This window comes from Pelmatolapia mariae, linkage group LG2 (genome assembly GCF_036321145.2).
Source record: "Pelmatolapia mariae isolate MD_Pm_ZW linkage group LG2, Pm_UMD_F_2, whole genome shotgun sequence".
In the NCBI taxonomy this organism is placed as follows: domain Eukaryota; kingdom Metazoa; phylum Chordata; class Actinopteri; order Cichliformes; family Cichlidae; genus Pelmatolapia; species Pelmatolapia mariae.
In genome coordinates, this window is record NC_086228.1 from 26,845,108 (window position 1) to 26,913,319 (window position 68,212).

The 68,212-nt window shown below is 39.0% G+C and overlaps 1 protein-coding gene across 1 annotated transcript; it reads left to right on the top strand.

Moving 5' to 3' along the window:
* Positions 1 to 2,596: 2,596 nt before the first annotated feature.
* On the top strand, positions 2,597 to 56,237 carry trpc7b (transient receptor potential cation channel, subfamily C, member 7b). Its single transcript, XM_063486825.1, has 12 exons — positions 2,597 to 3,168; positions 7,606 to 8,368; positions 15,286 to 15,468; positions 21,902 to 22,066; positions 28,804 to 29,020; positions 30,330 to 30,563; positions 33,111 to 33,375; positions 49,816 to 50,011; positions 51,052 to 51,270; positions 53,482 to 53,562; positions 54,515 to 54,590; positions 56,065 to 56,237. Exons 1-12 carry the CDS (start codon positions 2,681 to 2,683, stop codon positions 56,202 to 56,204), a joined length of 3,027 nt encoding a protein of 1,008 aa, XP_063342895.1. The 5' UTR covers positions 2,597 to 2,680; the 3' UTR covers positions 56,205 to 56,237.
* Positions 56,238 to 68,212: the final 11,975 nt, after the last annotated feature.

The window sequence follows — 68,212 nt, forward strand, 5'->3', positions numbered from 1 at the left end:
AACACCTGTCAGATGTGGAGCCCAGACTGAGAACATTTATTCTATAACTCAAACACAGTAAGTGATGCCTGGCATCATCAAACTGGCACATCTGCCATCCCCTGTCACAAGAGAATGGAGACCTCCTGACAGCTTGTCCAACAAACTGGACTGACTTGGCTGCTAGAAGTAGTATTTGTTAAAAGTGGAGCTTGTTAAAATTGGGCTGTTGTAACATTACATCTTAGCTAAGGTGTGTTTGGATAGGTTTATTTCCAGTTTGCTCGCTTGCACAATGTAATGGGAAACATTTTTCTGTCAGATTTTATGAAGGAAGGAGTTGTAATTTTGCTACTGTGCAAAATGAAAGGAGAGTGTTTGGGCTGTTGGGAGGAACTGGATTGGTGTTTAATATGATCATACTTGGCCTTTGTTCTGTTGCAAGATGTAATTCAATCAAACTTCTCTATTGCTGTCTGTCTGCCTTTCATCTTTGTCTTTGTCTGTTTATCTTGAACATATGAGTAGATAATCTTAAATCTACACACTGGAGTTTACATAAGCATTTAATATACTGTTAAACTCACTATTAGCGAGTTGTGTCCTTTACTTTGAAATCGTAGTTTCACTCTGAATCAAATGGAACACCAAATCGCTCTTACACAGTTATGTGGCTTTTCTAAACACTCCCAATCAGTGATTTCACAGCAAGAGTTCTGCCTCTGACAGACAATAGAAACACCTGCAGTGACACAGTGATTGGGCTGAGGCCAGGCAATTTCAAACCCATGCAGAGGCATTACATCATGCAAAACTGATTTCCATTTTTTTTTTTAACCAAAAAGATAATCTACTGTTTACGATACGTTAAAAGGGTGTTGCATATTTATGTGTTTGTGAAAAGCTGCAGCAGATTATTTGAATAATCAGCTTTTGTACTTGTTACTTACATTTTTATACTTGCTCATTCCTTTCTTGAGCATTTTTATATTACAGTTGTGCTTTTTACAATGTGTGTTTACAATGTGTGTTTTGGTAAATGTCAAAGCAAATGGAAAAAGCTGTTTACAATTGTAGCTTAATTTATCTTAAAATGATATGCACACATATTTTAGAGTCATCCCTGTCTAATTAAGCTTTCATTTAACTGCTGAATCAAAATGTATAGATTAAACAGGAGCTTTATCACTGATAATGCATTATCCATAAAATGTTCTTTCATTCAAGGTCACTGTGTTGATCACACAGACTACTTGGTAAAAAAAAAAAGAAAAAATGTTTTGGTATTTCCAAGAGAGAGGCTTGTGCTGTAGCAGTTCTACACTTTCATTAAAATCTGAATTTCTATGTGTGTAATTAATCCCGCATGGCTGCTTCACTGGCTTTTTTTTTTTTTTTTCATTTTAATCCCTTTACTCTAATGTGAAAAAGATGTGAAATCTGACATTAAAATATTTATGAGTCACTTAGTTTCTTAATTTTGTAGAAAAGGAAGTTATGGGTATGTAACTTTTAATTTTCCCTATATGACTGTCATTAGGTTGAACGATCTCAACTTCTAAAAGAAGCCAGTTAAACCGTAGCATGTGCAAAAGTTATTGGTTATCAAAGGATAAACACATAAATCTCCAGCGTGTGTCTGCTTATCTTCTTGTAACTCACGCTTAAGGAATTCAATCATTAGGCAAATATTTTTATTATTTATAAGTATATATTTAAACTGGCATTGGTAAGTTACTGATATTTGTATTCTTTAATTTAACAAAACTCAATAACACTTTTATGCAGGATAATTCACAGACTCTAGGTTAACTATTGTCCACCCAACACCAGAAAAGAGGGCTTGTTGTGTGTGGATGTGTTTGTTGCATGAATACAAGAATGATCTAAGATCAAAGTGCTGGGTTAGAACTGGTTAGTGTCTGTGTGGGTTTGCAGGAAGTCTCCATCGTGACTAATGTGTCTCTGCCACTAATTAGAAGACCGAACATGCACGCACAAATGGACACACGGTAACAGGCTGTATATCCCTGCTCTTCTTATGTAATGACAGTGCTGTTCAGGTTTGCCAAACCCTTGAGAAAGTAACGGCTTTTTATATGAAAGTAAAGCTCCCACTGATATTACTTGTAAGCTAAGACTCGCTTGTTTGTTCTCTAAAGCAATAACAAGATGAGATTATGCCAGTGCCAGTAATTGGTCAATAACAGGTGGGCATTCTCATTAACCCCTTCACATCCTAAACAAGTTCTCTCAACCCCCCCCCCCCCCCCCCTCTCTCTCTCTCTCTCTCTCTCTCTCTCTCTCTCTCGCCCGTCTACTCCTAAAATTAGAATTTTTATTTTATTTTAATAAACAAATTAAAAAAGCAAAATTACAGCTTATTTGTACTTTCTAATTAGCAAATGCAACCCTGAGGTGTAATCGTCTGTCTTGGCCGGTGTTATGTGTAAGTTAAGCTACTTTATGGTGTTGCCTCTTCTTCTTTTCCTTCCATTTTGTAAAGGGTTGGCTTTTCCCTGCGCGCGCACTCGCTGCCTTCTAATTAGCGCGCGCACTCAGAGGCAAAGGTGGAGGCTTGGCTCGTCGCCACGGCGCTGCTCAGAAGAAACTTGTGCGGTGGCAACTTTGACAAACACTGTTAAATGTCTGTCACATAGCTTAAATATTTTAAAGTATATGTTGGACGGGAACTCTCCCAATGTGTGACGAGGGCGAGGAAAGCGACAGCGGCGAGAGGGGGCACCTCTCCGAGTCTCCCTCCTCGCCTCTCTCTCTCAGACTTCCCCGAGGATCTCCCTCCTCTCCGCGGCCCCTAGACCTGTTCTCCTCCGCCTCTCCGCTGCTTGGGGACACCGACCCACCTTACCTCGCCTCTCCGGAGTGTCTTCACCCATCTCCAGAGTATCAGGAAACCGGGGGGTCCACACACTTTACACCGCCAAAGTTCCCCCAGCGCACCGGGGACACCGGCTCGCCGTTTCTCTCGCGACCGGGTATACACATAGATGCGGTCTACGACCAGTACGATGACCCGTTTCCCAAGTGGAGGGGACGTGGAGCGGCCAACGCTGAGCGCTTTCAGCACCGCGGACAGAGACTGCACCGGGCTCCGGAGCTCTCGGATTATGGGAACCACTACACTGTTGAGCACATAGACACCGAGTTCAACTCCGAAACCCGGCAAACGTGAGTCCTCCCCCTCACCTTATATAATTAACCCAGAAAATTAATTCTCGTGCCCTGTGATCACTGACCTTGTGCAGAGTCCGTGGACTTATTTCTAAACTATAACCACAAACCTTAATCCACCTGGAATGTCAACAAGTAGAGGTCAGTTTTGAAAAGCGTGGAGGCAGGCAGGATTTACACTAAACCAGGTGCACCTAGCTTGTGAGGCACAGACCGACACTACATAGACAGCACATTAGCAGACTTTTCAAATAAATTCTTTGAGTAATGTTATTGGTGACATATCTGAACTTACTGTGCTTTTAACATCACATGCTAAGATGTGCTGTTATCTGAAATATTAGTTCACTGTAAGTCAGTAAGTGGGATTTCTAAAGCTGCCACTTTCTCTTCCATCTCAACCTCCATTAAGCTGTGAAGTCATGTATGTGCAAAATGCATATGTGAGGAAGTGAAGCCCTTACTACCTCCTTGTGTTCAGAGATCGTTAAATAGGAAACAGGGGCAAATTAAGGCATATGACACAGAGCTGGAGCAGGTTGCAGAGATTGATTTCCACAATACAGTGTACAGAATTATGTTTAGCTGTTTCCTGTATAACTACATATGTATTGAATTGTTTCAATAAAAACAAAGGAGCACAGTTTTGGTGCATGCAGCCCACTGCATCAATTTAGAAAATGTCCAGAGGAAAAAGTGGGACATACGTGACAATACTTGATGGATATTAATGTTACACAGCCAGCTTAGCTATGACTATCAGATATTGAGAATAACAGGCCTCAGAGTTTGGACTTTGATCTTCCCTGGTCTGGCTTTTTGATACCAGTGTTCAGCTTAACAGGCCTAACATGGAAGAAGCTCTGATGGCTGACTAGGTGAAATGTTGGACACCTGTGTGCTCAGGTTTTGTGTGAAAGAGCTGGTTAGAGAGGCTGGACATGTCTGTTTCTCATTACCATTAAATTATATTGAGTAACTCGACTTTGATCTTTAAAAAAAATTGGCAATTTACTGTTTGAACTCTGTGTGTGTTTGTGTGTGGTTGACAAAAGTAGAGACAGAGCCAAGAGAGTAGCTTTTCTCAGATGTTTGTGTGTGTGTGTGTGTGTGTGTGTGTGTGTGTGTGTGTGTGTGTGTGTGTGTTTGCCCACTGATAAAACACTAACTCATTAGTCATTTCTATAAAATTTGATTTCAAACCTGATTAATCTTTTCTTTCCTTCCTTCTCCCTAGTTCACCGGTAAATGACCTAACCTAATTGATTGCCTGCACAGATTATAAATGACTTAGTGCCTCAACCCTGGAAAGTTCAAGTGTGAAAAGAGGACACGTAAAAAACTGTTTATGCAGTTTACCTGGCTGAAAAGCTCGTAGTGACAGTTATCTTATTGTATTTTCATTCTGTACTAAAGCTTCATTGTACATTTCCAACATATTTTTTTGTTGCTTTGTGTGTAAAAAGCGTAAAAACGCTTTACATTTGACACCTGTGAGTGGTTTTGCATATTTACTCCAGAAAGTAGCATTTACATTACTACCAGTCCAACCATGTATTTGATTTTTTTTTTTTTTTAAATTTAGGTTGTAGCTATTCACTTTGAGCTTGGCTTCTTGGCTTAGTTTTCCAATAATGCTTGTATAATATACATTTTTTAGCCACATATGATGTTTTTCTTAAATAAAAAAACAAACCTGGTCTGTCCACCTGTGCATCACCCAAACTACGACTCAGGTTGAACTTTTACAATCCAGTGAGCTAGACTCAAGCCAATTAAGTGTCTGAGATCTCAAAAGAACTGTAGTTTGAGAGGTTTTTTTGAACAAGCACCACTGCTGTGTTAGAGACACTTGCGGCAATGGTGCAAGATTGCTTTTTTCTCTTTTTCTGTCAGTTTTGTTGCTAGTACAAGAGGGAGCTGCGTGATTGGACAGCCGCTCTCAGTGATCTGCAGGAGGCTCATATTGGGATCCACCAGCAAATTGGGCAGACTCAGTAACAGCTGCAGTTTCAGGATTTAAAAAAAAACAGTACTTACATTACTATAGTGAATAGTCTGATCACATTAAATTAAAATAAAATAGGTGTCATCACCACTGTTCAAAGCATGAGTCAAGATCTGTTTCTACCCACTGAATCTAAACTTCACGATTTTGAAGCCATGTCCACTTTACAAATGCAGAGTGTATACTTAGTATGAAACTGAGGCGGGTAGATTTAATAAAATAGTTTGAAACAACATTAAAGTACTCCAGTATAAAGTAAGTCATAGATCTATAAAATGCTTCTTAACCAAAGCTCTTGGGTAAATATTGTACTCTCCAAGAGGACAATTGTAGTCAGATGTTGTTTGTTTTAAAAAGTAGTTTTTCTTCCCTCCTTCTTCTTTTGTTAAATGCATTAAGTCCTTTTTGTCTTTCTTTAGAATTACCACTCTATGACATAGGAATTTAGTCTCAGACTCTAGATATATAAGCCAAAACACACATATATACACATGCCATGCTTTGATAATTTCTCTTCTTGTTCTGTACCTACCATGTAAACATGGCTTCTCTCTGCCTGTTTATCTCAATTGTGTCTGGCTCTTCTTGTCTGCGCGACTCTCGTTCCACATTAAAATGATGACGGTAAATTTTATTTCAGAGCCGAATCACAAACAGCCAAAGATGGATGGAGAGGGAGCTAGAGAGGGACAGAAAATGGCGATTCATTACCTGACTATAAGGTTATCTAAATGGGCTGGCAGCCAGCCTCTTTCTTCATTTATGAGAAATCCTCCCAATGTTTACAAATATCTCTGTAAGAATATCCCCCTCTGTATGTGTTTGTGTAAAGGTGGAGAAGACATTAGACACAACTTACAGCGTAAAGCATTGAATCAACAAAACACACAATGACCAATAGGAAAAGATGCCTTTGTGCTGGAGTTAATAGATAGTACTTTCTTTAGAGCCACTGTATAGTGTTAGCTTACATTACATTCTATTGTTAAATTAGGTTTTGTTCATATTCTGGTGCCCTAATGTGTAATTGTTTATGTTTCTGTATGGGAGGTGGTGGTTGCTTACTCCCACTGATTGGCAGTCAAGGACAGGCACAACTGATTGTGTCACATTTGACACACACACACACACACACACTCTCACTCTCTCTCTCTCTCCCTGTCAACCCCATACACACACTCACATGTACACACAAGATTTGTCCTGGTGAGCTCTCTTCATCTTCTCAGTTCCACATCCTTTGACACCCCTGGGGAATATTTCTACCTTGAACAAGTTTCCATTTTCACCATTTCCTTCAATTCAATGTCCTGCATTCTGTCCATGGACGAGCGCACACACAGACGCGCACACACAGACGCACGCACGCACACACGCAGACACACAATTACAAATAACTCAAATTCAAAATAACCTCACATGGTATTTTTATTACTTTTTTTTTCATTTTGCTGGCAGGTCTAATGTGAATCTGGACCCCTAGTCATTTATAAGGTCACTGTATCATTTACAGCCATTTCACTCATAATAGCAGCATTATATTGAAAATCCTTTAACAGTCTTGTACCTGGATAATACTACCCAATTATGGCTTTAAAAAACGGTACCTCACCTCTGCTATCTCTCTCTCTGGGGAGTTTCAAGGTTTTTTCATTATCTGGGTTTCACCGACTGTCCAATCATACAGCAGACACAGATGCTACGGTGGATTTAATTGCAGTGGGTGGAGTACAATAGTGCTGATTTGGACAATTTGTAACAAAGTAGTTGGAGCACAATAGTTCTGATGAAAACTGTTTTGCACTAATAGACATGATTAAAAGCAGTTCTACTAGCACTGTTACTTCGGATGGTTGGACAAAGGCAGAAAAAACACTGTAAAGAGCAGGATGTGCATTTTTAAATCCATATCCATGCAAATTTCCAAGTGACGAACTCTTATTCACCAGTGTTCAAATGGTCACTTTGGATGACACAGTATAAGTTTGTCATTCTAGAGCTAGTTAAGCTGACAGCGTCATCTCTGCTTTGGCAATCACAGCTGTTGACCTACCCAACAAAGAGATTTGACCCATTATAGTGGTTTATTGATCTGTCTGGGGGCAGATAAATCACTAGCATCTTGGTGGTGCTTTCTGTACAGTCACTGGAGAAGTCTGTGTTAAGCACAGCTTTTTGTGGGAGACCAGCTGTCCATGGAGGACTTGGTATGATACGTCATAGGCACACTGATTTTAGCTGTCTTTCTGCTTGCCTTCAACATTTGCTTTCTTCCTCTCTAATTTTCAGTCACTTACTCTTCATCACTTTGTTGCTTCTTTCTCTGAGTCTTGAATTCCTTTGTTGTGTTGTACCTCCATTGCCATCTCGATAATCATTGTGTTTTTCAATGATGTAGTGTGTTTAACTGTCTTTACTGTCTCCAGGGTGGAAGCCATGCATCGCCGCCACACGACATTGAGGGAGAAGGGGCGTCGCCAGGCAGTGCGGGGCCCAGCCTATATGTTCAATGAGCGTGGCTCGGCCCTCACTGCAGAGGAGGAGCGTTTTCTGGATGCTGCTGAATACGGAAACATTCCTGTGGTCCGCAAGATGCTGGAAGAGTCCAAAACCCTTAACTTTAATTGTGTGGACTACATGGGCCAGAATGCTTTGCAGCTCGCAGTGGGTAACGAGCACCTAGAAGTGACTGAGCTGCTGCTAAAGAAAGATGGTTTGGCTAGGATTGGTGATGGCCTCCTTTTGGCCATCTCAAAAGGTTATGTTAGAATCGTTGAAGCCATTCTTGCCCATCCTGCTTTTGGTGGAGGTCTGCGGCTGGCTTTGAGCACTTTGGAGCAAGAGATGCGTGATGATGACTTTTACGCCTATGACGAAGATGGAACGCGCTTCTCGCATGACATCACACCCATCGTCCTGGCTGCTCACTGCCAGGAATACGAGATTGTCCACATCCTCCTGACGAAGGGGGCTCGCATTGAAAGGCCCCATGACTATTTCTGTAAATGTTCAGAATGTGTGGAGAAACAGAAGAAAGACTCCTTCAGCCACTCACGCTCCAGGATGAATGCATATAAGGCCCTGGCCAGTGCAGCTTACCTGTCGCTCAGCAGTGAAGACCCTGTGCTCACCGCCCTCGAGCTCAGCAATGAACTGGCAAGACTGGCCAACATTGAGACAGAATTTAAGGTGAGGTGTCCGATTGGCTTTTCTTCATTCTTTTCTTTATTCATACTTTACTAGTTTAAAAATAAAGACTTGTTTTGTAGAGATGCAGATGTCATACTGCAAATGTACACTAGTGTCTATAAGTTCAACCCCCAGCTATGAACCTTATTCTACCCGCTGCTTAAATTTGAAAAATGCTAAAAAGCATGTAAGTGGGTGGCAGGAAAGGGCTGAGAAGGATGAACAGATGTGTGAGCCAGGATTTGTTCAGTGATCCTCAGGCCAGAGAAGAAAAGTGACACAGAATCACAAGGGATCTCAAAGGGCTCTTTTGAAATGAGCGACTGCTCCCCTCCAGAATCCAAAAACTGACATTAGTGCAGTGGAGCACCATGGTGATTCCATGCCATATCAGTTTGAGCAGTTGGCACCAGCCCCAGTAATGTTCCTCTCTCACTCTGTCTTTCTCTTGGTATCAAGGGATTGTCCTGCCATCTGCAGCTGTCAAGCCATATAAGGAATTAAAGGGAAAGAATGTAATCCAGTGTTTCTCCTAAAGTACAACTACAAAAGTAAGAGTCAGACGCACTGCACCAAAACTCTAATATTAAAGTAGATGGTGGTGTAAACCGTAACTGCTTTATTGGGCCAAGGGAGAGGACTGGGTTTTGCAAGCTTTAGCATACTTTAAATATTAGATAAGTATTTTAGATATTTTCAACTCATTAACTGCCAGTGTTTAAAGATGAGCTGGAAATGTCAACATTAACCTATTCATGTATCCGTTTTATCACAGAACACAGCAGTTATTTCACAGCTCAGGTTTGTTTAAGCATCCACTAGCTCTTTAATCACCTTGAATATGCCCTCCAGAAGTCGATTCAGTAGCATTTATCAACTCTAAATCAAGTGTGAGATAAGTTGACAGTTTTAAATAGTTTAGAAAATATACCTATATTTTTGTTCCACTGAAAGTTTGTAAGCTCTTTATAATAAAATTTATAAACCCTGTCCTGAATTGTTTTTTGTAGTTTTGCTCCAAGGGGAAGCTCCTTGTTGAATGCAGCTGCATCAGTGCAGATGCTTAAGTAAAAACAACACATTGAACATTATTTTCAGGGATCTATCTTTTCTTGAGCCTGGTATTGTGATTGACTAAGGTATTTTTATTGGTCTATTTTTTTTAACGCGATGTAGATCAGGAATATGCTGCTTTAAGAAAATATATGCATCTGACTCTTCCCCGCATTCCTACCAGTGATCACATCTTGAATGTATTTCCTAGGGCGCTGTAGATTTTTATTACCCTTCTGAACTACCTGTTAGTAATTCAATGTGCCCTCAAGTTGTTGGGAAAAAAAGAGTTTAAAATGGAGCATTTTGCATTGTGAGGGAAAAATTCCTATCTGTGCTGCAGTCACCAAAACACACCTTGCTTCCATGATAATGAAACTGATGTAAAAATACTGACATGAATGTACGATAGTATTTGTGTCACTGTCTTGGTGAGGAATAATTTTAATTTCAAAAGCTTGGAAGTAAATATCATATCTCCGAAGGCATATTTGAGGTTTAAAGATTGGAAGTTAGGATCAGGGTTAAAGGTGAGTGGCCTCTAAATGGATTATTTTGCTTGTGTAATATTTAATATTGTTTCTTAAAAATGTAAAGCCCATATCATTAATGCACTCCAACCCTGAACCTTTCTAAACATTACATGATGGAGATGCATGTGGAAACATCAATGTCTGACGCTGTTGGACTGGACAATAAACACCCTTTAAATCCCTAGATCAAAGTCCAAACTCAGAATAGAGCAACTCATGCTCCTCCTGTGTACACTACACTGGCAGCTCTGTCATCTAAATCAAAAAGAGTATTTCCACAAGTGAGAACATATCTAAAGAGGACTATTATCTTCTGGGTTAAATGTAAGAAAGGAGAACTTCAGACAGTGTGCCTAACTGATGTTCCCTTGTTTTCTGTAGCTTGTGTGAAAATGATTTTTTTTTCATTCTTTTTTTAAACCAAAAAATCAAACCTGAGTTTGTTTGCTGGCATCTCTGTCAAGGCAGGGTCATTGGTTTGTGCTCACTTTACACTGTGTGGTCAGGTGGGCATGCTTTGGGTAGCAGCTTGAGGTAGAGAGGAAGCTTATTTCCCCCTACTGTGCCAGCTTGTGTACGAGTCCCAAATCAGTTAGCATTGGATATAATGAGTAAGGCATTCACTGAAAAACCAGAGACACTCATCCATTAGACTTGAACATTATATGTATGCATTTATACTTGATAATTTTTTAACATTTCTAACGATTTGCTTGTTTTTCCAAGTGAGATTCACTTATAAGTGAAAAATTGTCTTCAAAGAAAAGCTGTGAGAACTGTTTTCGCTGTGATATTGGATCTGTCTTGTCTGTAAGCTTGCTCAGACCTGTGCAAAGGAGCTAGAGGGTATGCAAGTGTCAGTCGACTGTCTTTCTTTAGAGACTGACTGCACGAGTGATTTGTGCAAGCTATTAGTAATAGCCTCTGGGTACATCTTAAAGAAATTCTAGCAGTACTGTGAATAAGTGCATGTAAAATGTGCACTGGTGTGATTACCATTACATGGTACTGAAGCATCTGGTGAACTAGAAAATGGCATGCCTTTGTGTACCCATGTAGTGCTTCATTCTCTTACACTCAACACTCTTGTTAATAACTGTCATTATTTCTCTGGTCCTTCCGCTTTCTACCCCCCATTTGTGTCTGATATTCAGCCTTTCTGCTTGTCAGTCTGTTCTGTCTCCAGACAAGTTAATGAGAAGGGCTCACCTGAGGGACCACAGTTGTGTTGGAGCTCATCTGTCTCATTACCATCTCATTATCACCCCTCTGTCTTTTTTCTCTTTATTTGTTTTCTTGTCCCTTCTCGCATCATCTTCTCATTAATTTAAAATATCAAATAATGTTATATGCCGATAGCCCTAAGTCAGCTGTGTGTTTTTATGGGGCGTTCAAATGTGGGTGGGATAAGTTAGGGCATTTTGTTGCTAACACAAAATGTTACATATGAACTTTTCTATGCTATTAGGTGCACTTTTATGACTTCAGAGGTGTATTTATCTATTCATACAAATCTCAGTTAATATGCCCAGTCCTCACAGTCCTGAACAACTCTTTTCTGTGTATTTATATAAGATAACTTGGGCCAATGAATCAAAATGGCATTTTACCATTTCCTTGGTGAATTAATTTAGAATTTATGCCATAAGTTTATATTTCTTTCATCTCACTTCTAAAGCTAGTATCCTGAAAGGAGCTGAATAATCTAATCAACCTGCTTGAAGTGCTGTACAAGTATACATAATGCGTTTTTGAGATTAAGGCAATGACCATCTTAGTGCTTTTGTGAGCCTCTATGACATATGGGAATCTCTAACATCTTTCTAAGCATAGGTCTGTGGATTTATTCATGTGTATTTTCAGAGAAGCATAATTGAAAGGTACGTGTTTGTCCAAGACTGAGAAATAAGCTGCCAATCAGCAGCCTATTTATTCTAGAAGCCTCTAAATTCACATTATTCAAATCATCAGACCCTATTTTCCTTATTGTTTGTTTTCTCTGTGTGTCTGTTTTCTTTGCACTTGTTTTACTTAAACAATATTCAGCAGCTATTATTAACAGCATTTTCAGTGACTGTCGTTTTTTCCCCCGCTCACATAAGAGAATAAAATACATTCGGTCACCATCACAAACTGACTTAAAGATAAAACTGAAGTCAAGTGCCCCCCCCCCCCACCCCCCCCATTAGGTGTTAGGTTCAGGTATCACTTCTCCTAAAGAATAACAATTGCCTGGCTTTACAGCAGCTGTCAGTGCAGTATATTGTCATTATCATTCTATTCGCCCACCACATAAGTGAAAAACTGAAATTGAACTGTTTGACAGATTCATATAAAAGCTTTTTGCTTTGTTGACATATTGATGTTATGTACTAGCTAGCCCCCTGACTGTACACATACATTTTGAATGTAGTGTAAGACACAAGTTCATTTGTTTAAATCAAACTGGATGTTCAGTGTGAGTTAGGTTAAAACTTCTCATCCACTGGAGAAGATGCACAACATGTCTCCATGCAGGAGCAATGGTGTTAAATTCGCCGCATATTGAATTGTTATGTGGGGACTGCTAAGGATCCATCAGAACTGTTTTACAAACCAAATATTTATATTTGAACCTTACTCCACAAGAAACCCATCAGTTTGTCATCTGAGCCTCTGTAGACACACATAGAAAAGCTCCAAACACCTTTTAGAAAGTAAGTGAGCAGTAAGAGAGGATACAATCAGACAGTGGAAAGTGTCAATTAACTTTTATTTGAAATATAATTTTGCATGTTTTTTTTAAATAATGAAATATTGAGCAAAACTGAGACAAAAGACAACAAGAAGGAGAGTGCCTCCATCTTACATTACATTACCTCCCCTGTCCCCTCTCTCTCTCTCTCTCTGATTGTGTCACATTTGACACTCTCTCTCACTCTCACTCTCTCTCTTTTCGCGTACCCCTCAGTTCACTCATCTGTAACCATTCTCACTCGGTTTCACACCGCTCTGTCTCCAATTTCAATCTCACAACACTGTCCTCAGTCTCAGTTGTCAAGGTAAAAACCCACATAACATGATTGGATTTTCATGCATGCGTACTATCTTTGTGTGTGCATTTTTGATGTCTGTTTAGCAATAAAAATACCACTGTTTAAGAAAATATTTTTGTACTTCTTATAGCCTGAAGTCCTGTCTTTGAATAGGCTTGAGATAGTAATTGATTTCTTTCATCTAGCAGCCTGAAAGAGGAAAAAAAACCCACTTTTATTTCTTGTTGCCAAAGGGTTGGCTTCTTTTATTTTTTTAAATAATAAATGTAAGCAACATGGACCAAATTTGAAAATTTATTGATATTTTGTAACTGAATGGGGTTTAAGAATGTGAACACAAGGATTCTACGGAAGTAAGGTCACAATTTTATATTCAAGACTGACACTGTCCAAGTTGTGCTAAAAAGACCAAACTGTGGAGGAATATAAATGATGTTCTTGATAAGTATATATATTAATATAAGGCACAGACATACACATAAGTACTTTATGCTACCTGCTTAAAAAGATGCACTGAAAGAAAGTTGAGAAAGTGGAGATGATAATTTCCTACTGTGTTTAATGCTAATTATTTTACTGAAAAGAACAATGTAAAAGCTTTTGCCTCAACACGGTGTAATAGTTTGCTTGAGCAGAGCACAAACATGGCGGTGAATGCATAATGATAATCATTCCTCAGGGACTCTAAATCTGCCAGAAGCTCCAGCTTGCTGACTGCTTCCTGTTCAACCAACTGTTGCTAAACAGAATCAAGCAAAAGTGGTTGATAGAAAGAAAGCTAAGAGTGCACAGTGAGAGCCACAGGGTAAGAGATTGAAACTTGAACTTTTATTGAAAGAATCAATTGTGCTCATTTTAACGAAGCTTTTAATAAATTGTTTCAGTTTGTAATAAACTGCGACTGAAAGTCGCACTGAAGAAAAATAAAACTAGCTACTTCAGAGTATTAATTTAGTGTAATTACACAGTTATTAGGGTTTAGCAGCTTTAGGAAATTCATGAACATTTCAGCTTTATCTGAGCTGAGTTCATAATTTATGAAGGGACTTTTGAAAACACTGAAAAAAAGACATCCATCCACAACTGCTATGTAAGAAAGTACAGTAATAACGTTTCTATCATTGTGCCATATCTAGAGCACTCTTTTGCTGCTTCCCAGCTGGGGCAACACAGTATGTTCACTGAAAGAACAGATTAAAGGAGTGGATTGGCCTACTTTATCCTCATTTATGCTCTTCTTCTGTTCTGTTTTTAACTTTTTAGTTTTATCTGAGATAAAATTGAAGTGTTGTGGATTTATTTAGAAGAATTCTGTTTTTTTTTTGTGTGTGCAAGTAAAATCAGATGCATGGGAAGGTACTGATTGAGCATTTCAAAAATGATACTCCAAAAGGAAACGTCTAGATGCCTTTATTCAGTTGTTTCAGGACCATTTCTGCTAATATATGTAGTGCAATTAATTTCAAAATTTCATATATATATAAAAATTCCCCTCTGGCCCCTGTGGGCGGTCTATCCTTCAAGCTCGGGTCCTCTAATAGAGGCCTGAGAGTTTGAGGGTCCTGCGCAGTATTTTAGCTGTTCCCAGGACTGCACTCTTCTGGACAGAGGATCTCCGATGTTGTTCCTGGGATCTGCTGTAGCCACTCGCCTAGCTTTGGAGTCACTGCACCTAGTGCTCCGATTACCACTGGGACCACTGTTACCTTCACCCTCCACATGTTTTGGAGCTCTTCTCTGAGCCCTTCATATTTCTCGATCTTCTCGTATCCCTTCTTCCTGATGTTGCTGTAATTCGGAACTGCTACATCGCTCACTACAGACGTTTTCTTCTGTTTGTCTACCACCACTATGTCCGGTTGGTTAGCCACCACCATTTTGTCCATCTGTATCTGGAAGTCCCACAGAATCTTAGCTCGATAATTGTTTTTTTACTCATACAAAAACAAACTGAAGATTTTTCAATCTTTTATAATTGTATCTATCAATCTATTATAACAGCAAATGTTTTATGTTTTTTGTTTTTTTTTCTGTGTGAAAAGGTAGGAAAAGCCAGTTCGAGCCAAAAGACACAATGCTAACAAGCCATTGTTAAACATTGTAAAAGATTTCTAACTACCTGAGAGAACGCAAAAAGAGGCAGGTGATTATTATGTAGGGACAGGGATGATTCTCAGGCTTTGAAGAATTGTACATTTTCTGCATCTATTGGTAACACCTATGTGAAAATTTAAATAAAATATTTTCTTTCTTTCCTCCCTTCTGAAATATATTCACATCATCCACTCTCATGCAGAATGACTACCGTAAGCTGTCCATGCAGTGTAAAGACTTTGTGGTGGGTGTGTTGGACCTTTGTCGGGACACAGAGGAAGTTGAGGCGATTTTGAATGGCGACGTGGATCAGTGCCCGCCGAGTCCCTACAACCGCCCCTGCCTCAGCCGTGTCAAACTGGCTATCAAATATGAAGTCAAGAAGGTAAGACAAAAACCGGTTAGTCAGTTAAAAAATGTAACGAATTTTACAAATTGCATTAATTTGCAACATTAAAAATTAGTGTAAAAATTATTCAAAGAATTAGCAATGCAGTATGTAATGCCTTTTTTGTGGGATTAAATTATTTTTGCAGGAACTGTGAAAACATTTTCTGTAAGTAATAACTAAAAATGTCAACATAATACAAAAGACTGCGAGAAAAAACGGTAATTGTTTGTCTCAGCAGCTTTATAGGTCTCTAAAGGTGAAGAGGCTTGTCACACAGTGTGTTTGACTTTGACACCTAATACTGGTGTTCATGTACTATGTCAACTTCTTTTTCTTTAACCTTTTCGAAAGGGCAGTACATCTGAGATATCATTGAAGTTCATTTTTTGGGTCTTTACAGTTCCAAAAATCCATACCCAACCCCCAAAACACATGGGACCACACAAGAAAACATGACCAATAATCCTCTCGTCATTTCAACTTTAAGGTCCATTTGTTGTTTGGAAGAAGACCGTTTTGTTGTATAATAACTTAGACTGCTTTGTAACTTTGACCTTTTGGACCTGTACATTTCCATTAAGGTTATTACACACACATAGGAATTCGAGTATTATCAGCACTGCCCATGTCTTTTCAGATCGACTTGGGTATTGCAAAAGAAAATTTCACAGAGACCTGGGACCAGAAGTAAAAAAAAAAATGAAATGAGACTCGCCACATACTTTTTAGTTGTTGTGTTAACATGGACACATTAATATAAGTGCAGATTTGTCAGTTCGACTAAATCTAATTTTATTTATATAGTTCCAAATCACAACAACAGTCGCCTCAAAGCGCTTTATATTTTAAGTTACGGATCAAAGAAATAGTCAGACAACCCCCTATGAGCAAGCACTAGGAATTACAAGTAAGCCAGCAGTCTTAGAGCAAAGTGTGCTGTTGGCGTGATATTGTATTATGAGGGGCCTGAACATTTAAGACCTTGTATGTGAGGTCCAGGATTATAAATTTGATTCTGGCTTTAACAGGGAGCCAGTGAATAGAAGCCAATATGGGAGAAATCTGCTTTCTCTTTCTAGTTCCTGTCAGTACTCTCACAGCAGCAATTTGGATAAATTGAAATTCAGGGAGGTTTTAGAACAGCCGATAATAATGAATTAGAATAGTCCAGAAATAATAAATGCATGAACTAGCTTTTCAGTACCACTCTAAGACAGGATGTTTCCAATTTTAGAGATATTTGTACAAATGCAAGAAAGTCCTGCATATTTGTTTAATATGGACATTTAAGAACAAATCCTGGTGAAAATATTGGTTTCAAGATTCCTCTTTCTGTTACTTAATGCCAAGGTAATTGTATCCAGAGTATCTGGTTATACACCACGTTTCTAAGATTTTTAGGGCCAAGTACAATAACCTCAGTTTTATCTGAATTTAGAAGCAGAAACTTCAGAGGTCATCAAGGTTTTCATGTCTTTAAGACATTGCTAACTAACTGGTTTGTGGCATCATATATAGATATAGCTGGGTATCATCTGCATAGCATAAAAATGTATACTATGCCTTCTAATGATACTGCCTAAGGGACGTATGAGTAAAGTAAACAGAATTAGTCCTAGCAAGGAACTGTGTGGAAATCCATAATAAACGTTAGTGTGTGTAGTTGTGTAAAGAAGACTCCTTATTTACATGAGCAAAGTGGAGTCTATTAGACAGATATGATTCAAACCAATGCAACACACTACCTTTAATTCCTATGGCATGGATAGAAATAACATTATTTATTGCAGTTTAACATGTAACCAGACTTGTTTCTAACTAAGCTAGTGTCTCTGATCTGTTTGTGCAGTATATTTCCAGTACAGTATGCTTGAGTGTTGTTGTGAATGTGGACTCACAGGACCCTTTTGTAAACAACTCACTGGCCTGTGTGTAAAAGTTAATCCCTGCTGTGCAGAGGTGCTCAGGAAAATGTCAAACTAAATCCCTTTTCCCCATTTGGCCCTGCCATTCTCTCTCACTCACACGTGTTCCTGTCTGATCCTAATGTGCCTCATGTTTTCTTTAATCAGGTAATTCCCTGGTGTAGTTGTGCATGCGTGCAGGTGTATTTGTATGTGTGTGTGTGTGTGTGTGTGTGTGTGTGTGTGCGCGCACGTGTGTTTTGGGCATTAAACAGGCTGCTTTTTTTATATCCTGTACAAGAGAGCATGACCAATACCAGGCAGCTAATTACACCAGGCAAGAGGAGAGGGAGGGAGTGATTGCCATGGAAACCAGGTGGAGCGTGACTGCATGTAGAGCATGTAGATGGACACAGGCAGATTTCATGTCACGGGTCATTGGTTTGATGGACTGATCAGTGGTAAGCTATAGTAACTGGACGGGTGGTGGTGTATGCATTACTGTTTGAGGCTTTTCAGCCATATGCAAATTGTATGTGTTTGTTTCGATCGGTGGAGGAAGCAGAAAATGTCAATTGTCAGCTCAGATAAATGCTCCTCGAACGTGACGATCAAGGGTCACTGGTGAAGTGATGGATAGGCATTGATTGACTGGGTGAACCCAATAAAGTGAACAGAAATCGAGGGAGAGCATGCATGACCAAAAGTGAGGTGTTGCTGAAATCTTAGACGTGAATACAAAAAACAATACACAAACACAGCGTTTGATTGTTCCACTAGCTGACTGCTGACTGAACATTGATTGCTTGGTTGTCCACATCCTTCCTCCAGCTGGAAGAAAAACATCCATCCTCTCCTTCGTCGTAAGACCTTTGCTGGCTTTCATTTATCACTGCCTTACTTAGAATAAACTCTGTAATTAATGTGAAAATGCACCACTTCTTATTGCCTTCTTTCTTTTGCACTTTGTATATTAAATTGATTTTCCATCCTGCTTGTTGCCATTTTTCTTTTTAAATGAATTCAAGTGGAAACCATAAACACAAATGTATTAAAGGTTGCCACTTGACTGCATTTAGGTAGTAATATATTTAGATTTTTATGAATACACAATACTCAAGTACTATAAATAGATATTCAGAATGGACACTAAGCTACTTGAGATACTTGGAAAAAGTAAATTAGCACCAGATGCCCTTTTGCGAATACATAATATTTAATCATATCAAGTTTACCCTCTTGGCATTTGTTAATTCAGTTGCATTGAAGTATCATGTATAGTATGCATACTTTTCATAATTAAAAACAGTAATTCCCCATAAAGGAAGTCCAGACCACTGCACCTGCTGAGGGGATTTTCCTGTTTGCTGTTGTTTATGTTTCCCTGTGGGTTATAACCCAGACGTTTTTGCTTAACATAATCGGAGACTTTAAGAAAGTTCTCCCCGATACCACCAGCATTTAGCCTTCTCTAAAACACTTTTTGGATTTGAGACATTTTATATTTATTGTGTCCTCTTTAAGTTGGTAACCTGTCTCTTTACTATGTTTTTTACTTCTTTGTCTTTCCCACCTTCTCATTGGCTGTCCAGGCTTAAATATTTCCATCTCCCTCTGTGCAAATATAGTCCTGTCTTTCCATCTATCTTTGTTAATTCAATGTGCTAACCACCACCTGTTCCTATTTCTTTGCTGTCTTGTTTTGCATTTTTTTTTTTTTAAATTTACCTGTCAGTTCATGTTATATCCTGTGATATACCTTCTTGTTAAATTAAACTTTGTCTGCATCCATTTTGACCTGCATTTAGATCAAATCTAGAACTTTAATAACAAATGAAAGGCTTAAAAAACATGAAAGCACAAAAGCTGGAATGGTGGGAGAATGAAACGTGTATGGCTTGACTAGAGCATTGACTGCAGCATTGAACAATTTTGCTGATACAGTTCCGTCAGTTTCTGTGTGGACATTAAATAAGCACTGAACTATTTGAAAGCGCATGATAATAAACTTGAATCTTGGACCTTCAAGCTATACTTAATAACACAATTTCTTTTGGATAATTTGGGATTGGATAATTCACTGGAGTTGTGAAAAGGTCAAAAACATGGCTCTGCTTTCCACAGCTGTGTCCACAGAGAGACACTGACCACAAAGATGACAAGGAGAATTTTAGATGAAGCTTGAGAAGAATACATTTTTGTCATCCACAGTAGTCATGACTGTTTAACACATTATCCACGTGAGATAGAAAATGACCACCCTGCACACTGCATACTGAAATCTGACGGTTTTCATATTTTAAGGTGCTCTATTGATGTTTTAAACCAGGCGAGGAAGTCAGGACATTTATTGTGGACTGTTAGATCAATACTGTGGCTTTAAGTTGCTTTTTAAGTTGACATATTTGGTGACATTTTCAACTATGTAAGGAACTCAAACTGTTCTTCCAAGGAAAAGCAGTGACTATATTTTATGTCCACAGTAAGACGGAAGCCACACTATGGAAGAGACAGTGGGAGGCTTCAGAGCAGCTCTGAGTTCTTTGAAAATAGGTGTGAATTTCTCAGTAAAGAGGAGGGTTAGATCCTGAAGTCCCTGACAGATGTCATCTGAGAAACCTGCAAACCCGGAGGGGCCAACTCCAGGAGGACTTCTCTGTGCTCAGTGTGCAATCCGGCTTCATACAGAATCAATTTGCCCACCGTAATGGGCAAGTTTCTATTGTATGCAGTAGGACAGCCAGGTGGAATTGTTTTTGTGGTTCTGCTTTAAAATTGATATTTGTAACTTAAAACATACTGATCTGTCGTCAAGGCATTAATGTCTCTGTTACCTTTTACTACCACTGGATTTTCAGCATTTGTCACTTTAAAGACAAAGTATATGAATAATCGAAATGTTGGGCCTGATCTCACTGATGTCCAATCTGTAATATAACACAAACCCTGTAAGTGATTTGTGTCCAGCGTACTGAGATACACTTTCTACAGGTGGTCTCTCAGAGACTAGAGTAAATCTTGTGTCAAAGGTAATATTTGGACTTTGGACTTTAATTTTCTTGTTTTATGGTTTTAAACGTCAGATATATGTGTTACACAGCAATTAGCCCAGCTGTGACAGATTGTAATTAGTGTATACAAATGCATGTGTCAAAAGTGCTGATTCAAATGACGTTTTCAGTTTGTTTGTTTTTGTTTTTTTGTGGTTTATATCAGCTTACATGTTGTAAAAATCTATAGACATTTTTTATTCTTCCTTTGCCACAATTCAGTGTTTGTGATTCTTTCTTACAGTTGTTGCTTATCATGCATATCTTAGTGAATGGGTTATTAATTTGGACTCTGTCATAAAGGAAACTTCTGTCACCAACGTGTCATATATTTTGAAAAAACAAGGTATACCATGATTGACTTGGTGACTGAACGTTAAGCGCACAGAACACGTGGGCTACAGCGACTTCCTTCGACTCTCATTCAGCTTTCTATTTATCATTATATCCTTTCTTTCACTAAGATAATAAGGGTTAAAAAATCTTTGAAAGACACATAATTGCCATCAATTCATGACATTGAGGCAAAAAAACATTTCATGTCTTACAATTTTCCTACATTTTTTTTTTCAAGACCATCTTTTTATTCCGTCCATTAAAGAATTTATTAAAAGCTTGAAAGACATTCACACAGGAATGCTTTGCTGCTGCTTTCTTGGGACTTTAACTGGCTGCTTTTTTAGATATTTACGAACACTTTGTTCACTCTTAGATATCCCTTTTTCCCAGTGCATCTAAATTTGGGTTTTCCACTTTAACCAAAGGATCAGTGTTGGCCACTTGTGTGTGCCTGGGTAGCATATTTTTTATATTTGAAATATCGTTTTTACTTATACTCATCTTCTTTGTGTGCTAATAAAATAAACAAAAAAAACCCCCACATTTTATAAAATACATACATCACATCATTGATGTATCCTGCAGTCACTGAATGTTTAACGATTTTCAACATCATACAACCTGTCCCAGGCGTGGTGAGTCAGGCCTTGGCTGAAACTATGTCCTGCAACTGTATACCTTTGTTATTGCAGATGCACATTTTGGATGAGAGGATTTTCATGAGTGGGACTTATAACTAGATAACTAGAGCTACTGAGATTACAAGGGGTCCGTCACAGTAGTCATGTCTAAAGTTGGAGAAAAATATTCAAGGTTTGTTTCTGGTTTAAATTAAAGACGACCTGCCTTAATGTAAAACTTCTATACTTCTATTTGGCCTCTCAGTAACAAAAATATAGTAGTATTTTCTATGCATATTCTTCAATAAAAAAGCGTAAGCAGCTTTTTGTCATATGAAGCTATTGTGAGTTGTTCCTTGAAAATCCTAGCATTACTAGTTGTTTGCTTTTAGCACCACTCGCCCTTTCCAGTTTGTCTTTCTCATCCTTTAATCATCCTTGCCCTGTACCCAAACTCTCATCTTCCTTCGTTCTCCACTGATTTAAGTTTCTTGTTTATTTTCTTCTGTTTCAGTTTGTTGCTCATCCGAACTGCCAGCAGCAACTGCTGACTATCTGGTATGAGAATCTGCCTGGCCTGAGGCAGCAGTCCATTGGTGTGAAGTGCTGGACAGTGCTGGGAGTAACTGTAGGCCTCCCATTCCTGGCTATTGCCTACTGGATAATGCCATGTAGCAAGGTATGAACAGATAACTACATGCGCAAACACAATTGCAAACTACAGTTAAAATAAAACACATACATATAGTTTAGGGAACTTATTATTGCTGTATCTATGCACTATTGCTTCTCAGAAAAATATTATTTTCTATTCTTGTTCCACCTATTATTTGCAGCCAACTATAGTATTTCAAATTGCACTTCAAGTCTCGTCATGCAGCTTATAGGCTTACCCACCAGGAAAAACAATTCCCAATGTTGTTCTTTGTTGCTCATATGACCTTACCACAAGTTGGGGAGAATCTAAAGTTTGCCCTGAGGTTGGAACGACAGCAAAGGCCTTGATATTAACTTAGCATTAGTTCATTTCAGGACATATCAGACTCGCTTCTCAGCTCAACATTTAGGCTCAGCTTTTATTATTCTAATCTTAGCTTCATCATCATCTACTCTCAGACTGAGCAGAACTTGAAGTGTGACACGAAACACATGACAGACTGGATAGGAAACAAAACACATAACCAAAGAGACATAGATGAAACAAAAAACTAGAAAAAACTCAACTAAATCTTAGCGAATAATAACACAAGAACTTTTTTATCATCAGCTTAACATAAGAAACTCAAAAAAACAAAATAAACTCAAAACGCTGGGTCACAGACCCAGCCCCTGATAGAGTCATGTGAAAAAGAACGTACCTCTTTTAATTCTAAATGTTTTTAGGTGTCAGAACTTTTAAAATCGTCCGGTGCCCAGCAAGTCTTAAAATCAAGGAAATTATGGCAGTTTGTTTCATCTTGAGCATTGTTGTGTTTACACAGTGCCAAGGGGTAAAGACATCACCACTGATCTTAGAGATGCAGTTGTTACTACCCATGAAGCTAAGACCCCAAGCATGTTATAAGACATTTTAAGCTCATGCAGTATAAAAAAGGTTTTCTTAAATTGTGTATAACATTACAGACAGATTTTTTTATAGTCCCCAATTATTAACTAACAACCTGTATTCTTATAATTACCCTGAATATAAAAATACAATCCTAGGTTATACAGAATCATCACAAATAAGCCATAAGCACTTAACCTCCTCAGACCCGAACTCTTCCACGGCATGCATTTTTAATTTCTCTTTGATATTTGGGCTGAGTGGGACCTGATGAATGTAAAAACAAAGAATTACCAGATTTTTTTTTAACCTATTTTTTTTTTCTAAGAAAAATAAGAGCCACATATGAGGATATTTGTTTAAAATTTCAATAGAACAGTAGTAGTATAATGTCCTCGTAAGTGGATATCAGGCCCTTGTAGAGCAAAATTCAGTATTTTGGTCTAAATAACCCAAAATGTGATGTCCACATATGTGGACGCCAGGTCCTAGCAGGTTAATATAGGTTTTTCCGATTTCTTAAGCTGTAGTCATCTTGATTCCACCTCATCTCTGCACTTGTAGCCTTCTTACAGCCACTGTTGCTACAGACAATAATCCACTTTTTCCCTTAAATACTAAATATGGTTCTTCTATAAATGACACAAACCTTATAACCTTGTTAGGGTAATTACAGGAATATATATGCACTAGACTCTAAAGATATGGCCAAATTAAATGTCAAAACGTACAGATTTACAGTTTCAGAACACAATATAATAACTGTTTGATTATATGGCATGTGGGACATTTTCTGACATTTTCTTCATTCTCATCAAGCAGATTGTAATTTCTAAAGTGACACAATATGACATCGGCCACACTCAGACACAGGAGCTGAGCAAGCGGTTATGCAAATCTTCTCATCAACCTGAATAATCCTGCACCTCATCATCACCAAGTGGTGTGTGTCTGTGTGTGTGTGTGTGTGTGTGTGTGTGTGTGTGTCTGCACTCAGGTTTGAGGACCTTTGAGCAGTTCATGGTAGGCGTGACTGATGAATTAGTCATTTTGTAGACTGAGAGAGAGCGAGAGAGAGAGAGCACCGGATGTTAGCCGTGCATGAGAAGATGGAGAACCATAACACTTAGAGGTTATCCACCAATCATGAAGCACTAGTTGCAAAAAACACTTGTGTTATGTTAATGTGTGTGTTTCTGTGTGCGTATTCACATGTGTGCATATGTGTGGATGTATGATTACATCTAATTATGAATCAATCAAATCATGACACTGCATGTGACAGTCTGACGTTTCGTGTCACGTGAGAGACAGCTGAGAAAAAGAAGCAGGGCAGAGAAGGAAATATGGGATGCACAGCTTGTAGTTGTGCTGTTACTGTATCTGTTGGTGTGTCACGTTTATTTATTTTTTTAATGTGCTTGTTGTTTTAAGAGACCAGGGACATGTGTGATGTTGATAAAGCAGAACTACAGAGGGTAGAATAATAAAAGCAGCCTAATCAAAAAAATGACCAAGAGACAAAACAGATGTTTATGCATGCTTTGTGACAATGTGACCGCAGCTCATCAGAAACAAAAAGTAGAATGGATTTGATAATGAAATAGATAAAGACAGTGTAAATCAGAAAACAAATACAGTTCGACAGACAAACGCAGAGAGAAAGCTTTGATGTGTTCTGGTTGATTGTGTTTAGTGTAGCCTCCTGCACCTGCAGCTAATCATCTAGTTCTTCTCATCTCATCTCATCAATTGCTTGTTTTTACAGCCCATAATATGCCCCATTTTACAACACTAGAACACACAATTATTAAAATCCCACATCATATTACATTTCATATCAGCCTGGGGTGATAAAGACAGTGTTTTTGTTCCTGTAACAGAAGTAGTAAGTCATTGAGAGCAGGCAGAAAAAACATGGATACTGTAATTGCTTTGAAAATCCTCTTTGGGTGAAAAATAGCAGTGATATTTTTCAGAAGTGATGAAAAGCAGATGTGCGATCAGAGATAGAATGCTTCTTATTGATTGAAGAGGTTAAAATATGGTGAGTGACGTGACATCTTTCAGCCTTCCACGAGTACCCGAAAATAGATAAAAAGTAAAAAAAAAAGAGAAATAACCAATGATGAAGAGGAAAATTGCCTTGGAGACTTGATGAACCAAGTTTCACATGTTAGTCAAGGATTCATTTGTATCACTAACTTTGCAGATTTATAACGAAACGGTAACAGTATGTGTAAGAAAAGCTTATGATTCTGAAACTATGGTAAACCTCGTCCTTATTTTCACAGAGTACTTCAGGCATGACGAGGCTCTTTATTGATGGTAATTATACCAATGATGACAATCAATTTGGCAATGATACGCTGACATTTCCAAATGCTACATGTTGCGCCGATATTAAGTAATTATTTTTTCATTAATTACTTTTCTGCAGTCCATCAGCTATTTAATTGGCTGAAATATATTTTTGCATGCTATCTCTGACACGGCTGCCTGAGGTTTTAAAATTTTGGACACACTTTGAGATATTTTGTTTCCATCCTAGCTTTTCTTGGCCTCCTTTTGTCTCATGGGAGATTCAAATCGAAGCCAGTACCAAAAAAAATCCTTATCAGTATACAAAGGACAGGTTTACAGCACATTTATGGAATGGCTGAATATCAGTAAACAATGCTTCTGTGAGTCATTGTGTATTGCAAATATGTTAGAAGTGATAGAGAGAAACCATTGTGCCCCCTTTTTTTTTCTTTCTTTCTTTCTTTCTTTCTTTCTTTTTTTTTTTTTTTTACAGCTAATGTAGGTCATTTTAAAGCAAGCAACATAGCAGACTTCATTTATTTTTCCTCCAAGCACTGAGCATATTCTTTCAAATATTTACTTCAGTCCAATATAACATGAGGAAGTTATTTTATTAATATTGTATATATTAAGGCTCACTAACCAGAATGCAATGTAGTTTGCATTGCTGGAAATATCTCTTTAGTTTGAATTAAGGAGATAGCTGCAAAGAGAAACAGAGTATAGACATGAAAATGTACACATTAGTAAAGGTCCTCTATAGGATTATATAGTAAACCCAAAGCATGCAGTGTATTTAATATATTTTAGGAAAAAATAAGATCTTTTCATGTGGCTGTGGGTTTACTTCGGGCACTCCAGCTTCCTCCCACAGTCCAAAGACATGCAGTTAGTAAGGTTAGGTTAATTAGAGATTCTGAAGTGCCCATAGGTGTGAATGTGAGTGTGAATGGTTGTCTGTCTCTCTCTGTTAGCTCTGCGACAGGCTGATGACCTGTCCAGGGTGTAACCTTCCCTCTTTTCCTTTGGTTGCTGGGATAGGCTCTAGTCTATCTAGTGACCCTGAATTGATTAAATGGGTGTAAATTTATAAATTATTCAGTCTTTCTTTACAAGAATTTCAAAAAGTTCCAGGAAATGTCCAGTAAAAAATCAAAAGCATTGCCATTTTTGCTTCACAATTGTATTCTCTTGCACCTCTAAGTCATTTTCAGTGTGGAAGCCACGGTGCTGTGAAAAAGGGTTAAGTGCTTTACAGAAGGTGTTTGCCCCCTTCCTGGTGTCTTTGTTTTTGTATATTACTGATATATAAATGTTTAAAATCATCAAATAATTTTGATGTTGGATAAAGAGACCCCAAATAAATAAAAAATGTAGTTTGTAAATAATCATTTCATTTATTAAGCAAAAAAAAAACCTGTCCTTTTTAAATTATGAATTAACTGTGATTAACCATATTTTTTTGAAAGCTGAGTTCAATTTCACCAGTCCATGCCTGATTACTGATTACTTGAGTGCTTTCTATCTAACATTCACACTCCAGTGAGTGCATCAAAGAGCAACTGTATTTTGCCTATGGATACTTTAACACACAGACTGGTGCAGCCAATCCTCTGATCATCTTCTGCTCTACCTCCTGAGCTACTGCGACCCCTGTCTGACAAAGTAAAACCGGACCAAAGATCTCAAAAAGCAACACATCATGCCACGATCTAAAGAAACTCAAAAACTGATGGGAAGCAAAGTCATTGACATCTAGCAGTCTGGAAAGGGTTACAAAGCCACTTTTTAAGGCTTTCGACTCCAGTGAATCACCATCTCCACAAATAGAGACTTCATCTGTGAAGCATCCAGGAGGTCAAAAAAGAACCCAGAACAGGACTTAAAGTACTGTTGACAGTGAGTAAAGATTATGTGGCTGTGGCCAAAAATCTTATTTGCATTTTCAGTGTGTTTTTAGTAGACGTTACAGTAAAGCTCCACATTGACAGCATCTCCCTGAGGGATCAGTTCACGGTGCAGAACCCTGTGAATGTTTGGGGGAGAAAAAGCATCCTTCAGATCTCTTTCCTCATCTAAAGCACTGAACCTTCAGCTAAAAACTGCTCTCAGCTGCTTGGTCGTGGTAAGAGGTCCAGCTATCAACACCAGCAGTGGACCTTCATGGGTAATACACATCAGTTTTAAAAAGAAGTTCTAGTTTGCTGTCTGTGCAGGTTTGAGATGAAATCACAAGTGATCTTTATTGACATCTTGGGAGCTTCTGCAGCACTGGAAGCTGTCTGGGTATGCCCAAAATGATTATCTTGAACAGGAAATTAGCCAAACTTAAATTGGGTAAGGTTTTTATGGGCTAAATTTTAGAACATTTTGATCACACTTAAGAAACATTATGTATTCTCCCAGGTAAAAAAAAAACCTTATAATAAGAGAAAAAGAAGATCCATCCTGGCTTTAGATGATTTTCACACCAGGCTTCTACTTATTTAATCTGCACATACCTCCTGCTAGCAGCTGCCATTTTGTTGGAGGAGACAAGCTCTTGTCACCATCACACTAAAGAAACCCATGGAGTCTGCAGTCGCCACACAGCAGAAGGTCTGACCTGAGATGACCATCTTATTTAACCTGAGGAGTGAAATGGATCAGCCTTATCGGCACAGATGCTGGGAGGGATGAAGGTGTCATGAAGAGGTTTAAAGGAGGTTTTGCAAGGTTAAAAATTACCAGACAACCTCTTCCCCCATGATTTAGCAGTGTGTGTGTGGCATGGGAAGAGCTACTGAATCTGATGTATTATTGTTCATGCAGAGAGTAGAGATATCCTGTGGGTAGTTAATATTGAACACAGCAGGTTCAGAGAGTAGCAAATGTTGGGATCTCAAATGCCCGTATGGGGTTTGAAGTGTGCGTGTGTCTAAGTGTGTAAGTGCATTTGTGTGACTTGGTACACTTTTGTGCAATTACAAAAATGCCCCTCTGTGTGGTGGCTTGTTAAATGCTATTTGTGCTATACCGTCTTGCATTACTTTCGCTTGATGCAGTGCATTTCCACAGGCTCTGCTAATGGTTTGGCATCTAGTTACTCTGGCATTATGTGTGTGTGAGAGTGATCGGTGTTTACGCACATTCATGAATTACAACAGCTGCTGTTTGTCTGCTAAAATGGTGGTGTAGTGGTGCTTTGCAGCATTTTATTCTCTCTCTGAGGACCAAAATCTCAGGAACTCTGCAGAAAGCATGATTCATCTCAGTAAATAAAAACAGATGTTGTGCTTGGCTGCAATTTTGTCTGTCCAAAAAGCACTCAAACATGTTTCTTTACTGTAAAACAGAATTTGTTGGCTATTGTAATCACAGATAGATGGTGAAATTTTGCTTAATGTGTCAATACCCCACTGTTTTTGTTTTTTACAATTTGTTTTCTGATCAGTAAATGCAAATTTAAATTGATATTGTTAATCTATATCTATATTACTATAACTGATTCTTAATATTTGACACATTGGAATAGTAAACACATTGGAACATACATTGCGTTAGTTCATAATTTTTTTCACTTCCAGCTTGGTCAGATCCTGCGAAGCCCCTTCATGAAGTTTGTGGCTCACGCTGTCTCCTTCACCATCTTCCTGGGTCTCCTGGTCGTCAATGCTTCCGACCGCTTTGAAGGAGTAAAGAACCTTCCCAACGAGACCATTACAGACCATCCTCGACAGGTGTTCAGGGTCAAAACCACCCAGTTTTCCTGGACAGAGATGTTGATAATGAAGTGGGTATTGGGTAAGTCACCCTTTCAATCAAATCATACACACACACAAAGTGTGGCTCTGCACAGTTACAGCCAATTAAAATGCACATCAGTTGATTAGATTAGAATAGATTGTCCCTGTCAAAGCAGATTGTCCAACGTGATAAAAAATAACCTTGATGTGCCAAGTAAGAAAGGCACAGCTAAGCGTGTTCTTTTTTGTAATGCATGCACTTTATTATGTTATTAACCATGAATATACTTTGTCCTAGGTTTGCACATTTTTCTATGCTAATCCAAAGTTTCTTTTCAAGCTTTTTTCTACATACACCTGCACCATAAATCAGTAAACAGTCTAGAAATAGTCAGAAAACTTTTTGCCCGCCTTTGATATGAGGTATAATTCAAGTTTAATACAGTGCCCTACCAGCCAAGTGAATGAAAGCCAAGGTTACAGCAACACAACAAATCATGCTCTTTTATCCTCCGAAGATCAAAAAGAAATTTTCTGGTTGGTACAGCGCAAACAGTAGCCCCGCTGAGTCCTAACGATAACCTGGAGGGAAATTGGGAGGTTGACCTGGGAGGCTGTGCAGAGGAAATATTAGAGGGAGAAACAGAATGAAAGAAAAATGGAAGGAAAGTTGGGAGTAGTTGAGGGCGACAAAAGAAAGCAGAATAAGGTGTGTGCGTGGAATACAGGAAGGCAGGCGTGATGCATCGAAGGAGATAGAAGAGGCAGAGACAGACAGGCAGACAAAGACAAACTTGGTGGATAAATAGCCCACAGCAGTATCTGTCAGAGCTCAGCTGCTTCCCATCTGCTTCCGCTCATGCACACACTTATAACAATATTATGTGTGTGGTCTGTGTATGTTGGTGCACATGTGCTTCTGTTTTTATTTGTTTATATGTAATGGCATCATTTTTTTTCCCATCTACAGTAAATTTTTAGCAGCCACTGCACATGTGACTGTTTATCTACATGAATCTGTGAGTGTATGTGTGTGCATTGAGTTGTGGCTTAGTTAGATGTGGTAATTGTAATTCCGGTAGCATGCTTTGAAGGCCCAGTAATTGTTAGAGAGATGATACTGATCAGGGCGCCTTCTCTCTAGGCAATTTTAACTGTGTTTTGGCTCCAAATAGAGAATGGAGTGTGTATGTGTTTGCGTCCACCTGATCTGTAAGTGCCACACGTCTGAGTGGTTCATTTTCAATTACAAGCTTTGTTGTCGACATCTGTTTGTACGTGCTTCATTTATGCATCCCTATATAAGTGCTGGCAACAGCCTCCTTATTTTTGTATTATTTTTGTCTATATGTGTCTTTTATGTTCAGGCATGATTTGGTCAGAGTGCAAGGAGATCTGGAGTGACGGACCCAGGGAGTATGTCATGCACCTTTGGAATGTTCTGGACTTTGGTATGTTATCCATCTTCGTGGCATCCTTCACGGCACGCTTCATGGCATTCCTGAAGGCATCCAAGGCCCAGCAATATGTGGACATGCATGTACCAGATGACGACCTCAGCAACGCCTCACTGCCTGATGAAGTGGCTTATTTCACTTACGGTAAGTAGTCAATAAAAATAATCATATAAGCTACATTTTTTAAAGATTGCTTGATCAGACTAAGATGTCATGTTTGCAAGAAAAGGCCAATATTATATAGAGGTGCTTGAATCAGTGTTGGGCTACATCAGTCACTGATAAGGAATAGCAAATTAGATGAGTGCAAAAATGCCATTAATTACAAAAACCCGGACTGCACATGATACTTGAAGCTGAAAATGTATTTCTTTAGATCCGCAACCATTTTTCAAAACATAATGGCTCATTTTGAATTTGATGGGATCACCAAAAGAAGATTTGACAGGGGGTAACAAAAAGGCTGAAAAGGGAAGTGGTTGTAAAAAGAAACAGCTTGAGGAGCATTTTGCATCTAATTAGGGTAACTGGCGACAGGTCAGCAACATGAGTGGGTATAAACAGAGCATCTTAGAAAGGCAGAGTTTCTCAGAAGATGAGCAGAGGTTCACCAATCTGCAAAAAAAAAAACCACATCTACAAATTGTAGAACAATTTCAGAATAATGCTCCCTTGTGGAAAATTGTGAAGATGTCGAATATCTAATCAAAGGAGTCAGAGAGTCTGGAAAATTCAGAGACAAGGCTGAAAATCAATATTGGAATGCCTGTGATCTTCAGCCCCTCAGGCAGCACTGCATTCAAACAAGGTGTGATTCTGCCAAGGAAATCATGACATGCATGAGCTCAATAGCCAACTACAATACAGGTTAAAGGTCTGTCATGCAAAGAAGAAACAATATGTGAATAAATGTGCCATCTTGTCTGGACCAAAGTGAACTTAAAATGAACATCTCTGATGGTATGAGGTTGCTTTAGTTGTGGTACTGGCAACTTGCACATCTGGAAAGGCACCATCAGTCCTAAAAGGTATATACAGGTTTTAAATCAACATATGCTGCCATCCAGATGACATCTTTTTTCAGGGAAGGCCTTACGTATTTATGAGAGAGAATATTAAAGCTATTACAACTTCATAGTAGACAAATCCAGATGCTGAACTCAACCCTCTGTAGTACAGACCTTTCTGGAACTGAAAAAACTTGGCACATCGTGGAACAGAAAACTGGTCTTTTCAGTTACCAGATGTTTACTTGTTAAAAGAAGAGTGGATGCAGCACAGTGGTAAACATCACCCTGTCTCAGCTTTTTTGAGCCATGTTTGTTGGCATCAAATTCAAAATGAGCTAATATTTTTTCTAAAACACTGCATTTTCTCTCTCTAAAATTTGATATGTTTTGTTTGTTCTGTTGTGAATAAAATCTGGGTTAGTTCTCTTTTTAATTACGCTTTATGCAGCATCACTACTCCTTCAGAATTGGGGTTGTCACCTGGAGATCTTCACAGTAATAAAACAATCCCTGCAATGGTTGATTTGCTGCTACACACATGCTACTGCAGTCAGCAGACGAGAATGAGTAAAAAAAGAATGACAAAAAATCAACATTATCCTTAATCCGTGAATGATAAGCATGCATTCAGTTAAACACCAGGACAAAAACATGCCTCCACCATAGCAAACCCTGCCACAGGCTGCAGCCCACTGCACTGTGCACTTAGCGGTCCACTAATAGAACCTTCATCAGTGCTGTCATCTGGTGGCCTGACTCTGTCATGACATATCAATAAATCGATAAAGGTTCTATTACTGCACTCTCACATATAATCCTCATAAACTTTCCCCTAAATGTCCCAATATCTGTAAAGGTGTGAAAATGTTATACTAATAAACTATGATTTTGATAAAATAGTGAAATGGAAGCTCTTTTTCTTTTATTTGACTCATCTCTCTTGTATCTTACATTGCCACCTAGCCGCAGCAGTCTCTTTTGATATCTCAGTTATTTCCTGATCTCCCTCTCTCTATGTGTCCTTACTTCTCCTTGGACACACTATCCCTTTATCCCTTTCCTTTGCCGTCCACACAGCTCAGACTAATTTCTTTCCCTCCTCTTGCTCCACTCGCTCTTCTCTCCAAACTTTTAGTCTGACTTTCGTTTTTCCATTCCTCACTTAATCCATCTTCTTACTGCACCGTCTCCTTCGTCGAAATCCGTGCTTCTTAAAGCTGAGATTATTCTTCATAGAAACATATCTTACAAACATTTGGATCGCACTACAACCAGAGGTTTACACAGTGCGCTGTAACCAGAAAGACTTTGAATAGCAAGCAATGTGACGATGAGTGACAAACTGCATGTGCACAGTAGAGTTTAAGGTAACACCGCTTTAACCCCTTCTTATGTAACGTTTAATATTTGGTTTATAAAATGCTAGTACATATTTAGCGTCAGCAACAGTTTGAAACAGTTATTAGTAGATATTTAAATCTTGAATCCCTCCAAGCTGGCTTCTGAATTAAAATATGAATATAATTTCAGCACTAATTACAGAGTTTGTTTAACATATCAGATTTTATTTAGTGTAGTTAATTAGGTGAAAAAAATGGCCAAAGATCCCTTTTAATGTCTGATTTGCTAATAAAATTATAATATTACAAAGCAACCATTCTGTGGCTTATTCTCCCTCCAGCCAGAAACAAGTGGCGCCCATCAGATCCTCAGATCATCTCAGAAGGCCTGTACGCCATCGCGGTCGTTCTGAGCTTCTCTCGCATCGCCTACATACTGCCAGCCAATGAGAGCTTCGGACCCCTGCAGATTTCACTGGGGCGCACAGTCAAGGACATCTTCAAGTTTATGGTCATTTTCATCATGGTGTTTGTGGCCTTCATGATCGGCATGTTCAACCTGTACTCATATTACCTCGGAGCAAAGTACAACCCTGCCTTCACCACGTGAGTTATACCTGACTGTCAGAGTGGAGTAGTATGTGCTGGGAGAATGTGTGTGACAATGTGTGGTCTGACCATCTCTCTCCATTTCTGAAATTTTGTCCCTTTCACTTCTCCAAAACTTTTCAGAAATATGGTGCAGCATTTTAAAACACAACCCCTCAGTGATCATTTTACATAAGATTGCAAAAGGGAAAAAACAAATCTGTCAAAGTATTTGATTTGGACACCATGTTTTTATTACTGCAAGATGAAACCCCAAGGACAGTATAAGACATGCCCTTTTGACTGAGGTTGTTCATTAAATCTGTGGCGTCTTATCAGAAGCAGAGATCGAACTTTAATCTACCCTCAGGCAATCAGGCTATTTGGTTAAATATAATAAGGAGAAAGTGAATTGGATACGCTGTTACTAAAATCTCAAGACACTGGTGAACTGTGATTTGATTTCATAGCTTTAACAAAATTGTGGATATGACACTAGTCATTTCCCTATCACCATTTTGTTTTTACTGAGCGAACCACTCTGCTACCGTGACCAAAAGAAAAGTGAAATGAAACTGACATGACAGTAAGAGATATCAATGTCAGATTCAATCTGAGCTCTGGGAATTGCATCAATATTGATATCATTTCAAGGCCAGTACTGTCTGGAAGGAAAATGATACGGCAACTGGTTAATTATGAGGCCAAGCATTTCGACCTACTACTAAGATTTCAGCATATCAAAGCAACAAAAGCAGCGAGGAGACCCTGCTCCATATTTGTGCCAGGCAAGACGCAGTGGGCTCTATTAACCAGAAAGTAGACAGTATTATGTCTTTATCCTTGTTCTTTACACTATATTCTTCATGCAAAGTAAAATATTTTAAGCTTTTTTGTTTTAATTTTGATGATTATGGCTTATAGCTTCCTGTAAATCATAAATCCAGTATCTCAGATTATTAGAATATTTACTATGATTAATTAAAACTGGATTTACAGTACAAGAATATCCAGCTTCTGTATACAGTCAATGCTCTGTTAGGGCTTCTTTACTAAGAATTCTTGTATTAATGCAGCATGGCATGGAGGTGATCAGCTTGTGGCACTGATACTGATGTCCAGGCTGCTTTGATACTGGTTTTCAGCTTCTCTGTATTTGTAATTCAGCTGTTTCTCATCTTCCTCTTAGTAGTGCCCAACAGATTATCTATGTGATGCGGGTCAGGTGACATAGCTAGCCAAACAAGCATAGTAATAACATGGTCAGGAAACCATGTGGAAATAGGTTTGGCACACTGGGCAGGTGCTAAGTCCTGCTGAAAATGTTAACGTGCATCTCCATACAGCTTGAAGGATGAAATGCTCTAAAATCTCCTGGTAGCTGCATTGTCTTTGGACTTAAAACACAGTAGACCAACCACCACTAGCACCGGCAGATGACATGGCATCACAAATCATCACAGACTGTGGAAAATTCACTCTAAATTTAAAACACATTGGATTCTGTGCCTTTCTAATCACCAGACTTTAGGACCTTGATTTCTGAATGAAATGCAAAACTGACTTTCATCTGAATAGAGGACTTCGCCAGCAATTCAATTGTTTTCATCCTTAGTCGACAGACATTTCTGGCTCAGGCTCTCATTCAGGACTGGCTTGATATGAATGCAACAGTTGTTGCCCCTCTCCTGAAGATGTCTGTGTATAGTGGCTCTTGTTGCACTGACACCAGCCTCATCCATCCCCATGAAGCTCTCCAGATTATAGGCTTTTTTTTTCAACATTAATATTCTTCGACTGGGCACTCTCTGAACAGCCAGCCTTTTTTCAGCAATTACCCTCACGTGGAGGGTGTCGATGATGATCATCATCATCTGGACAGGTATCAAATCAGCAGTCATCCCGATGATTGGGATATGTGGCATCTACTGAACAAGACCAAGAGAAGTATATTACTTACACCATCTGAATGAGTTATAAATCATCTAAAAATCTTTAAATGCTTGAATATTTCACTTTACATGTAATTCACGTGTAATCATTTAGAAATGAACCTTTTTTTAAATATGTACAGTATGTACATATCCTCTTGCACCCTCTTGCTATTAGTCCTCATTCTGCACACACAAACTAACCAGGATGAACTCTGATGTTCCATAATTAAAAATCATGCAGTTGAAATTCTGCTTTTTGAATGCACTTCACTTCCTTAAGTGCTGCATTCATGGTATTATCAGGGTCATTCATTTTAAATATGGAAGTGCACCGTTTAGCTGAACAACTTGTACTAACCGTCTGGTGCCATAAACCACCCATACAATTTTTTCACTTTTTAAGTATCAGCCACCCCTGTTAATTCACTTTCATACAAATCATTTGTTTTGCAGTATAAATCTGCTTATAAAGCAACTGGATGCTTCAACAAATCAGTCTCAATCTCAGTTATTCTGCCTTTTTTTCTTCATTTTAGCTTCTCCGTGTCTCTGCTCACCCATCCTTTCCTATCAGCTGCGATCAAAGTGGCAGCGGATGTTTCACTGTCATTGTCGGATATTTGGAGGAAAGTTATCTGTCTTAGGTTGCTGACAGAATCATTCTGTTTATCATCACTCATCTGAGAAGGAAAACACTCTCTGAGGTCTCGCTCTGTCACCTATCATTACTCATTTTCTGAGAGAAAGACATTTACAGATTTAAATAGCTCACATTACAATATCTCTGCTCAATCCAGTAAAGCAAATCATGTGTTACAAGTTGGTTTGTAATTACTCTGGTATATACTGTTCTCTTATTTACTGAAAATACAGGAAAATTCTTTCATTGCTTTTTTTGTCTTGCTTTATTCACCCTCCTAGTTGAAAGAGAGCCTGGGATATTTGTTGAGTTTTGCTAACGAGCCCAAATCTAATTTGTAGATTTAGTGCAGCATGATTTTTGCCAGCTTGTGCTGTGATCTTATTTGCTGTTGCTTGTACAGCAGTTCATCACCACAACACAACCACAGATGAAAAATTAGACTGCATATTGTTAGGATAACCTTAGCAGAGTATTATTACCGTTTTCGTTTTGGCCAGCTGTGCAGTGATTATAATTCAGTGTCCCTGGCAGAATCAACCATGTCAGACTGTTTGATATTCATCTGCCTGCCTTTCGTCTAATCTGCTTGTACACCTGTCAGTCCACCACCGTGCTTTTAGGTCTACATGTCCATTTGTTACAAAAGTATCAGTCTACAAAATCCAGAATGAACACTGCTAAGTGCCAAAAGCAGGTAAAATATCTGTTCAGGGAGTAAATCTCAATAGGCTACCCTCCTGCCTGCCAGATAAATGTTTTTACCCAAATTGTAATGTAATAAAAGCTACGCTCAGAGCACAGTTCTGCCTTATTTTGATGTCATTTACTGACACTGTTTTCGTCCTCATTTTTCATTTTTTCCCTGCTCTTCGTCAGATTGGCTCTGAACCTGCCTGGCAAGACAAAACCTGGCTTTAGCCACCATAAAACCCTCCACTGTTTTGTAAAGTCTCTTTTGAAGCTCTAAACTGAACATTTTGGTCATCACCATTGTGTTTTTTAAACTGGACAAGATGAGCTACAGGTGATCTGACTGAGAAGTGTCATCTTATCTTAATGAAGCTCATAAAACAAGTGAAATTTAAGTTGGGTTTTTTTGTTTTGTTTTTTTGACATCTTTTAGTGGCCAGAGCTGCTGACCACTGGAAAGAAAACTATTAAATTCTTCTTGTGATTAGTATTCACAGCTTAAAGCAACATACCATACAATTTCATCTTTATTTATAGAGAACTTTAAAACAACCACAGCTGCCACAAAGTGCTGTACCCTGGAACTAAATAATAAAAATGCATAAGCTATAGATAAAACCAAATAAAAACAGTCAAATATCTAAAAGAAAAACTAAAACAAGCTGGGGTCGAAACATAAAAACAGATGATATCAAATACCAGAAGCAGTGATAGGAATTGCCTGTTTTTTGTTTATACCCTGTCCTCATATGTCCCTATCAGCCGTGATGTATGTGTACCCTGGGAGTAATTACCAACTTTATGGCCCACTGAGCATTTGCCTTAAATGCCTTACCTTAGATAGAATCCCTGATGATGAAAGGTGTGTGTCCAGACTTCTAGTGTGCGGGCTCTGCCTCTCCATGCTGACTCACTTTACACTTCTATGCTGTGCATATACAGTAACCCCTCTGCTGAGCCTCAGCATAGGGTCTCATAAGGCTGTGAGTTCTGCTTGGCTGCATGCATGGAGCCAGAGATTCAGGCAACGTGATGAGCAGGCAGACAGAGCAAAGAGTTAGCTGACAGAAAGGCGATTTCACCTGTAGAAACAGAGTCTAATGGGGTTGAAATGGCGAAAGATGGCCACAACCCGACATGCCGACATAATGAAGACTTCTCAAAAACCCAGGAACAAGTACAAAAAAAGACCCTGGGACCTGTAAATGAAAGTGCCTTACCATCACCATTACACAGTCATTTCCTTTGCGAGTGTGTGATCCAGCTCTGTCCATTGTTCTCTTATCACATCACTCCGCTGCTTTAGAGATCAACATCAAGGCTGATTTTTAAAAAAAAAATCTCTCAACTTCTGCTCATTTTATCAACCTCTGACTGCATTTGGGTGGGTGGGTGGATGGAAGGGAGCAAGGGGGAGGTTGTCCATGAATTCTGGACTCTTGATTGCATACTCTGGCTGGGGGAGCTGTATAAAGATGCTTTTCACATGACAAAAATCTTAAATTCTGTTGTTGTCTGTTCAGCCACCAGAGGTCAGTCTCACATTCTCACCTAGTCCAAAGAGCACTTGTCAGAGCAATGCCAGGACTAAACTGTGCAGAGAGACACTATTTGTTTTTGTTATTATTATTATTTTTATATATATATAAATGCCATCTATCTGTGCATTATGTATTTTCTATGCCTTTCTCTCCCTTCAAAAGACACTGCCCCATCCATCTCTTTTGTTTCTCGCCATCCAGCAGAGAACTTGCTGTTTGCAGCAGCTTGTGGGTAGTTTAACTAAATTCATAACCTTTTTTTGGACTTCTTTGTGTTTTTAACAACCAAAACTACAAACAATTTGGGATCATAAAATGAAAGACTTGCTTTTCCATTTCTTCTTTACCATTCTCCTTGTTCTCTCCCCTTCCTGTCATGTTTCTAAAAGCTGTGAAGGCATGCCCAGGCAATGTATTTGTCAGAAAGCCACCATTGCACACTTGCGCAAAAGGGCAGGTATTGCTTAGTGCTCACACACTAAGCGTCGTCATGGACTGACAGTAGCTTGATTATAGTATGACCACCTAAAAGTAACTTAAAACTTTGCAGGGAATAGCATATGATAGCATACGACCAATAGGTGTGGGAAACATTTTAAGAACACAAACAAAACAAGTGTCTTGTGTCATATACTCCCACCATGTTATCTAATATCTATAATGATCATGTCAGTGGTATGGACCCAAATGCAGGAGGCACCTTCAATCACTTATAAGCCCTAAATAAACAAAGATCCAAAAAACACAAGGGTGTAAAAAGGGCGTCAAAAGGAACACCTCTTAGCAGCACACAAGGGAGTGCATGCAGACACTTTGACAAAGACTAAAGGGGAAGATGGGGCTATTTATACAACAAGGGCTGATTTGAAACAAGAAACATGAGTGGGGCAAGGCACGGGTGAAAACAAAGGAGGGACTAAAACTAATGCAAGGCATGAAAGAAAACCGACCTTCAAAGTAAAACAGGAAATAACTAAAAACCCCACTCTAGGCATGGTAACAGAGACAGGAAAAAGAGCCACTAACAGACAGAGAAGACAATGGGAGCCACCAAATTTACCACTAATAAAAATCAAGACGAGAACCAAAACATGAACCAAAACAGCCATCGCTAGAATAACCATACAGTAAGATCAGGAATCAAAGACTCAGTTATATCACAAGAAATAAGCTCACAGTCTGCTAGAATAAATATCAAAATAGGAATCACAAATATGACTATATTAATCAAAAATCCAAAACCCAAATGAACAGAACCCAAGACTCGTGGCATTTTTAGAAATACAGTCACCGGCCACTTCTTATGTACAGCTTGTTTGTAGGGGTTGAGCCCTGTTTTGCTTCAGAACTGCCTTATTTCTTCATGGCACAGATTCAACAAGGTGCTGGAAGCATTCCTCAGAGATTTTGTAACATATTGACATGATAGCATTACATAGTTGCTGCAGATTTGGCAACTGTACTTTGAGAACGTGAATCTCTCATTAGACTGAAATCTGGTGACCCTGTCTAAAAGAGCCATTTCAGTGTATTGAGCTCATTCAAGGATTCGAGGAGCTTTATTGTCATTCGCATCACATGTTTACATGAGGTGGAACGAAATGATGTACACACGGTCCTGGAGCGAAAAGAAACCATAACCATCCATTTTTTTAAATGGATGGTTATGATTAGCAACAATGCTCAGGTGGTTATGATTAGCAACAATGCTCAGGTGGGATGTGGTATTTAAATTCTTAAAATGTACTAAGGGCCCATAGTATGCCAAAAAAGCCCCCACATAGTTACACCACCACTGCCAGCCTGAATTGTTGATAAAAGCCAGAATCCATGCGTCCAGGGTCCTTGCAACCAGGCAACATTTTTTCAATCTTCTGTTGTTGAATTTTAGTGAGTCAGTACAAATTGTAGCCTCAGTTTCCTGTTTTAGCTGGCAGAAATGGCATCCAATGTGTTCTGCTTATGTAGCCCATCTGCTTCAAGATTCAACATGCTGTGCACTCAATGCTCTTGTGCATATCTTGGTTGTAAAAGTAGTTATTTCAGTTATCATCTTATCAGCTCGAAGCAGTCTTTCCATCCTCCTCTGACCTCTAGCATCAACAAGGATGCCAAGAGAACTGTCACCCACTGGATATTTCTTTTTCAGACCATTCTGTAAACCATAGAAATGGTTGTGCATGAAAAATCCCAGTAGATCAGCAGTTTCTGAAATAGTCAGATTAAAAGTCACCTTTCTTCCCCTTTTAGATGCTCGGTTTGAACTTCAGCAGATTGTCCTGATCTTGTCTACATGCCTAAATGGATTGAGTCGCTGCCACATGGCTGATAGACATTTGCATTAATGAGCAGCTAAGCAGGTATACCTGGTAAATGAATTTCTGAGGGCATCTGAGCATTTAGAGCAAAAACACACTTAATCTATGTTCATATTATTAAGAGATCTTTGGCAAAAATCTTCTCTCCTGTAACTCTACACTACTAAATGGTGAGTTGACAATGGCAGCATCTTCTCCACCATGTGATGAGTGACAAGGATCTCAATTGCCCTCAAAGTAACAGCATTAGCTTTCTAAAAGGTAGCTGTTATACTCAATGGGCCTCTCCGCTTGTGTTGTGAAGCTGTGCTTAGTTTACTGGTGCTTCTTAAAAATTAGAAATGGTTCTCTTTCAGCTCTCTCAGCTGGCAGATACTTATCACCTCGAGATAATTTACATTTCACTGTAAAGTTTCCACTCAAACTCTAAAATGAAGCTAATACTTCAACTACATAAATGCTTTTATCTGTCCCATATCACTGGCTGAAGTACACATGTGCGCTGACACAAGAGCAAAATTGGATATCTTCTGCTTATATGGCAATATCTGCCACAAAAGAGACAGGAAAATGGGGGCAAATATTAACAGTAACAGATTTCTTTTTTGAAAAAGTATAAAACTGCTCACTTAAATTGTAAAACTATTGTGTTAGTCGTTACAACGAAAAGGTAATTTAAGTACTCTGCTAGCCTCTGCGGCAAAAGGTGTACTACTCAAGCTGGGACGCAGTGGGAGGGATGTGAAAGGAAGAAGCAGCATATGAGAGAGGAGTGAAGCTGAGGATATCGTTTTTCCTCACACATATATACTCAGTGACACTAGAGCAAAAACTGACTCACATATACACATAAACACACAGCTTGATAAGGATTAATGGGGACTGAGCTGTAATAGCCACACCCCGGACCCTATCTCCTGAGGTGTGAAGACACTTCTGACTCACACATTTAAAAAAAAAACAAAAAGCTCTTTGTTAAGTGCCCACACAGTTATTTTTTCACAAGTGCAAATACACTGTAACACACACACATCCTTGCTGTGTTTGTGTTTACATACTAGGTGCTTATACAGACATGCAAACATTTATGTACAAATCAGTTTACACACATACACATACACACACACACACACACACACACACACGCTTTTGGTTTGGGCAGTGGTGATGGAGCCCTGGACCTGTCTCTATTTTCCAGTCAGTCATGCATGACAACACCGCACAGACATGGAGGAAAACAGAGGCGAGAAGGGCAGGGAAGGTAAAAGCTGAATAAAATGAGATGGATGGAGATGGGATTAAATCTTACGGGAAGACTAAAACAGAAAGACATAGCGGTGTGTCAAGGACCTTGAAAATCAAAATCAAAATGTCGATTACAGTATACCAATGGTGAAGTAAAACAGTGGAATAAATGTAGCAGAATCACAGGGATGGCTAACAGCAGTGCAACAAAGTAAGTGAATGTAGAAGAGGAGGACAGAGGAAGATGGCAGGGATGAGGGATGAGAAGAGAACCATAGGGAACGATGCAGAGGAGGGTGTTTTTGGCTTGGCTCTTTGTTCAGGCAAAACGCGGGAGACCAGCCAGAATACATAGACAAAGGAGGAAGAAGAAGAAGGGAGAGAGAGAACAGGAGAGAATGAGAGAAGGTCACGCAGACTGAGCAACCACACAGGCTTAGCAGAGATTCAGCATTATCGTTTGACAAGGTGAGAAGAAATCAGAATGCAAGTACTGTGAAATAAATCCTGTTACCTAATTTTTTTTCAGCATTTGATCATTATTGCCAATTCACTTAAATTTTATACACCATAATGACCTTTAAAGGCATGTCACCATATTGAAGTTGTTTTTATTAGAGTGTGTATTTCATTTGTAATGCCACACATAAATACAAGATGAGAGGCATCCGAGACTAAAAGTGTATATAAAGTGATAATGCATAAGGTATAATGCAGCGTGAACAGAGAAGAACCGGCAGTGATGAGAATCAGGCCAAAGAGGAGAGTAAAAAATAGCACTTAGATTTACATGCCCGAAGATGCAGGCAGGAGTTTGAAAACAAAGTGCAGACTGGGGGGATTTTTGGAGAGGAAGAGGAAAAAACAAAGGAACCATGAAAGAAGGTCTGAGGTGATGTACGGGAGTGGAGGGGTAGAGAGGAGAGAGGGATCTTTGTGGAAGAAAGGGGATGTGTGTATAGAAGATAAGAGGTTGTGTGAGAGAAGTCAGAGTCAAAGTGAGAGCAAAAGGGAGAATTTATTAGCTCTGAAGGCGAGGCAGATGTGTCATGTTCAGCCTTTACCAGTCAAGCACATCTGAATGTCAAAATAAGAAGGGGAGACACAATTATAATTAAGGCGAGCCCGACAGAAAGAAGAGAGGCACAAAAGTAACAGAGAAAGAATTCATTCATGTGCTGTGACCAGTAAGGGATTTGAAATGTCAGTGGCAATGCTTTAGACTTTCTGGCAGTATTCAGTGTTTTTCAGTAACTTCTTCCATTATCATGACAAATTATGTCAAGTATTCAATTTCCCTCTGGTGAGATTTAGTCCATCTGAAATTTTGATGTCTGACAATAATTGTTTGCAATGAAATTCATTTAATTTCAGCTACGTTAAGAAGCTCCTGCTCAGGCGGATCACACTGCATATGATGATGGAAACACTACATTTCATTAAGCTAACTCTCCAGTATAATTTCCAGACATTTACTATTGATTTTTAAAGAAGAAGCCCTTTTGAATGATGATGATGTTTCAGGCTGATTTTTTTTAAAGTGTCCAGCTGAAGTTTTTAAACAAATGTGCTGTAAATAGGATCTTAACATTTATTTGATGGTCGCGTTCAATACATTGTGCTAAACAGCTTGAAAAAGAAGAAACTTTTCAATAAGTTTTTGTTAAGGGTTTGATGTTAACCTTTGCAGTTCTGGTAAACATCTGTAAAACCAGTAAAGAGCAGGGCAGATACACAAATGTTATCTAGTCAGTAATTCGCCTGCAGTGCATGTCTACATGTGGGGGATGAGTTAGTTGTGGTTTTGTTTTACATTGCCTGTAAACAAAGGATGTAATGATAGCAGAAATTTAATGGCCTATATCAATACCAGTAAATACTTGATTCTTTGTTATGACTTTTAAACCCCTAATTTAAAACAACACAACCAAAAGGATTATCCCACATACTTGTACTTGTAGGGTCTGTACCTTACTATATAAAGTGCTTTGAGGTGACTGATGTTGTGATTTGGTGCATTATAAAAAATATTCAATTGAATTTGAACAGAAAACTGGACATAAACTGCTTGATTTTTAGGATTTAACATTGGTACTATTAAAGTACTTCCTTTCTCAACTCCACTACTGACACATATTTTAATATATACAAATGTCCACACTGACTATGCTACTTAAACAAAAAGAAAGAAAGTACTGACCAACAAAAATGGCAGGGTATTTCTTCTTATGAAGGTAATGAATTTGCTAGAGTTGTGATCATAATAAATATAATTCTTTCTCTTAGACCTTTGTCTAATACACACTTCTATAACATGTGGAGAAACTCAAAGCTTGCCTTGTTTGCTAAGCTATGACGAGATAATTGCAGCTCCAGGGAAAGAATTAACAAACGACCAGTTCACATTTTTACTAGTAAATGAAAAGTGCAAAGGAAGAACGTAACTGATATCACACATTTTCATAACCAAACAGTGCCAATGCTTATGAAATAGTATAAACCGCACATTGACACAGAGGCAGAAAAACAGACAGACAGTGAGGGAACAGGCAAATTAAAAAAGTTGATGTTGTGCTTGATTCACTAGCAAAAGCCTCTTAATTGCTCATCTTGTGGTGTTGTATTCCCCGCTTAATAAGATTTCTCTCACAGCTTGCCTGAAGATACACACCAGCACATCCCTGTTTTGCGTTGCTCACTTTCTGCCTCATTTTGTATCTCACTGTCTGTCACACCAGTGTGAACACACTCATAAACAGACACACAAATTAGTTTTTGTTCACTTCCCCATGCTTTTTTTCCCACTGCTTTGTTGTTTGTGTATCAGAAACAGCAATAAACACTCGTACACACATGCAGGAATCTCTTAGGAGTGGCATTCATTCAGTCATTAAAACCTGAGGTGGGAAGTGCCCCACCCTTTTGTCACCATGGTGACAGCTCTTTTGGTGTAATAGGTAGAAAGTTAAACAGAATTTTCTATTTAAAGATGTTTAATCTGTATTTGTCTGAGTACTTATCTGTTTGCAGAACAAGAGAGGATAGGAGAGAAGAAGAGAGGAGAACTGAGGAGGGGAAAGAAGAGGAGAACTGAGGAGAGGAGAGGAGTAGTGATTGGGAAGGAGAATTTAATATCTTACTAATGACTGAAGGGCAGACAGAGAGAGAGAGAGTCAGAGAGATTCAGAGACACAGAAAGGGGAACAGCTGGCTACATTTACATTTATTCATTTGGCCAGTGAAAGTATTGCTGCAGATTAAACAACGATGAGAAATACACGAGGAGAAAAATATTGAAAAAAGAAACGTATACATCAAAAGAATAGATTGAGTGACAGAAATAGCTAAAAGCTGTAGGGATGAAAGATGGAAATAGCGAGTGGGAGGGAGAGAGGGCGATGTGGAGAAAGATATAAAAGCAATGGCAATGGCAATATAATGAGAAAATAGGGGAGAGTGATAGAGCAGCCAAACAAGAGACAAAGATGATAGCAGGAGAGGAGGAGCAAAGACAACGAGAGTTCCAAGCATAAAGCAAGAGAGACAGAGAGAGAGACTGAGAGCATGTCTCTGGGGCGGAGAGGTTGATTTGGGCCTGCTGGTGATTGGGTTTGGGGCTGCTCCTGCAGAGCCGAGGTGACTCACCAGTCTCCCACACACATACCCAGGCACACGCCAGGCTGTATGCAGCATGAGTGTGGTAAGGAGGGAGAGAGAAAGAGAGAGATTCAGTTCTTTTCTGTCAATGTCTTACAGGGTTAACTGTGTGTGTGTGTGTGTGTGTGTGTGTGTGTGTGTGTGTGTGTGTGTGTGTGTGTGTGTGTGTGTGTGTGTGTGTGTGTGTGTGTGTGTGTACTTGCACTGCTGATGTTGTGGGGACATAAATCTGATTACATGGTCACACTGCGGCGAATGAGCGTCTTTCTGGGGACAAAAACTCCCGATAACAAATTTTTAGATTGAAGACTTAATTTAAGGTTAGAGCACCTCTCCAGGATATGAATGAGGTTAAATGTTAATGTAATGTCTTTTAAAGTGATGGATACAAGTCAGAGAAGAGTGTTGGCTTGATGGAAACACTGTTTTGTGTGAGTGTCTGTACATGTGTGGTGTAGTCGTCATGCTGCATGCAGCCTACAGGGAGCTGCCACTCTTAATAACAGATAATAACACACAATTCATAGCCGTTTCCAGATGCCGACTGTCCCTGCTGATTCACTGCCTATTGTACAACCCTATTGTAAAACACACACGCACACACACACATACAGACACACTGGTTTGAAATGAAATAATCTGATTTTTAGGTTGCTAAAAAATGTTCCATTATCCAGAGCACTAAGCATCTCATCCATCTCCGTAACAGGGTATTAAATAATACACACATGACCGGAACCTTAGCTGACATTAGCGAAACACAAATTCAAATTTATCAGTCCCGTTGATCTCCAAGGATACATTTAAATTTTCCATAATTGCACTTTCTCCCTGAGAGGCATCTCACACAGATTTGAGTGAATTAAATAAGCTGAAAACAAAGCAAGCAAAACAAATGAGGATGCACAGCGACACTGGCTGCCCATGCATCAATATAATCCAGTATAAAAGAAGAAATGCTGCTCGCTTAAATAATCTACATGCGACTCCACATTCAATTCACATAAGGGTTGATAGAAGTGAGGGACATGTATGTAGCCTTATATTTTTACATAGTTGACATGACAAGAAGGGGTTCACTTTCACTGACACTGTCCACTTGTAAATATCTCCCACATTTTTGGATGTTATTAAACTCACAATCTGCCTAGGCGAACAGATGAACATGGAATATAAATAGTCTACCGTGTAATGAGTGCTAGATTTTAATTGTGTGTGTTCCTGTGAATGTCTGGTATAATGGGGCCTTAATGTTAGCTGGAACAATGCCCTTCATCATTATCTGTACTTGAATTTTAGGGACATGAAAATCTAAATCGAGTGAGCATTTCACAGAGCCAGAAAGGAGACCTGGAAGAATAATTGGAAGAATAATTTGATTTCAAAGATAATTGGGATACAATATGATTGAGAGAAGATAATTGTCCTCTTTTTTGTTTTGTTTCAAATTTCAAAGACAGGAAAGTTTGTGTGTGTGTGTTTTTTTTAATCTTGAAAGAGAGGCTTCAGATAAGTGACAAGTCATTATTGAAAGAGAGAAGGATCAAAATAACAGGTTTTCAAGGGAAGTCCACCAAAATCACCTTCCTCTCCTCTGCTGATTGCACGATTGGCTTCTGGATGTGTGTGACGTGAATAGTGAGTGAGGAGATGATACTGTTGAAAAGAGCCTTCCCCTCAGAGCAATTGCCTGTCTGATGCCTGGGGCCTCTATCATGACAACACAAAGAAGAAAACCACCTAAGAACTGCTATAAATGCTTTTGAATGTGTTTCTCTTTACATACACCTTCAGTCATTGACGCCACTGCAATATGTTGATGCTTATGCCAGTAATATGTACCCCTCTGTAGGATGCACATTTTCCAAGTACTTATTAAGTATCCTGATGAGATGGGGGGCAGATATTTGCATGCTTCCACGTTGTTCCTGATGCGTATGTTTACATTGAGGGTACAGAGGAAATTACTTACTTGATGCATATTGATATGTTCCTGAACCTGTTAAAATTTCCATTTGCTTGAATCATGACAACTCTAAAGTGCCTCATGCAGCTTACTAAAAAGGGTATAATGTTAAATAAATGAGCCATAACAATAACACAGAAAATTGTCAGCAAACTGTAGCTCTAGGGTTTGTGATGAATCTCAGTGCTCCATGATAAACGGATGCATACATCACAAGATCGGTACATGGCTATGACATCAGCATAACAGTGAAAATGAGCATTTATAACACTGAGTCAGACTGTTGATATATAAAATAAATAGGAAGGGGTTAACCCTGGGTAAACTCTTGGCCACTATTTTTTGTTCTTAGCTGTCAAGAGTAGCAGGTGGTGTGGTCTGATTCAAGGTTTGACGTGTTGTGTGTTCAGAGACACTCTTCTGCATACCTTGGTATGCAGAGTGGTTATCTGAGTTATTGTTGCCCTCCTATCAGGTCGAAGCAGTCTGGTGATTCTCCTCCAACCTCTGACATCAACAAAGCATTTTAACCCAAAGCTTTACTGCTCACTGGATATTTACTCTTTTTTTTGGATCATTCACAGTAAAGCCTAGAGATGGTTTTGTGGAAAAATCACAGTAGATCAGCAGTTTCTGAAATACTCACGGCAGCCATTCAGACACCAATAACCATGCCACATTCAAAGTCACTTAAATCACCTTTTGTTCCCATCATTCTCATGCCCAGTTTGAACCTAAATATGTCATCTTGACCATGTCTGCATGCCTAAATGTATTAAGCTGTTGCCATGCGGTTAGCTGCTCATATATACACTATTCAGCTATCATCAGAACAGCACAAAACAATAGTGACTGCATGCCAATATTTAGAGGCCAGCATGAAAAAACGAGTCATTAAAGAGGAGCATTTCTAATCAGCAGCAACAATGTGCAAGGTTGATCGACGCTAAACATGATGCAACACTGAGACTGTAACAGTTTCTCGTAGTATTTAAGTAATTACAGAATGGTGTTCAGGTTATTTTTGCGCACTGGTTAATGTTTTCTGGAAGCTGTGTACTTTCAAGTAAGTATGGAGGGCAATGATAGAAGATATTCTTAGATATATTATATCTGAGTTTAAGAGATAGAGCACACAGACAAATTCACTGATCTGGTGTTGAAGGTTAAAGAGTATGTTTGGCTTTCTTCTTGAAAGGTTATTCCTGAGATACCCAAAGGAGTCTGTTTTTTACGTGTTTGATAGAGAGGAGGAAAAAGTCTGTCTCTGTGTGTTTCTGTCTGCTTCTATCTTGGTATGCATGTGAGTGTCTTGTTTGCCACCAGCAGGTGCCATCACCTACCTTTCTGTGTGCCAATGAAACACTGTCTCTTTGAAAGAAGATAATTTGGATGGCACCCATAGCTCTCAACCAGGAACCTACAGATCTTCTATTCCACAGCCTCCCACCACCACCAACCCCTCCAGCAATCCAACCAGGCGTCTCCCTCCTCCCCACTGAGCCCCCCTCTGCCATCTCAAGCCCATGCATACCACTCGTGGAATATTTAACAGCAGACATGTTCATGAATGTCAATGTTCAGAGATCTCACAGCTTTGTGCTTTTTTTTTTTTTTTTTTTTTTTTTTTTTTTTTTTTTTTACACCTTGTTTTCTTTTCTCAGCCCTCTGGCCCTCAAACACATACTGGGTCAGTGTGAGAGAATGATCCTCCAGGCAGAACTGAGAGTTTGAGTGTGGATCTCAGTAGAAACAGCAAAGCACTATACGCTTTAAATGAAACATTAGCCATGCTTCAGTTATCATACTTAAATGTCAGAGGTAGAGTCAAGTGGAGTTAAGAATTATACATATACATCAACCACAAGAGTGAGAAGTATAATTCAGTATGACATTTAATGTAAAAAAACTTATTTCACTTCCATTATTCCTAAAAATGTTGAATGCATTTGAGTTTAAATGCTTTCTTTCTAGATATAACCTTGACACCCCCGAAAGGATCACATGCACATTCATCTTAAATCTTTTTTTTTTTCTATTAAGTGCAGCGACGTTTGTATTTTGAATAAAGGTCGATGAAGGACTAGGCTGAGAATTTAATGAACAGAGATTTATAAACCAATCTCTCAAACTGTGGAGCTGAACCTTTCCCTGCTTTTTCGATGTGTTGCTTTGTGTGGTACATACAGTGCTATATGGTTGTATTTATAGGTAATTGTGTTTGTGTGTGTTTGTGTGTGAGAGAGATCTAAATGGGGTAGCAATGTGTTCAAATTGGACATGACTCACCAGGTATTTCATCAGTGCCACCTCATAAATCCCACAACATTAAAATGCATTTCATGTGTTTGCATGTGTGTGACTGAAACAGCAATTAGCTGGTAACGCGTTGGGCTTTTGTGTGTGTAGTCACTGGCATGTGCTGATTTCCTGACTGCTACAACATCTCTCTCTGTTCCTGCAGGGTAGAGGAGAGTTTCAAGACTCTTTTCTGGTCAATCTTCGGGCTGTCTGAAGTGATTTCGGTGGTGCTGAAGTATGACCATAAGTTCATAGAGAACATCGGCTACGTGCTGTACGGAGTCTATAATGTCACTATGGTGGTAGTTCTTCTCAACATGCTCATTGCCATGATCAACAGCTCTTACCAGGAGATAGAGGTACAAAAACAGGATAGTTGATCAATAGAAAAAGGGTGTAATATTGTAAACAAGTCAATAAGGTTCATTTGTATGAGTGTCTGATTGTGCCTGCAGGAGAATTGCACCATTACTTAAAAAAACAAAGAGATCAATACAGTGGCAACAAGCAAAAACATCAAACGCATAATAAAATGAGTATTCCAGAAAAACCCAAAAGGTTTTAAAATAATTTTTACATTTCTGATTTTTGTCATGCTTGTTCTAAAAATGAACACTTACTTTCTTACCTGAGATATTTTAAGCTGAAAAAATCATTCTTCACCCTCAATAAACATTAAGCAATAATTTTGAGTGAAATGCAACTGGAATATATGAAATCAAAGCTTTATTTATTCAAATAATGATTAACAAAAATGTGCTTGGTATATATTCCTATATATATATATATATATATATATATATATTTCATTTGAACACATTACAAAAGACTTAAATTGCAATTATGTAAGTTACATAGTTAAAGTCAACATTTTGGGCAAATTTGATATTTAAAGGTTTGGGGGGGGGGGATTTGTTCACCATAATTTTTTTTTTTGGCTTCATAGCATACATAATAGTAATCATAGTAAATAGTGTATAAATGAACATACCTAGCAGAAATGGGAGTTTTCTCTATCATGAGTCATTTGTAATTGATCTTAGGTAATATTCTAATAATTTGAGATAATGGATATCTGATTTTGATGAGCTCTAAGCCATAATGATCAAAATTAAAGCAAAGATACTTGAAATATTTTATTTTATACTGAAAAATTGTATTTTTGAATTAAATTACAAAAAACCTTGACATTATTAAACATTTTCAAGATGTACCTGTTCAGTAAACAACAAGTTTAGTGTGATAAGCTGTATTTTAATAGCTTTCAGTGTGTGGACTTCATTGTCCGTATTGATTGTATTTTAAAAAGCTACATACAGCAAGTTCATTTATTGATTTTTCATGTAGTCTTCATCTATCACCAGATACACTCTTTGCTTCTTTCTGTCTGCCTCTGCAGGAGGATGCCGATGTGGAGTGGAAGTTTGCTCGAGCTAAGCTTTGGCTCTCCTACTTTGATGAGGGCCGCACCTTACCCGCCCCCTTTAACCTCGTTCCCAGCCCTAAGTCCTTCTACTACTTGGTCCTAAGGATCAAGTCCTGTCTGATTCGCCTCTGCAAGGCCAACGGCCATCACCATAATGAGGTGGAGATGGGCATGCTCAACTCCCAGGCCAAGGTCAGTGTTTTTACTATATTTGATTATTTTACACATGTTTGGCAAACTGCTTATGACATTGTGATTCATGGTTAATTAATGATTTTCCAAACCTAGCTGCCAAAGCTATTTAATAATAGACTATTTGTTTTAAACTGATTGTTAGTGATACATTTTCTAAGCACCTTGTTTCAGCTTTTTTAACAAAACATTTCATTGCCAGACAACTGTAGTCAAGTTTTGGTTTGGTTTGGTTTCTAGCACTAAATTTAATATTTACTGCTACAAATGCAGTCCTTTCTTTATCCATTTTTCTGCTGACAGGATCCTTTCTGGCTAAAGCGTAATTGTTATTTTCCTACATGGAAGTAGTTAAACTGCTAAAAATCAATGAAGGGGCAATAAACGCTGATTACACCCACCACAATCCTCAGTGGAGTTGCCCATATGGGTCAGTTATTTGTATATTGATCATCAAACACTGAATCTTTAGCAACTGTAATTGGAGAATGCACACAGTCAAACCAGGAACCCCAGAGGAAATGTAGGATATTCCAACTGCAAGTCTAGAAATTAAATCTAGTTCAGTTTCACACTTTGTTCCTCTTACGATTTGTGCTTCTAAATAAAAATCACTGCAATGACAAAAATGCCTCGTGTGACAAAAATATTATAGACCATTTAATGCGCAATCAGTCTTGGTGCTGGTGTTTTCTGCAGGCATTTCTGCTGCCTGATCCCTAAGCTCAAATGGCTCACCTCAGCACCTCAGCTAGGCTATTAGGCAGGCCATTAGCTTTACCCGCGTCTGCTCAAATGCTCAGGCAGGACAAGATGGGTTACACCCTGGTGCTTCTGTGAGCGCCTAAAGTTTTCTGACAGTTTCACAGCCGAGCCAAGGAAGTGCAGCAAGCGATCGATACATGAGCTTGCACCAGTCCACAGTACAGTGTTGGAAAATGTCAGCTGAGATTAGGAAAAGGCAGCCTGCTCTTTCTGTGTCTGTATCTTCGTAGTGGATGGTGCGTGTTTTGTCTGCTGTTTAAGAAACGTAAAGCTAATCACTTTAGTTTCAAAAAGCATATGCACATAAATTGTGTGTACTTGTGTTCATTCGGTAAGTGTTTGTTTTGTGGTGGTGTTCATGTTCGTTCTTGTGCTCTTTGGTTAACTGCCTTTCACAGCAGTAGGGATAATTAATTTCAATATAAGGTAGCTGGAGGCAGCAAAAACCCACAAAGCAGGTTACTGCATGGGGACTAGATCACAGAAAACACACCAAAGAGATTTCAGCTTTGTCAGTGGGCCTTTTGAAAACCTCTGCATAAGATATGTGTTTCTCACACTCACTGAGTCTGAAACAATAGTAGATGTCTGGGTGTATGGTACAATAAAGAAATGATAAAAAGGGATTAAAAAGATATTTATTTACCTCACAATAGCACACAAAAATGCTGTATGTGCTGTTGCTCCAGTTCACAAGATGAACTTCCCTGCAAAAGAAAAAAAAACATAAAGTCACTGAGAGCTCAAACTGACAATGACCTTTTCATCTTGATAAATGCTCTCTCATAACGAACATTAGCTAAGGGGTTCTTCATTTTAAAGGGAATCAATTTTTATTAAGTTTCAGTAGTTATTTGCATGGTCTTATTTTTATTCAGACAATTTGGGTTGTCTTTTTACAGTTAAACAGTTCATATGTTCTTGGAGAAAAAAGCTTATTGGAATCCACTGTGATCGGATGCTTCATAACTTAAAGCCTTGTCAGAAGTTCTAGGATAGAGGAATATTGTTTATTATTCATCTGTTTATTGCTAAACTTAGTCTCCATTTGAGCATTTGGTCTTTTTGATATTTCCTGCTTTTACTGTAGACCAGTTTGTTGCGTAGTTCGCACTTCAGTTTAAACCCTTTATTTTTTTACACTGCAGTGTTGAAGTGACACACATGCTACAAAGCAAGGTCGTAGACATGAAAGGCACTTAGGAGTGAGTTAATAAAGATTCTTTCTGGCAAGGGTATGCAGTCAACTCTCTTTGCCTTCTCTTTTAAAACATCTCAACCGCAGATATTAATAAACACTAAGCCCTAGCCTTTCTTTTATTGCCGTCTTGCCACTATGATGCCTCCGTTAACACCCTTTTCAAATGCTTCCGTCTGGCATGATCCATAGAACCTAAAATATGACATTAACACTCGACTTCTTCTATCTGTTTCTTGCTCTTGTAGGATGAACGCTTCAAGTCTTATCCACGGCCTGGAGAAGAGTTCACCCAGAGAAAAGCTAGAAAACACCCCACCAGATACCAGGTAAGATGGAGACCGAACTGGATACAAAGAGCACAGGATGTGTGGAGTGATAATGAGACAAGACTTAAAAATTTGATGGAGGCAAGAAAGGAATCAAATGGGAGACAAAGAGACAGTATAAGGAATATGTAAGAGAATAGTATTAGATGGGTGTAGAACTATAGCGAGAGCGAGGTTCGCTGCAGGGTGATGACAGTGAAGGAGAAAGGAGAGGGAAGCAATGAGGAAATTCTGACACAAAAGAAAGAAGAAAGAAGGTGTGAGGGAGACACAAAGATAAGGTAGAGCTGGTAGAGAGGAAGAAATCTCTCAAGTTTCAATGGAAGGGCACTGACTGAAAGGAAGACGTAAAAAGAGAAGAGCGAGCAACAGGGTAAGGCTGAAAATTCCTCTAATGAGCTGTTTGAAAGAGATCGAAGGTAGGCACTCAGTAAATGAGCTCAAAGTATAACACTGAGAAGGGGAAAGATGCTTTCCACCTTAGTCTGTTCTTCACCTCTCCCCTGAGGGAAATCTAGCTTCCTTGATAGGCTGACTCCACTTTTGTCTTAAGCCTCCTATTTTGTGTGTTTTTTACTAGACTACACTACACACACCCACACACAAAAGTAAGATGTCAGTTGGTGTGGTGTGCATGTATGCTACATGTGGGGGGACCAGTATTGACCCATGTTCACAGTCCCTACATGCAGAAATTGACAGCTTGAAGCTTGGAAACAGTTGCAGCAGATCCCTGTTGGCCACAGATTTATTCTCAGTGTCTCAGTTACTATCTCAAAGGCACAGTACTCACTCACTGTCCTTACAGCTTTGTGCTTATGTTTACACACAAGCGTGGATGAGTTTCGAAATATGCAATCAGAGAAGTTTACTGGGTAAATATAGCATCCGTCGCCACATCCCCTTGACACGTCCTCTTTGTCTAATCTTCTTTTTCTTCTCTTTCTCATAGAAGATCATGAAGCGCCTGATTAAGCGTTATGTGCTTAAGGCTCAAGTGGACAGAGAGAGTGATGAAGTTAATGAAGGTAAAAATTCCCTCTTCATTAAAGCCCACTTTCATTGTGTCATTATGTGCTTAAGGAACACTGTGTTCGGAAAGTTTTCAGACACTTTCAACTTTTCTGCATATTGGTATGTATAAAAAAAATGTTTTAATAGATTCAGTTCATTTAAAAATATAAATGGAGTTGTAACACTTTAAAATGACAGAGTAAAAATGCTTGTGTGTGTGCGTGTGCGTGTGTGTGTGTGTGTGTATGTTTGTAAATTAAAAAATAAAAGGCTGAAATATGCTTTTTACATAAGTATTCAGAGTGTGGAGAGGTTTGCACAAGGTTGGCATACCATTATTTTGGAAAATTTCCAACAAGGTTGGATGGGGGAGCCACTTTCAGTTATCTCTGTACTCCTAAGTCTTTGTTGAAGTAAAACATCCCCACAGCATGATGCTCCCTCATCATGTTTGGCTGTAGGGATGGTATTAATGAGGTAACACTCAGTGCCTGGTTTCCTATACACACTCCACTGGGAATTTCAGCCAGTAGTTTAATCATCCTGTCATTAGACCAGAGGAGTTTGCTTTGCATGGTCAGAAATACATCCAGGTGCCTTTTGGCAAACTCCCCGCGGGCTGCTGTGTGCCTTTTAGTGAGGAATGGCTTCTGTCTAGCCACTCTATCACAAAAGCCTAATTGGTGGCTGCTGCATTGAATTTGTCTTGTAAAGTTATCCCATCTTTACAAAGGAGCTCTGGAACTCATTAATAGTGATCACCTGATTTCTGGTTACATGTTGCATCGGGGCCCTTTCATCTCTGATTACTCTGTTTGGCTAAGTGGCCGGATCTAAAGAGAGTGTTCATACGTTTTAAACTTTTCTCCATTAGAGAACAATGAACACTTTAAATGCTACAGAAAATTTCTTGGATCCTCCCCCAATTGTTACTTTAGACAGGCTTTTGTGATGATTGTGCAGACAGTTCTGTGAACATAGTGGGTTGGCTTTCACTTTGACACACACCATAAACTGTGAGACTTTATGTGCTAATTATTTCAGGTGAATTAGGCACAACTGTCTTCATTTTGGTTGCAGCAACATTTTAAGGTCCAAAAAAATTCAAAATTTAATATTCACCTCTTAGTTTTATTAAATTGAAAAATGGCTTTGTCACTGTGGAGTATTGTGTGTTTACTGAAGAAAGAAAAAAGAGCCTAATACCTTTTTAGATGAAACTGAAGCTTTGAAAAGGTTTTAAAACTTTTCTAAATGCACTGTACATGAGGGACAAGAGTTATGCGTTACTGCGTTTGAGACTGTACTGTGTGTACTTCAGTGTAAAATGATGTCATTGCTCACATGCATCAACACTTTTTGTGTGATCCTGTAGGTAACTGCCTACCTGCATGCATGTCTTTGATCATTCGTACTAATGTGCCCTAATTCCTGTGCCATACCTCAGCTCTTCTTTTGTACCTGTGTCCGTGTGTGACTGTGTTGTAGGTGAGCTGAAGGAGATCAAACAAGACATTTCCAGCCTCCGATATGAACTGCTGGAGGAGAAGTCCCAGGCCGCAGGCGAGCTGGCTCTGCTCATCCAGCAACTTGGCGACAAGTTTGGCAAGAACACCATGAGACACTGACAGGACTTGCAAGAAGGGATGGGGAGAATGTGAGAAAGGGTGAAATCAGGAAGAGGTGGGAGGGTGGGGGTGGGGGGCAGAAAGCTGGGTCAGCACAGGTATTTTTAAGGCCTTGATAGTACAAGAGGGAGAGAAAAGAGACAGGGGAAGCAGGATGTTTATGAGATAGACAGGATGAATGGAGGACAGTGGAAGAAAAACATGACATAAAGAAACTGGGCAGAGTGAAACAGCAGATTTAGTTATGCAAGGACACAATTAGGGAGGAATGTGAAAAGCAGATTGTGAACACAAGAGGGTCAGAGGTGAAGTAAAGCGAGTCAGAGGGGTTTTGTGCTGACAGTTCAATTCTAATTAAAGGCAAAGTCTTTCACGAGGCGCGAGAAAGGAGAGGAAGAAAGAGCCTCGCAGGCTGGGTGGGAGGCAGAGGGAGACGAATGAGGAGGAAAACACAACTTCCATGAGATATGACGAGGCACCACGGGGCATAAGACTGAGGCAGTAAAAGCCCCCGCACCCACTGCCAAGATATATCAATGTATCACCAACTCGGAGAGGGAAACCCAGAAACGGGATGACACAGAGAGAGGGCTGGAGGGGGAGAGGAACAAGTGAGAAAAATATCTTTAAAAAAAAAACTGCCACTGTTATTTACACCGGAAAGGCTGGCATTGCTTCTGAGTCCTCACTTTGTTGGGACAAGCATAGATGCCTGTGAGAATACTGCACACACCTTTATACAGCAGGCTGTCTAATTAATGCATATCCATTCATAGTGCACAACCTATGATCAGGACTCTATGGATTCAGGAAAAATGCACCTATTTAAAAGTCATTAAAGAAACCACTGAAATATTAAACATTGTCTTATTATCTTAATGTCATTTAGAATTCTGTCCTCATAGCACAGACAGTGTTAGGTCCAGCAGATCCAGAAGATCCATGCTAGAACAAAATGACTGTAATTTAAGAAAAAAAAAATCCACTCAGACAGCTTCTTCTTTACCTCATTCATGCTGCCAGAAAAGAAAATGACAATTAGGATAAACAGAAACTAATCTGAGGCTTTTACAATGCATCTCTTCCATTCTTTAAAATCAAGAGGGCCATTCTTGTTTCAACAACTTTAAACCAGCGTGTTGAAGTATGGCCGAGATAATTGCTTTAGATATTCCCCTCTCCACTGTGTGTTTGGAGCACTAAGTGTCTCATGTTTTCTAAAATGGTAACAAAAAAGTGACAGGTCCGCGAGGAATATGTTTACGGCTCTAAATCCAGAAGGTCAGCACTGAGGTTAAGCCCGTGAAGGTAGCAAAACTGAGTCTGCTCCAGGGCAGCCAGACATTTGTGAGGAGAGAAAATCTCCGAGATGCAGAGATATATTTATGTATGCAGTGATCTGGCAGTAAAACTGGAATTCAGCTGCAGAAGCTGTGCAGAGTTATTTTATGGTCTTTCTTTTATTTTATTTTGGAGACATATTTGACATACAACAGCATAAACTAAAGTGCTGTGTTAGACATTGGTTATAGCTGAAAAATAGTTTAAACAAACAAAATAAAAAAGTATAAAACAGTTTGAGAAGTTATTAAATCTGGACATTATTGTCCAGAGTAATGTAGATATAAATGGGGTGCTAAAATCTATGATGACCTGTGGGATCAGATACATCATCGTTCCCTTTTGTGACTGAGGCCCAGATTTTGATTTAAAGCAAATATGAACATACTAGGCATCCCAAAGCTGAAAGACACACCAGTAGATCTAGTTAAGAAGCTCCTGTCCTTGATTCTTTTTATTAATTAATCATTAAATTCAAGGTTCTTTCTTGAATCCTTGAAAATTATACTTCATTCAAAACATCAACATCCAGTGCTGGCAGTCACACCAACCTGCATATTTTTCCACGTTTAAGTTTAGAGACGCCATGTTTCATGAGAAAATTTTGGTATTGGAATATTAATCAGTGGGTTGGACTGGTTCCTCCAAGGCTTTTTCTATGAATTCAGAAAATTAGAATATATCATTCACTTCCATCAATCCTTCTTGAAATTAATCAGATAAAATTTAAATATATTTAAGCTAAAGCAGAACTATATTACCATTCTTTTATTGTGTGGCTGGTTACAGTAGTTATTTGCCCTCAGATGGAAGAGTCAAGATGGGCCTATTGCAGCCATCATCAACATTGTTATTAGGTGCTTTTGGACTCCCGAATTTTTTTTCATGGTTCTAGTAATTGTCCTAGGTAGTATGCACTATTTCTCCTGCAAGTAGACATTGCAGGAGTTAGAGGGCTTTTTTAAGGATATTTTCTAATCTCCTGCTACAGAGTAAGTGTTTTTCCTGCTTAAGAACTATAATTGGTTCAGCAGTGTTTATTCACTAGTTCAACACATGAACGCAGCAACTGGCACTAAGAAAAAGAAAGTAAACACTGGTAAATATTAGCCTAGAAAATGACTCTAGCCTCTATACGAGAGAGGGAATACAGCATGTTTTTAAATTGTCAAAGAAAATTTGTAAAATCTTTTGTTAGCAGGTCCTCTTAAATTTCTACTTTGCATCCACCACAGAACAAAAGCCGCGTAGACAGAAAAGAGGCTGAAACAGGATTGCAGGAAAATAAAAAACCACAGCAAGAGCTGATGATAAATTACCGACTTGCTGTTGCATCACTTTAGACTTCCTAATAGTGGTCCAAGTTAAACAAATGCTTGAACAAACAGCTTTGAAAGTGGGTACTTCCCAGGCAGAGCCCAGGTAGTTCCCAAAACCATCAAGTCATCTTTGACAGTAAAACCTAAAACCTGCATATATATGTATAATTAAAATGTATAATTTCATTCTTACAGATAGGGCTTCATTCTTATAGATAGGGCTTAAACTTGCTAGTAGGCAAATATGGCCAAGTATATTTCTAATTCAAATAAATAGTAAGTATTTAATCAGAAGGCTTTAAACATAATTAAAATGCTGTTTTTACGGATATGATTTTTTAATTTGTTTCAGATACATAAAGGCTTTTCACACAGATTTTCATTTCAATTAAATGGACTCGACCTTATTTCTTTATTTATTTGTATTAGGTGTTAGAGCTGTTAATTAGTTTCCTTTTTGTAGAACCATGCAAATGATGAAAAGACCCACCACCAGAAAGAGAACATTTCCTCAAATACTGTATTTTTAACTTCTACACAAGAATTAATAATTAAATCAAAATCTTGTATGGTATATTGTCATATTTTTGATCCTTAAATTAAACAGAGTAAGCTCTATATTGACTGTTGTTGTTTTTTTAAATTTATTTACCTTGTATGTTTCTGCTTCTGGAATTTAATTATTCAGCATTTGTCTTTACCTTTACCCACTAGTGGATGAGAGGTGCTGGAGCAAGAAAATAAACATGTGGCTGCTGCGTTGTTTTGTGCTCCAACAACACTGTTCACAACACATTTGAACAGCTGGGAGTTCCCCAGACAGAATGTACACTTCCACACAGTGTGACAAATGTATAATACACATAATATTTTTAATAAAACATTATATGTATAATGAAATATATCCATATACTTTGTGTTGTGTTGTACACATATATATGAGCACCTCCACCACATGATAGTCTGCTTTACATCCATCCATCATCCATTTTGTTGACCACTTATCCAACCAGGGTCACAATGAGGCTGGAGCCTTCCCAGCTGACACTGGGTGAAAGGCGGGGACAAGTGAAGGACAGGTTGCCACTCTTTCACAGGGATAACATGGAGAGACAGACAACTACTGGCACCTGGACAGTGGTAGGAAGGGGTGACAGTGATGAGCACCAACAATGTGCCACCCTTCTGTTTCCACAATTTTTTGTATTTTATGCAGCTTAGCATGCAAACTCATCTAATAAGTATTTAATAGTCTTTGCCCACAATTATAGTTAATGATAATGTGATGTCATGGAAACACTAATAACATAACTCAAAGTCCCTCAGTCAGGTATTAGAGCTTAGCTATAGTGCCAGATTGAGGACATCTTAGCCAGATTTCCACCCTCATGGTCCTACTGCCCTCAAACCTCTGTAAACACCCAAGTTGCTGTAATGTTTCTTTTGTGATAATGAGCTGCGCCTCAGGAACAGTTTCTTAAAACCACAGCAAAGTCTTACTACTGTAAAAGCGTTACATGAAGCTAATGCTGCCTTGATATAGACCATTTTAGACTGACTTTGAAGAGGGTTTAAAAGCCAAGGAGCCCCACTGTGACTGGGAAATTGGCTTTGCTCTAAGCCGGAGTGATTGTGTGTGTGTGCTTGTGTTCCTGCACCTGTGTGTTGACCTCGCCAGCGCACTTGGCGTGACAGACGCATCCTGAAAGCTGCCCTCTAAAACAGCACAGTAAAACTCTTGGTTCCTACATACGTGCAGATGTTTGTTAGGCTTCTGTCTTTCCATGATATTCAGTCACCACTTTCTCTGCACTGTTTCAGGCTGTCACTTCTTTTTTTTTTACTTTTACTGCCTCTACTGCGATAATAAAAACGCCAACAAACACCTTTAGTTTTCACTAAAACCTGCCTTAAATGGTCGTCTGTTAGATGACAAACAGCAGATTTTGGTGTCCTTGTTTCCACTGAAATTTATTTTTGTGACTATTGAAACACGACTGGTTTATACAGAAGATGTCATTTCAGGAGAAGAAATATTTTGATTAAAAAGTCTTCCATTCATTTTGCCTTTTTCTGCCTGTCATGATCTTTGTAAAGATTTGTCCTAGACTTCCTTTGTTTTGGGGGATTTTTTTTGTTTGGTTTTTTTTGCTTCCTTTGTGTTTTTGAAGGTTTTGCTCATTTTATGGGACTCCTGTGTTCCCTCTGTGTGTCTGTTTTACTCGGCTTTATTCTGAAGATTAGCTCCTTAAGAGATATTCTGTGTTTTTACTTCCCTCCTTTTGTTTTTCCCATCCTCATTAGTGTCTGAGTGAGTTTTTGTGTACATGTGTTTCTTCCTTCAGTCTTATGTCAGGCTGTTATTACTAACTTTTGTTGTTAAGCGTACCCTGTTTTAATTTTCTCCAGCTGGCTCTCTGCATTTAGATGGCTTGTATCGTTTTTACTTTTACCACACCAAGTTTTTTCCACAATCTGATTGCCTGCACACTGGGTCCTTTGCTGTCTTGACTACTGGCATTGATACCTTGGACTTTTCCTCGTCTTTGGGAGTCATGATGGTGTACGCAGTGAAGGAAGTCTGTTATGTGCTCACGCTGGCTATGCTACAGTTCAAAAGAAAGTTTCTGACCCTGACAATACCCACTACTAAAAATTCCACCCCATGTAATAGTATTGAATCATTTGGGCAAAATCTTTCTAGTAACAACTTTAAACATGCAGGAAAAAAGTAGTTACGGAGGAGAAACCATTACCTTGAATTATAACCTCCGACAACTCCTCACTTTGTTTTCTCTGGTCTTTCTCCCTCTTTCACAGTCTCTGCCTCTTTATATATGCAGACCAATAAAGCCAAAATGCTTTAAAAAAAAAAGACTTCATTTAATCCTGCACAGAAATACTGTAAAGCACACAAAAACACAAACAGCAGCCCAGACCCTTACTGGACTATCTCCATAGCAACAAAGTCAGTTCAGAGGGATATGTGCTTTTGGACATTCACGGGAAATTCTATTATCTGATTTCCTTCAGTGCTCTCCCTGAGACTTTTGATATGTTTTGGGCCTTAAGGGTATTACTCAATAACACACCCTGTCAGGCTAGGTGTGTGTTTGTGTGTATCCATGTTTGTGTTTAAACCTGGAGGTAACATTTTATAGAAGTGCGTATGTTGATGCTTGTTTGTGTATGATCTGTAAGCTATCACTGGCCAATCAGCTTGCATTAATGACAATATGTGTGTGTGTGTGTGTGTGTGTGTGTGTGTGTGTGTGTGTGTGTGTACACATATGTGTGTCTTAGAGCAACGCAGTATAACTGACATCCCCTCTGTGGTGTAATTTGTCCCAGAAGCCCAGGGCCAGGAAGTGTCTGTTGTCTGTTTCCCTCTTAACTCCTTTTCTCCCTCACCCTCCATCCTTCTCACCTCCTTCATCAGTCCTCTCTCTCCCGGCAAAGCAGTGAACAATGTGACCTCCTGCCTCCGAAAGACAGGGATTCCAGGGATTTTGGAGGAAACATTACACTCTCTCCCATGTTCCCCATCCTACTGCCTAGAAGCCGTTTTAGAAGACAGACTTAGCAGCATGCACACAAACAAAAAAAATGCTTGTATAAACACAAGCTTATGTAGAAGCTTACTCTTCCTCATATGATATAATATTAGAAGCTTGAATACATACGTAGGCGGGCACTAACGCCATCTTTGCCAGAAATCTGCACACATTACACACACTGAAGTGTGAATACTCTCACATGCATACACACCAGACTGTCTGTTACAAAGACTCACGTTTAAACAGTAAATGCTAGCTTGCTTGTACACAAACAAAAGCTTGCACAAATATATTAATGGGACACCGAAGCGTTCTTGAACTCAAAAGTCACTCTTGCTTTCAAAGACAAGCATGTGTTGCTCATCATTTTTGCACGATAACGCACAAAGACAGCTCCTGTCCAAGGCACCATTCACACCCATAGGCCCTCTCACTTTCCCATCACAATCCTCATTAGAGGAAAGCCCTCTGGAGAGAAGCTCATCAAGAAAAACCTTTTAAACAAACCAAAGGTCAGCTGTACAGCATGTAACCACAGCCTTGGAATCATACTCATTTCTCAGATAAAAGACAGCATAAGAATGTTCTGTGCTTTTTCTCCTGTTTGCTGACATGAGAGTCTGTAAAAATCCACAGTTTTGGGGGGGGGACCTTATTATGAATTCTCATCACTGGTGAAATCCAAATATGCAATTTCTAGATAAGTTCAGGGGTCTGACGGAGTAGTGAAGTACAGGCCTTTCAGGGGTGGGTGTGGGGGGGTTTCAAAAGGAAAGATTCGCCAAGTCTTTACCAATTCTCTAAAGCAATGTTGCGCTGGTTCAAGATTGATGAGGGGACTCGTATGACAACTCTGAGGAGCTCTCCAGGTGGCTCAACTGGGCCTTAAGGCGTGTGAGCTGCTGCACTGAGGAATGAGAGTGTCTGCAGCCATGAGTGCACTCATAATTGCAAAGTGAGGAGCATGAAATGCTCTCACACAAGATAAATGTGTCAGGTGTGCATCTCTGTAATAAGAAGATCTTTCCCCCAGAAAGAGCTCTTTCTGTCGACCACATTTGAGGCTCGGGATAGAAATGGGTTGCGAGGGCTTTATTGGCCTGCTATTTAAAATAATCTGAAGGACAATTAAACTAATTTACCGCTCCTGCCCTGACCATCTGACAGAATTTCTCTTTAAGTGCCTACAGACAGATACTTTACTGGGATTTTAATTATTCTGCCTCTTAGTTCAACTAAAGCACTAAATACCATTTAATTGCACCATTTTCAAAGTTTTTGTAGCATTAAAGCTAGAAATCAGTCCGTTTTCTAGGTTTATTATTAAAAATAAAAAAGTTACATTTTTGAGAAGAGCCATGGTTTCTGTCCTGAAAAAAGTAGTGATCCTGAGAGATTAGCTTAATTCCTGAACACTAGTCACCACCACCTGCTACCACCACCTTATAACAAATGCTCAACAACATTGTGTAGTTTCAAAATCTACAAGATTTTCCAGCGATCAGAGCATTTGTTAACTTACAGGGTAAACATTCAACTATCAGAGTCAGCAAAAGGATGCAAAAATATCACTCGACAGTCCACCTGACTTGTATAAATGCTGAAAATCTGACAGCAGTCATATACAACACTGAACAGTACTTTTCATGCATGACTCGGTATTTCATTATCAACATCATCAGCATCAACAGCTTAGTAGTAGTCGGCTCTTATTATTTATCCACTTAGGAATCGTGACAGTGAACAACACCTATGGGACGACCACTAAGGAGTCTAGTGGACCCGGTGCTACATTTTCTGCATTGCAAACATTCTCCCATTCACTTTTCTATAATACTCATCTTCCGTAAGAAAAATGAGTCTTCTGCAAGAGTCATTTGTGAGTAAGAAAAGAGTCGTAGAGAGGAAGTTATGTTTATAAAAATCCCAGAGCTGCTGCAGCAACATTTCCCCTCAGTTTATTTATGTACCTACAGCATAGTTTCCCTTTTATGGGCTGGTCATAGCTTTTGCTCTATCATTCATCTTCTGACTCACTTTTCCTCTCCTTTCCTTTTGTCACCCACCCTCGTGTTTTTACTTGTTTGCATTTTTCGATCTGCTGTTTGTTTCGGTCTCTTTCAGCATCTCTTTCATTCTCTGTCACTTTCTGTTTGTAGCTGTCCACTTACTGTTGCCTCATTCCCATCACGTTTCACATGTCTGTTTGACTCTTCTATCGTCCATCTGTAGTTTTTCTAAACCTTGGGTTGTGAACCCAAAGATGAAGATGTAATTACTTTTAGGGGTTTCACCCCCTTTCCTCTCCTCATCAAGAAGCTAAACTTAAAACCTCCATACTTTTAAACTTTGTGGTTACAGGAATTTGTTTTTTTTCTCCATACAGAGGCCATATTCCCAGAATGTGACTGTAAACAGAGCAATGCATCAAGAGTAATACTCAGCTACACAAACACTCTTATGGTGGGATCAAAGATTATGTCCAGTAAGGAACACTGGTTCTGTTATTTTCCACTTTATCTGTTTGTTTCCTTTCCTGCTACCTGTGCCACTCTTCTCCACACCTTCATCCCTCTCCTCCGTCCAGATTATTTGTGTTTCAAGTGTGAGGAAGGTGAAACGCTGTTCTGTTGCACAGATATCGGACCAGGGAATAGCTTACCTCAGGTGCTCCCACTCTTCTGTCCTAAAAGGATTTTTCACTGATCCTGAACACAACTTCCTGAGAATTACTCACATTTGAAATGCAGATGAAAAAGAATGAAACAGCGAGGCTATCTCCAAGTCAGCATCTTTGCATTCTTACATTTCCTAAGATTACACTTTGAAATGACCCGTAAAGGCTGAGTCTGCTTTCTTAGTGCAGCCCACTTGACCTGGACTAGAATGTGAGTCTGCATATAAAATGTTATTTTAATTTCACTGTGGACTTTCATTTTATTTCCCTTCAGGAGAATGCTCTTCAGGATTCAACTATATTTTGACCTCACAAAGAGGACTGAATGCTAATGTGCTGGTTTTTAATGTATATATAGTTTAAAATGTTGCGATATGAGAGCCTTTCCTCATATTGAGTATTTTTGTCCTTTTACTGTAAGACAAGTTAAAACCATCTCTTATAAATTCTCCCTGAAATGAGAAGCAGCATTTGGTGTGCTGGTGAGATAATCAAGTGACTAATTGTGCAGCGTCTGATTTCTGCCAAAGGGGGGGCATTTTATCCGCTGGCAAGGAGAAATCCTATTTTGCCTGATGATTTTTCCCTCAGAGGATAAAGAGAAGATAGTTGGAAGAAAATGAGTACAATTACAGCAAATAAAAGTGGGGAGATGTCTGTCTGTCTGTCACGTTTTTAGCTTGTTTTAGGTTCTTGTTGGCAATCAGTCCCACTGATAATGGAAGTGCATTGACATAAGAGAATAAAGACCCCTAACTACACGTGCACCCATCAGTGATCATCTCGTCTGTGCTGTGTTTTTCTTTCTCTGTCTGTGTTTATGCAAGTGTGTAGCTGCGTGTGTATTTTCCTCCTTGTGGTTTACACATGCCAGATGTCTCCTACACGTGTGTTTCAGTGTTCTTGTAATCCGTCTCGCTCTGTCATTTCTGTCTTGTAGTCTAGAGAGTGTGTCTGGGAACATCGCCGCTGTCAGGTGTCATGTGGATCTGCCTGTGCCTGTCTTAACTCACAAACGGATGGGGTTTTATTGTTCAGAAATATTGATTATTGATGATTTGGGGGCTTTGCTAACATTGTTTTTATGTGTTAGTGTAGCAGAGATGGATGGCCTCTGCAGACAGTATGTTTGTGTGGCTATTGGACTCCTGCCATTGCAGCAAATGACTGCACTGAAAATTGAAGCTCATGCTGTGAAAGCAAGAAAACAATATTACTCTTTCATGAAGCAAAAAATAAACAAAACTCAGCGGAGTCTATTTAGCTGTTTAGCCTCAAAGGAATTAGCAGTAACAGTTGAGTAAAGCATTGCCAGGAGTACAGATTACCACCTCATTTGTTGGTGCCCTTTTCTTCACAATCGCTTGACATGGCAATAATTAATGGTGAGTGAGACTTACTGATGTAAAACAGTGGCAGAAAGCTTTGAGGAAGGACTTTATAGAAGTTCATCTTTCCCACTGAAAATCCAGAAAATAATAACAGCCCGTGAGCAGACCCAATTCTCCAGTTAGCTGACAGCGCAGAGGAGTGTGTATCATTGCGTGTTTTATCTGTGTGTGTTAATGAGAAAGAGAGAGTGGTGTGGCTGGACTGTGTAGGCTACACATACATAATCCCTGTTGACTTGCTTGGCTTGCCATTTGCTTTTGGTTAGGGTCCCCATCAATAAGAACATTAAGCTTCTTTTTAAGTGCTTTTCTCTCTTTTTTTCTTCTTCTTCTTGTAAAACAACATTATTAAAGTCAGAAAAATCCCCAAACTTTTAGTTTTCTTGTTTATCTCCATTCTGAGTTCACAGTGCTTCATGGATGAATTGGCTTTTCTTCTCTTTTTTGTGGATTAAAAGGATTAAGAAATAGAAAAAGATGGAGAAAGAGGGTGTAGAGAGGAAAGAAGTTGGGGAGAAATGGACCACACAACAGAGAAATGGAAAAGAGACACGGGGGAATTAGTGAGGCAAAGACAACTCAAAGTGTGGGATGTAAAAATATGATGCATAGGGGCAGTGGTGTGTTATTTAGTGTTTGCGTGTGTATATATGGCTTAAAGGGGCACATGAACAAACACAAAGAAAAAGTTTCATATGCAAAGACACTTAATGAAGTTGGTGGAGACTTCAACATTCAACATTCCTAATGAAAACTCTTTGTGACTCGGAGACTGATAATTATTATATTAGCCACAGAGTGAGACATAATTCAACATATATATTAGAGGATGTCACAACCTTTTTCTCCCCTTTCTTATCCTCCTTTCAATTAAACCACACCACCTGATTAAGTGGTGTTAGTAGGTCACTTGTCCACCTGATGCCCACTTGAAGAGACTCACGCAAAATGGGTCAAATTTCCTTTGTGCTTGCAGATTCACATGTGCATTTGTGTTTGAATCCGTGATGGAGATGAGGTGGCTCATGGAGAGAAAATACAGCATGGATTCAGACTGCCACATTTATTTAAAAAATGAAAAATAAACAGGAGTCTTCTGTCACAATTACTGCTGTCCCTCCACTATGTAAACAAGACTTTAGGCTGTATTTAGATTTCCCATATGACACTAACATTCCATCAAAATGTGGTTCACTGTAATCCGCTTTATCCATGAATACAAAGTTGATGTGGGACACCAGGACACCTCTGGGTGTTTGTCTTTTATTTGTAGTTTGCCTCAAATGTATGAGTGTGGGTGTGCATGCAAGTTTGTGTCAATGCGGCATCAAAGTCATTTTCTAATTTGCTGTTTGCATACAGTGTGTATGTGCATGTGTGCGTGCCCCTCTGTCCTTGCTCTCGATGCCTGCCAGCCATTCTGTTGTGACGGAACAGGTGCAGATGAATATGAAACAGGTCGGCACAGCTTTTAGGGGACTTTCGCTTTGTATGCACACCCATTTCAGAAACATCACGTAAGAGCAAACTGTCCTCCAATCACCATCTTTAGAACACCTTTTTAGTGTCGAGTACTAATGTCAAACATATTTCATAGACACACACAGGTTTCAAAACAAATAAATCACATTTGAATAAATAGATCTTCTTCCTTTTTTTTAAACTGCAATAGACCAGCAGTGTTATTTAAATGCATTTAATGTTTACCATTATGGGTAACTCA

What these genes read in the sequence shown, in the direction of transcription:
- trpc7b (XM_063486825.1), top strand. Translation starts at nt 2,681, where the DNA reads ATGTGTGACGAGGGCGAGGAAAGCGACAGCGGCGAGAGGGGGCACCTC. An exon ending in TCAAATATGAAGTCAAGAAG is followed by an intron (nt 15,469 to 21,901) that starts GTAAGACAAAAA and finishes CTTCTGTTTCAG; the next exon opens with TTTGTTGCTCATCCGAACTG. An exon ending in GATAATGAAGTGGGTATTGG is followed by an intron (nt 29,021 to 30,329) that starts GTAAGTCACCCT and finishes TTTTATGTTCAG; the next exon opens with GCATGATTTGGTCAGAGTGC.